General features: G+C 49.0%; 4 protein-coding genes across 5 annotated transcripts in view; all 4 read right to left on the bottom strand.

Moving 5' to 3' along the window:
* Positions 1-8,000, bottom strand: part of card14 (caspase recruitment domain family, member 14) — a 10,866-nt gene extending 2,866 nt beyond the window's left edge. Inside the window, 15 exon segments of the mRNA XM_047044264.1 lie at positions 1-211; positions 2,585-2,711; positions 2,962-3,178; positions 3,465-3,525; positions 3,740-3,789; positions 4,623-4,729; positions 4,858-4,983; positions 5,156-5,299; positions 5,492-5,617; positions 5,733-5,852; positions 6,199-6,357; positions 6,500-6,825; positions 7,011-7,148; positions 7,693-7,819; positions 7,822-8,000. The exon segment at positions 1-211 is cut by the window's left edge and continues 60 nt beyond it. Coding sequence (XP_046900220.1) covers positions 1-211; positions 2,585-2,711; positions 2,962-3,178; positions 3,465-3,525; positions 3,740-3,789; positions 4,623-4,729; positions 4,858-4,983; positions 5,156-5,299; positions 5,492-5,617; positions 5,733-5,852; positions 6,199-6,357; positions 6,500-6,825; positions 7,011-7,148; positions 7,693-7,819; positions 7,822-7,917 — 2,135 coding nt within the window. The 5' untranslated portion in view covers positions 7,918-8,000.
* A 2,533-nt stretch (positions 8,001-10,533) lies between these two features.
* Positions 10,534-16,664, bottom strand: ccdc40 (coiled-coil domain containing 40; the record flags this gene model as incomplete). The annotated part of the gene is made up of 15 exons (XM_047044263.1): positions 10,534-10,800; positions 11,027-11,185; positions 11,564-11,752; positions 11,865-11,985; positions 12,276-12,367; positions 12,564-12,733; positions 13,384-13,597; positions 13,874-14,119; positions 14,270-14,452; positions 14,673-14,916; positions 15,225-15,346; positions 15,451-15,731; positions 15,889-16,108; positions 16,345-16,428; positions 16,581-16,664. Coding segments are annotated over 15 exons (2,676 nt in total), but the record flags the coding sequence as incomplete, so codon positions are not given.
* A 1,240-nt stretch (positions 16,665-17,904) lies between these two features.
* Positions 17,905-48,103, bottom strand: LOC124483172 (testis-expressed protein 2-like). Of its 2 annotated transcripts, none has more exons than XM_047043469.1 (13): positions 47,931-48,103; positions 47,180-47,313; positions 32,899-34,516; positions 30,933-31,133; positions 30,369-30,735; positions 29,872-30,128; positions 29,555-29,713; positions 28,828-28,927; positions 22,685-22,811; positions 21,466-21,579; positions 20,862-21,071; positions 20,430-20,550; positions 17,905-20,228 (listed from the first exon to the last, which is right to left on the bottom strand). In XM_047043469.1, the coding sequence occupies exons 3-13, from the start codon at positions 34,486-34,488 to the stop codon at positions 20,088-20,090; spliced, it is 3,387 nt and encodes a 1,128-aa protein (XP_046899425.1). In that variant the 5' UTR covers positions 34,489-34,516; positions 47,180-47,313; positions 47,931-48,103; the 3' UTR covers positions 17,905-20,087. The 2 variants fall into 2 exon arrangements, with proteins under 2 accessions (XP_046899425.1, XP_046899426.1); XM_047043470.1 differs by having other exon boundaries at positions 47,180-47,278.
* Positions 48,104-49,514: 1,411 nt separating this feature from the next.
* Positions 49,515-51,342, bottom strand: LOC124483173 (myeloid-associated differentiation marker homolog). Its single transcript, XM_047043471.1, has 2 exons — positions 51,110-51,342; positions 49,515-50,822 (listed from the first exon to the last, which is right to left on the bottom strand). Exon 2 carries the CDS (start codon positions 50,790-50,792, stop codon positions 49,851-49,853), a length of 942 nt encoding a protein of 313 aa, XP_046899427.1. The 5' UTR covers positions 50,793-50,822; positions 51,110-51,342; the 3' UTR covers positions 49,515-49,850.
* Positions 51,343-70,697: the final 19,355 nt, after the last annotated feature.

The raw sequence follows: 70,697 nt of genomic DNA, 5'->3' as shown, positions 1-70,697 counted from the left end.
CTGGCCAGCCAGATGCTGCTGGTGCCGGCGGGGCGCGTGTTGGTCACGTGGAGGATGTCGTTGCAAGACACGGCCAGGGCCCCGCCTGACCCGCCCGGCAGGGACATGTTGACACGCACGTAGAAGGAGTCACCTGACAGGGAGTCACCTGACAGGGAGTCACCTGACAGGGCCCCGCTGCTCTTCATCTGCTGCAGCAGCCTCTCATAGGCTGAGAGACAGAGAGGGAAGAGGGGGAGGATAGAGAGGGGGAGGGAGGATGGAGAGAGAAAGAGGGAGGATAGAGAGAGAGAGGATGGAGAGAGAGGGAGGATGGAGACAGAGAGGGAGGATGGAGAGAGAGGAAGAATGGAGAGAGAGAGGGAGGATAGAGAGAGAGGGAGGATAGAGAGAGAGGGAGGATAGAGAGAGGGAGGATGGAGAGAGAGGGAGGATGGAGAGAAGGATGGTGGAGAGAGAGGGAGGATAGAGAGAGGGAGGATGGAGAGAGAGACAGGATGGAGAGAGAGACAGGATGGAGAGAGAGAGGGAGGATGGAGAGAGAGACAGGATGGAGAGAGAGAGGGAGGATGGAGAGAGAGGGAGGATGGAGAGAGAGAGGGAGGATGTGACTGTAATACTGTAAACTGTAAAATATATGGTGTGTTTTGCTCTGTATGCACTCATTTGCAGATAAAACTCAATAGATTATTTTAGGATGAAGGGTTGTTAGTAAACTTTGGTATATGTACTGAAGGATCTATCTCAAAAATATCTGGAATGGAATTTAAGTTCCAAATAAAACTCCAGTACTTCATTTTATGGCGCAATATATCAGTTTACGGACAAAACATTCCAATGACACTCAACAAAATGTATGCAACCTACTTTAAACATTAATTCAACTTTTCTATGAACTATTGAAAAACATAACATATTTTCTCACAGGATTAATAGTTTTCCTTTTGCACGTGTGCATTTTTTGGAGGGTCAAACTATAAAGCAAAGTTAATTCAAGAAAAGTACAGTCAGTTCTAAGATTACAATCAAGCTCATGAATGTGGTTTGTCAACGTTATTTCCACGCTAACTGTCACGTTACAGAGTATCGATGGCCCAGACCTTCCCCGCCACTGACAGAATCTCCTCAGGCCATTGAGCAACTGTTCCATTTCTTCTAAGCATGTAAACTCTTCGACACACCACCCCATCAATCATGAAGTCGGTTTTTGGAATCTCTAAGCACTATGGTTACGTTCCAAATATGTCGGGACTCCGAAAGAACATGAGGATTTCGGATTTCTCTTCTTCGCTGTCTGCGACATCGGCATAGATATCCATCGCTGGATTACAATCAGGAACAGGGGAACAAAATCAAAACATGGTGTTTTCTTTCATTGCGATAAAAAAAAGCCCTCTTCTTCTTCGACCCTTCCTGAGGTCATTGCTAACCTGACAGCGACTGCCTCGCTGTAAAGACTGCTCTCCTCCAGGTAGCCGTCACTAATCCAACCACACAAGACCAGTATGGAGTTAGATTAGTTTCATAATTCAAACAAACAAACGCAACACGATTCAAACAAATTTAACACGATCCAAACAAACGTAACACGAATCATACAAACCTTACACGATTCAAACAAACAAACATAACACGATTCAAACAAACGTAACACGATTTTCAAATGTATTTCGTGATTCACAATTGTAACGCGATTCACAAATAAATGACCCTATTACATTCGTTTGCAACCTGACAAACACAAGTTACAAATCCCTGCATTCGTTGGTGTGAATCCTTGCATTCGTTCGTGTGGATTTTTGGAACTTTCCTGACGCGCTTTGATCCACAAATGCATTTTTTCTAAAAGATATCCTCAGCAGCCTATCAGATCGTCCTCTTCCAATTTTAGCCAATCACATTAACGTGTCTATGTGGACTTCAACAACCTGCCATAATGACGGACATCGTCTCCTTCAGATCATGAGCAATGTCGTCTGGTAGCATGTAGGTGAAATATTGCTTGTTAATCTTATTAAACCGATGATCATACCTGATTAAATATTGTTGAGAATGGCAGGATTCATGTTTAGTCATTTTCCGTGTTTCCTAGGCTAACGCAGAGCCCGGTGATTGGCTAAAATTGGAAGAGACGATCTGATAGGCTGCTGAGAATATCTTTTAGAAAAAATGCATTTGTGGATCAAAGCGCGTCAGGAAAGTTCCAAAAATCCACACGAACGAATGCAAGGATTCACACCAACGAATGCAGGGATATGTAACTTGTGTTTGTCAGGTTGCAAACGAATGTAATAGGGTCATTTATTTGTGAATCGCGTTACAATTGTGAATCACGAAATACATTTGAAAATCGTGTTACGTTTGTTTGAATCGTGTTATGTTTGTTTGTTTGAATCGTGTTATGTTTGTATGAATCGTGTTACGTTTGTTTGGATCGTGTTAAATTTGTTTGAATCGTGTTGCGTTTGTTTGTTTGAATTATGAAACTAATCTAACTCCATAGACCAGCGACTGTCCAAGGTGGAGTGGTCCATAAGGTTGGCGACAGACCATACACCCTGAGCAGTGCTACGTGCAGTCTTACCATCTTGGTTGGGTCGTAAGGTGAGGTGGCAGAATCCCTGGACCTGCCCCAGAGCCCACAGCGCCTCCTCCAGCGTGGAGTCCTCCAACACCATCCTCAGGGCCTGCTGGGCTTGCTCGTACCTCACCTGGGGAACACAGTCGCACCGGAGGGCTATGAGAATTACACTTCCGGCTCTGCAACTGGGGCTTCAGAGGCCTAGTTCTGACACAGAATGGCTGGGGTTTTAGAGTGAGGTTGGGACTGGAGAGAATGTGTCTCCTTTTCTGGTTTTCTGGGGTTAATGAACCATGTAACTGGTGCAGGTTTGATATTATCAACATGTTGCTCATACACACCGACACACACACACACACACGCCCACGCACATTCCTTACCTCCAGTATCTGTGCTCCCTGGCCGATGCCCACCGTGTGGGCGGCTGAGCTCTCCGTCACCGCATGGACGAACACGCCCGTCTTGTTGCCCCCGACGACCTGCAGCTGGCTGAGCAGCGCCTCCCCCTGGAAGGAGATGGTGAGGGCGCGGCCGGTGATGCGCATGGCCCGCGGGCGAGAGCGCAGTAGGAAGGGCGGGGCCGACGGCCTGGAGAGGCTGGGGATTGGTGGAGAGGAGTGTCAATCATCCAGACACTACTACAGACCACGTACCCTGAGGACTTAATACATGTATAATCCTGTGAATGCTCTGAATAGTCTTTGTGTTATAAATCTCTGAGTAGTTGATTAGGCCTGGTTCGCTGGATTGGGTGAGAACTCGTCCCACACCTCACCGTGAAACTCCAGGCAGCTGTGATACTGCTACAGTATGATTTGAACCACACAGAGAACAATGAGATTCAATGAGAAAGCTGCGGAATAGTACAGGCAAATGGCCTCACCCATTAGTAGTCTTGAAGGGAGGAGTTGCAGGTGAACTTGGGGCTTGCTCAATGTCATTTTCTGGAAGTGAAACAAAAGACAGACTGTTGGGTGAAGTTGGATGTTAATGGGCTGAAGTATTTCACATACCGGGCAGGCATCTGGAAGTTGGTCACACGCCATTAATACAAACAAATACTTAGGGAGTGTGTTGTCTTCAATACAAGGGTGTTTTCAACAAATACACATATTCACACAAACAAACACAGACAAACACACACACAGGTCAACTTACCGTTGGAGAGGAACACAAATTCGTGATCCAGTAAGGAGTCAGTCTCCAAGCTGGTGGAGGAACAATACAAAATATTTGTTTACCAAAAACACCCTTTCATTCTCTCTCCACCTTTCTTTCTTTTTTTCTTTGCTGGAAATGAGAGATTTGCTGGGATAAATAACCTCATTAAGTACTGTAATAACCTGCGATTATCCTGCGTTACCACTCACAATACCCCTCGGGTAACCACAGACTGCAGGGAATGGGAAACAGGTTTAGCTGCAGCTCTATGGGCGTCTGTGACTGCTTCTAAAAAGGCCTTTACAAATACAATTTGATTTAAATTGGATTAATAGAATTGGGTTGTCATATATTTCCTTGAAAAAAATAAAACACACAAAGAAGATCAAATACTGAGAGAGATCTGTTCTAGTCCGTTCTATTCTATTCTCCAACTGTGTCATGTAATTGGGTCAGACTGCAGACTGAATTGTAGTTAGTCATTAAACCTCAGAAGGAGCTCCCTTCTGTTTTTCAAATTCCAGACGTTGGTGTCACCAGGTCAAGGGCAAGGTCGCAGAGTAGACAGAGAGACACACACACAGACACACACGCACAGACAGAATGACACACGCACACACGCACACACGCACACACACACATTTTACATTTAGTCATTTAGCAGACGCTCTTATCCAGAGCGACTTACAGTAAGTACAGGGACATTCCCCCCGAGGCAAGTAGGGTGAAGTGCCTTGCCCAAGGACACAACATCATGTGGCACGGCGGGGAATCGATCCGGCAACCTTCTGATTACTAGCCCAACTCCTTCACCGCTCAGCCATCTGACTCCCACAGACAGAATGACACACACACACACACACACACGCACACACTCCACCTGTGGTCTGCGTAGAGGAGCTCCTCCCGTCGTCGTAGCGACTCTGGAGAGGGAGGCTCAGCGTGTCGTGAGCGCAGGCTGATATTTTGCGGAGCAGTTTCGTCACACTGTGACACACGCACACACACAAACACAAACACACTTTTATATTTCACAGGAAGAATGATAAGACACATGAGATGATATGACTACATCTGCTATAAAAAGACAGACACACACACACACGCGCACACACCTCTACATTGAAGGAGTTGAAAGAGGAAGGGTTGAGGGCGTCCATGCGGCAGAGGGTGGGCCGGGCCGGGGAGCCGAGGTGGGGGTCATCACTGCTGGAGCCCTGGCTCCCCCAGCTGAACCTCTCCTACACACACACACACACTTATGAGGGTATGCAATCACGTGAATGTTTGTGTGAGTGTGTGAATGTGTGTGTCTGATATATACAGTACATGTGTGTGTTTGTGTGTGTGTGAGCCTGTGTGTATGTGCCTGTGTGTACATGTGTGTAAGCTTGTGTGTGTGTTACCTCAGAGTGCTCCAGGTGTCCTCTCCGGGGGCCCCAGGTCGGGAGGGCTGAACACCCTCTCCTGGAGCTCCACCAGCTGGCTGCGCAGGGTGTCCTTCTCCCCCAGGCTCCGGGCTATCTGGGCCTGGGCCTCATCTCTAGACAGGTAGGCCTGGGGGACCCAAAGCTAGCTGTTACCCCCAATGACTCTCCTTGAAGCGGGAGCTGACTAAAATAGCTGTGTTTTCTGGAAATAGAGTGCCCCCCAGTGCCCACAGGCAGAGAGGTTGTTTGGTTTTGTTTTTTCTCCGGGGGGAGCGGGACAGGATTACGAGCGGGGAGGTGTGTGACGGTGTCTCCTCACGTGGTCTCTCTCCATCTGCAGCTCTCTCATCTGGCTCTGCATGACGGAGCTCTTCTGCTGGAACATGGCACAGTCCAGGGACATCTTCTGGGTCTCCAGAGACAGGCACTCCTTCTGCTTCAGCAGCTGGAGGACCAACACACACATATATACAGGGGTCAAAGGTCAAGTCCTCAGTGCGTGCGATTGGGTACCAATGTGGTTCTCCAAACGGTTTCTGGTGCATGTGAAACCCACACACCTCCTCTCTCTCCTTGGCCAGCCTTTCGTTTTCCTCTCGGTATCGTCTGAGATGGTCAGCCAGCTCCGTGCGTCCATCTATGGCCTCCGCCAGGTCCTGGGCCAGGATCTCCTCCCTGGACTGGGGGGAGGAGAGAGAGAGAGAGAGAGAGAGAGAGAGAGAGAGAGAGAGAGAGAGAGAGGGAGAGAGAGGGGAGAGAGAGAGAGAGAGAGTGAGAGGGGGGAGTGTGGGCAAGAAGGGAGTGAGAGAGAGAGAAAGGGAGAGAGAGAGAGAGAGAGAGAGAGAGGGGAGGAGAGAGAGAGAGAGAGAGAGAGGGAGAGAGAGAGAGAGGGACACACAAAGTTGAATAAAAGAGTGAGTTGAAGAGAGACGTGGAGAAAACAGTGCGGGTGAACGTGCAAGAGAGAAGGCGATCGAGGCGTCGACGATCCTCGACCCGGCGGACGGGACGGCGCCAGTCTCTCACCGGCGCAAACTTCTCGGCCTCCAGCAGCCGCCGGCGAAGGGTCTGCAGCTCCTCCCGCAGCTGCTGCGTCTCGCCCAGGGAGGGGCACTTGAGCGAGCGCTTGCGCTCAAAGTCGGCCTCGGTCTGGGACTTCCTCAGCTCAATCTCCAGCTGGTAGACCTGGAGGCCACAGAACAGAGGAGAGAACCGTCGGAACAGGACCACCAACTCCAACACACAGAGCAGAGGAACACGTCGGAAAGCGCTATAGACCGAAAAAAAACGCGTGTCGAACGCAAAACGTCCGTCTTCCGACGCCCACCTTCAGGTTGAGGTCCCGCGAACGCAGGTTCACGCTCGCCTTCTCTTCGATGGCGGCCGTGTAGCGCACGTACAGGTCGCACTTCTCGTCCTTCAGCCTGGCGACCTCGCGGCGGGCCGACGCCAGCTGCCTCCTGGAGCACTCCTGCTGGGCGCGCAGACGGCAGCTGTCCTCGCTCTCCTTCATCACCTGGCCCAGCTCCGCCTCCAGGGCGGAGCAGCGTTGGCCGTGGCGGCACGCCTCCTGGCGGGCCCCCTGCAGCTCCTTCTGCATCCCCGTCACGGCCCGGACCAGATACTCCGTCAGCTCCGAGTACTTGATCAGCCCTGGAAAGAGAGGATGAGGAGGGGGGAGAAGAGACGAAAACAGTAGGGTAGAACAGAGCGGAGGAGAGAAAAAATTCCCTTTTAACCGACAAAGACAACATTTACACCCTGCTTTAAGCTCAGTGTGCGCCATGCCAGGGGAACCGACAGACAGGGGAGCGAGACAGAGAGGGGGGAGGCCTCACCGCTGAAGCCGGAGGGCTCGATGCTGGGCTGGAGGCCCGTGACCTGGGTGTACAGGGCGGGGTGGTGGATCATCAGGCTCTCCAGCAGGGCCATGGCTCCGTTCCTGCCCTGGGTACGGAGGAGGTCCAGCATGTAGCCTGGCAGGGGGGGGGGGGGGGGGGGGGGGGGGAGAAGGAGGCCAGGAGAGGAGGAGAGATTCGAGGTGTGAGGAGAGGAGATGAGCGGTGACGAGAGGAGGGGGAGTGATGAGGAGAGGAGATGAGGAAACCAGGTTAGGGGGTCATTACAGTCAATCCTCCCAGGTTCTAACCCAGCCCAAATAATCGACAACAACTGAGGTGACAGTCGTGTCACCTGTCTGTGTAAACCTTTCCCAGCATGTCAACAGGAGTCCCTCAGGAGACACAGGCACAAACCTAGCCCAAAGCCTGAACACACTGTTTTCTTGCGCCACAACATTTTACACAGCCATAAAACCTTCGACGGGACTAAAGATCCACAACATCCACAATAAATTCAAAGCCACAAGCACAGACACTGTCATTAAAACTCGGAATGGAACTACAAAAGCGGACACATCGGGGACTACAAGTCCGTCGCAGCTCCAACGGAAGAAGCGGACTTGGCGAGGAGCTCATGGGGGTAAGACACACGACGGGGGGTGGGGTGGGGGGGACTTACTAGTCCTCATGGAGCGGTTGCTGAGCTGGTGGCTGGACAGGATCTCGTCCTCGTCCATCTCGGTGAGCACGCGGGCCTGCCGCAGGTACGGGATGAGGACGCACGGACGCACGCCCAGGGAGATGCGGGGTGGCGGCTGTCGTTGATCAGCTCCCACAGCTCCTCCTCGCTCATGTCTTTGGGGTCGGAATGCTCCGACGACGACGCTGCGCGCTCCTCCGCCATGGTGGAAGACGAGGCGTGTGTGCGGTTGCGTGTGGAGGGGCTGGCGGACGTAGTCTTGGTCAGTTGACGACTGAACTCCAATGATAACAGTAGTCGCAGTGATGGTGGACATCCACGCTTCAACTCAATCAAACGCAGCCGGCGACATGGCTGCGAGGAGAAAAGGAGAGTGGCAGTGGGCCGAGCATTCCGGTCCTGTAAACGAGATGTGGCTCCTCCTGCCTCCTCTGTGTAGGCTTCAAAGCGTGACCTAGTGGGTGTGTGTGGGGAAACCTGAAATACCGGACACGCACTCTTCAGACAAGCACACCCGACAACAAGGGGCTGTCACAACACACACACACACCAGAGTACTGAGTGTGTATATATGACGCGCACACCTTCACTAATTACGATCAAGAAAAACATCCTTGTTTCCCCCCCCCCCCCCCCTCACCCAAGTCTCTGACATAGACGTCTTCATGTTGACACCCTGGTCCTTGCTCAGTATCTGTTGACGACACACCAAAGCTTTGGCTGCACACACAACGTGCCACATTTAATGAATAGAGCCATATGGCTGTTTGTCAAAGGGGTCCTGCTCCGAAGAGGCACACACGATCACAAGCGCAGGTATCAGAGAGCGCCCAAGCGCGCTCTAATAATTCCTAATCACAGTCGAGCAAACACAGACCAAGGTTTGTTGTCGGGAACAAACACGCGAGAAGCGAGGCTTTGAAGTTCAAAGTCCATCTTTCAAAGCAGGATGTAGTGGAAAGAAATTGTTCGAACTCATCTTTGTACATTAGGGTAGTTTTGGTTTAACATTGACAGCTCGGAAGGTGGTAATTATGTGTACAGTCACAGAGGTTTATAGACTATTACCTCACAGAATTGAGGGCACAGGAACCTGTTTTGCAGTGGGTAAACAGTTCTAGATTGACTCTGTGAAATAAACCGACAGTTGGCGTATGCTGTCATTTCCATGAAAGGGGATGTCATTTGTCAAACCTAGTTTGTTTAGAAGTGGATACATATTCATCAACCCACGCAGAAAATTTAAATGACACGTTGTAGTAAATGTCATCACCTAAATACTTCATTCAATTCATTTTCACATGAGGAAGTCAAATGAATTTGCTTTCAACAAATGAAAGGTGTGAAGTAGTTTGCATTCAGAAGGCGTATTTTACACACACAGATGAGCAACTAAAACAAACATGTTTATGTAAACACACAAACCACCACCATGAATGACTAGGTTTCTGGGACGAACCGGGGGGGGGGGGGGGGGGGGGGGGCACCAAGACCCAGCTCAACCCATCAGTCAACAAGATATTTATCAAGCGTGTTCAACGTAAACACCCATGTTTGAGCAACTCCAGTTTACGTACAATGGAATTTAATGTGACTGATTCAGATACAGTTTGGACGTCACACTTATCTGCCTTGTGTGCTCCCCTCCCTCAGAGACAGTACGCACCCTGGAGAGCACATCCGCTGGTCGGAGATAACTTCAGTCTACAGCAGCTTACCGTCAGCAATAAGGAAGTGAAATGACACAGGCCTATTAATTATGTCCCACCTGATTTGAACCATACAGCAGAGTGGTGAGCAACAGCTCCCGGCTCGGTTATCAGAGTTAAACATTGCTAGTTAGGGGTTAGTTTATTTGCATTCTTCTAGGGGGTTAGATTGATGGACAAAAAGCCTTCACTCCAGGAATTACCCGGAATGTTCTAGATAGATAACTGGATGAGCGCACTTGGACGTAAACGACAACGTTAGATAGTGAGTGGCTCACTGATGTCATCTGGCAGAGCTGTTTCCCACAGGAGCCTCAGGGGCCTTAGCACCACTGTCATGTCTGGCTGTCTTCATACTTTACAACCAGGGCGCTCCAGACAAGCACCTCCTCACTCCGACACTGCCCCGGTCGCTACGCCACAGGATGTGCATTAGAAGTCTTTGGTTTTGTTGTCACAATGAAGAATTACAACTTTTGGAGGGGGGGCCAGTAAAAATGGTCTTGGGGCCAGTAAGTTTCAAACCCACTGGCACGGTGTTAATGTTGAGCCCTGATCACCTTTCTTTGTTTTGCCTCCACCAGCCCGGCTTCCACCCTCGGTTCCGTTTCCCGACAGCTCCTTTGAAAGGAACCAGGCCACGCAGTGGTTGAGGATCACGATCGTGGCTGTTCGCCATCGGAATTGGATCGTAATAATGTAGACGACCTCACGTGATGGTTGTCATAGACACAGCGTTTATTTCACTTTTTCCACAGTCGTGTTCTTTTTATGGTCTGCCAGGACTTGTGAATGTGTATCTTCTACTAAAATATTTGAGGACAACATAGACTAATCTCTCCTCCGCTGCCCCCCTCCTCCTTCCTCATCTCCTCCCTCTCACTCACCTCTTCATTTCTCACATGTCCCCCCCCTCCCCCCCCGACCCATCCAGCTCCTCACCCCTCTCCTCGTGTCCCTCCCTCCCCCTTCACCCCTACACATCTCCCACTCCTCCCTCTCTCTTTCCCCACACCCCCACCGCCTCAAAGTCCCCTTCCCGAGCCAAACCCCATCCCTCCACATCCACCCACCCCATCCCTCCACCGTCCCCCATCCCCCCCCTCCCCCCTCATGACTGGCCGTCCGGCTGCAGCGGCGCGGCGTGCAGGCGGGCGGCCAGGGCCAGGGAGAGGCGTCGCAGCGGCCCCTGGTGCTGGGGGAACTCCTGGGTGGCGCGCTGCAGGATGGAGGCCACGGCGTGCAGCCTGTCCTCCTGCTGCTGCAGGCCCAGCCCCAGGGCCTCCGGGCCCCCCGCCGAGAGGACGCTGTAGCGGCCCCCACGCACCGCCTCCAGCTGCTTGGCCCGGCCCTGCAGGGCCACCAGGCGGGCCAGGTTCTGGAGGGGGGAGGGGACGGGAGGGGACGGGAGGGGACGGGAGGGGACGGGAGGGGACGGGAGGGGACGGGGGTTTATATGACAGAGAGAAAGCTAGCTCGATCGATGAATGACTGGATTAGACAGATAGATAGATGAAGACGTAGAGAGATGAATGAGTTGTACTGACAGAAAGATGGATGGATTGACACACGTGCTGTGTATTCCTCCAGTGTGTGTGTCCTACCCTCTCCTTGGTGTCCTGCAGACTGTGGAGGTCAGAGGTCAGGACGGTGCTGGCCCCGTGCTGCTCTCCCAGATGGAGCTGCTTCTCCCTCAGGCTGCTGCTCAACCCAGCCTGGCTCTGCTGGAGGTCCTGGATCACCCCGTCACACTGCTCCGCTTGCTGGGGTCGCACACACACACACACGCACGCACACACAGACGCACACACACACACGCGCACACACAGGCACACACACACACAGGCACTTGTAATTGCACTGGAAATTCCCTCCTACACACAAGCAAATATGAGCACATACTTATCCACATGCGGGTAGGGAAACACATACACCCACACACACACATTTAGTCATTTAGCAGACACTCTTATCCAGAGCGACTTACAGGAAGTACAGGGACATTCCCACAAGGCAAGTAGGGTGAGGTGCCTTGTCCAAGGACACAACGTCATTTGGCACATTCAATCGAACCGGCTTCTGATTAATAGCCCGATTCCCTAACCCCTCAGCCAGCTGACCCCCCCCCCCCCCACACACACCTTCTGGGTGTCCAGGATCTTCCTGCGCAGGCTCTGCAGCATGCCGTGGAGGTCTGCGTGCGTGGGCTGCTTGCGCTGGCTGCGGGCCTGGGCCTCGCTCCTCATCACCATGGTCTCCCTCCGAGCCACCACCGCCTCCATGTCCCTCAGCAGACGCTCCTGCTGCTTGCCCAGCTGCCCGTAGCGCACCTGGACACACATACACACACACACACGAGGGCCACACACACACACACACGTGAGCATGCAGGAAGCTGTGTGTGTGGTGGGGCGTCCGCTCCTGTGCTGCAGGTGCTGGTACCTCCATGCGGTGGATCTCGGCCCTCATGGTGCGGATGTCTCCCTGGCCCACCTCTGAGTCCACCGCCGACAGGGTCTCTCTCGCCAGCTGGGTCTTCTTCTCCCACAGCATGATCTGGCGCCTGGCGGCACACACGGGGTCACACACACGGGGTCACACACACACACACGGGTCAGAAACACAGAGGGAAGAGGAACAGAGGGGGGGAGAGAGTGAGAGAGAGAGAGAGAGAGAGAGTGCGAGAGGGAGAGATAAATAGGGAGGGAGGGAGAGAGGGAGATGGAGGGAGAGAAGGAGGGAGATGCAGAGAGAACGAGAGGGAGAGAAGTGGAGGGGCGAGAGAGAGAGAGAGAGAGAGAGGAAGACGAAAAGAGAGAGAGGGGGAGAGAGAGAGACGAATGGCCGACTCACTCGGCCTCTATCAGACTATTGAGGAGTCTCTCCTTCTCCTCCTTGATCTTCTCAAGTCTCATCTGCGTGTCCACAGACTCCCTCTCTGCCTCCTGCGCACACACACACACACACACACACACACACACACACACACAGTTATCAGTTCTGGGAACAATGATTTCAGTCGCTTAGCACACACAACTCGCCCCTATACACACCCACCCACATACACACTCTCTGGCCTCTCTCCCCCCTCATTCCCATCCATAAACACGCACAAACCCCCCCCCCGGCTGGCTGGCCTACCTTGAGCCTGTGCAGGAAGTCTGTCTCCATGAGGACGTTGCCTTGCTCCAGGGCCTGGCTGAGCTGGCTGTTCTGACTCAGCAGGGTGTTCAGCTTCAGCATGTCGGCTTCCAGCATCTTCATGTGTCTCTCCAGCTCCACCTGCTCCCTGCGCTCCTGCTCAATGTCACCTGGGAGAGGCCCGCACACGCACGCACGCGCACGCACGCACGCGCACGCGCGCGCACACGCACACACAGGGGAGTTAGTCAGAAGTGGGAGCGTGAGGGAGTGTGCATGTTTCTTGTCGAAGATACCATGGCGACACACACTCTGCCATTGCGTTTTCTGGGTTTCCAGGGGTTGAAAGTGAAAAAAAATCATGAGCCAGAACTTTGGTTGGTTGGTTCGGAGAGAAATGCTTTTTTGTCTTCTGCTAGTTTTCTACACAGGGTGACCAGTGGCTAAGACATTGTGAATGACAAGTCATGTTCCGCAATAAATGTGCACAAACATAGTCGCAGACACGGTCAGTCATAGACAACGGTGTGTCAGCTGGAACAGTTGCTCCCGGCAACGGCGTGGTAAGTTTGAGTGCACGGGCAGCGGCTCTATGACATGAAGCGCAAGCACTTTCTTATCGCTGCTGGCATATAGTAGCTTCCTCAAGCGAAACGTGCAGAAACAAGCACCAGGCTCTCTCCGTTTCTGGCACCAACTGCCAAAAGGCTTGCCGTCTCTACCTTCTTCTATCCACACCCAGCGCCATTTATTTCAGAGTCATTAACCTATGGGTAGGGCATCATCCGACGAGCCCAAGTGCGGTGGGCCGTGTCCTTACCCTCGGTGCGGACCTTCCTCTGCAGCAGGATGGTGAGCTGCGTCTGCAGGTGGCGCAGGGCGGCGCTCTGGGTCTGTCGGTCCTGGGCCAGGCTCACCAGCTCCCCCTGCTGCCACAGCCAGAACTGCTGCTGCTCCTTGATCTCGGCCCACACCTCCTCCAGCTCCCTGCTCAGCGTGCTGGCACGGATCTCCAGGGGGCCCATGTCCTCGTGCTGGTGAGGAGGGGAGGGTGTGTAGGGTTAAAGGGAGGGTGTGAAGGGTTGGAGGGAGGGTGTGTAGGTATCACCTCTGTTATGGAACCGTGTTCATAATCTAAATCCATATCGATTAATCTTTTCTCTAATTTTCGAATTCTCCCTCCCTCCCTCCCTCCCTCCCTCCCTCCCTCCCTCCCTCCCTCCCTCCCTCCCTCCCTCTCTCCCTCTCTCTCTCTCTCTCTCTCTCTCTCTCCCTCTCCCTCTATCTCTCTCTCCATCTCTCTCTCTCACCCCGGTGCTGGCCACGATCTGCTCGATCTTCCGGTTGTAGACGTTGATGGCGGCCTGCTTGCGCTCGATGACGTTGACGAGCTTGGCGATGGTGGCCTCGCTGGCCGACAGCAGGCCGTTGCGGCGCTCCAGCTCCTCCTCCAGGGCGGCCTGGGCGCGGGCCAGGCCCTCCAGACGCAGGGTCACCTCGCTGACCTCCAGCGTCACCACCGCCACCTCGTTCTCCAGACGAGACATCTGGGCCTCCTGGTTAGGACGTGTGTGTGTGTGTGTTAGGTTAACACGGTGAATGCTCACTCACAATGACTCCACAGGCAAATGCTATGATTGAAACGTCACAGTCGACTCGGTCGCCCCCGGGCTAAACTCGTCCGGGGGATTGGTTTGAGCACTCACGCTGTCCCTCTTGTGGGCGGCCATCTGGTCGGTCAGGCGTCGGGAGTATTTGGCCGCGTTGTCGTGGGTGAGCTGCTCCTGCATCTTGGCCACAATCCGGTTCTCCAGTCGCACCCGCGTCGCACAGCCGTCCTCTATCTGGCCTCTGAGGGACGTCAGCTCCGCCTCACGCACGCCGCGCTCCTGGAGAGAGAAGGACACCACAACAGAGACGCAAGAAATGAGCCCCAGGCGGGAAAAAGGGAGAGCGCAAGACCCATAAAGCCATCGCGACTACGACGTACAACATCCCATAACGGGGTGTTGAAGTACAAGGAAAACGGCAAGCAGCCGTCGGTGAAAGCGCGCGTGAGGCGTGTGAACGGGGGCCGTCGGGCCGGGGGGAGGGCGGGGGGAACCGTACGCTGTTGAGGCGGGCCAGCGTCTTCTCCGTCTCCTGGAGGGTCCTCGTGTACGTGCTGTACTGCGCCTGCAGGGCCTCCTGCTGGGCCTGGCTCTGGCTGCTCAGCTTGCGGGAGGTGGAGCCGTCCAGCTGGGCCCGGTGGAGGAGCGCCGTCAGCAGCTCGTTGCGCTCCTCCTCGCCGGTGACGGACTTCTTGAAGCCCTCGATCTCTGTGTCGAGGGAGATCACCTGGTGACTGGCGTGGCTGAGGGGAGGGATGGATGGAGGGAGGGATGAATGGATGGAGGAAGAGAGGGAGGAAGAGAAGAGAAGGGAGTGGTTGTTAGCGATCTGTAGCGTGTTTAACTTGCCTGGCCGGTCTATGCTATGCAATGCTATGAGAGGTTGGCCTATGCTAGGCTGGTTTTTAGCTTGGCTAGGCCTGTATTGTCTATGCTTGGCTAGGGCATGTCTATCCGCTATGCTATGCTAGGCTAGACTGTTCTATGCTAGGCTAGGCTGTTTTATGCTAGGCTATGCTAGGCTACGCTAGGCTAGCGTGTGAGTCCTGACCTGAGGGCCTCCTGCATGGCGGTGAAGGCCTCGTCTCGTCTCCGCATGCCCACCAGGCTGCTGTTCCACTGCTGCAGCAGGTGTTTCCTCTCCATCGCAAGACTGTCCATCTCCATCTGGGCCTGGAGACACAAACACACGCCGTATCACACACGACGGCACCATAAACCAACCGAACGAGGAGCTGCCGAACAGGCGTCTGACGGTCAAAGTGTTTTTCAGTTACCTCAGCCAGAGCCTCCTTCGCCGCCTTGGTCTCCCCAGACTGGGCGAGGGTCTGGACCTCGTACATGGATATCTGCTCCGTCAGCCTCTCCATGTGCTTGGTGAGGCGTTCCACGTACAGGTCCTGCTTGTACTTCTGGTCCTCCGCCTGGGTCTTCTCGGCGTCGGCCTTGCGCGAGGCGTTCTTCATGGCGGCGATGTCCGAGCGCAGGTCCGAGTTGACCTCGCGCGTGTAAAACAGGCGCAGGGCCAGGCTCTCCACCTCCGCCTGCAACTGGGACACTGAGGGACGCGAGCGCGTTGAAAACACAGCAAACAGGAATCCCCCATAAAAACACCCTGTATTAAACAGCGAGGTGGACGCGGTCGACGACTTCATCCGAATGCGCCCGTCGGTGAGGTGTCGGTGTGTGCGTGGGGGGGGGGAAGGTTCTCTCACCGTGGGTCCTCTGCTTGCCGACCTGGCACACCATGCCGCTGTACTGGCCCCTCACCCCGTCCAGCTGCTCCTGGGCCTGCCTCCGCTGGGTCACCGCATGGGTGTTGGTGTCGTGGCGGCCCTCCAGACAGGCCTGGAGCCGGCCTAACTCCTGCTGGACACCGTACAGATCCACGCCCAGCTCCTCTCTGCAGCTGGCCTCCACCTTCTCCGACGCTGCCTGTGTTGTGTGGATGTGTGGGAGGGAGGTTGTGGGGGTACAGACGCCAGCAGTTGTGACTGGAATTGTCCGCTTACTGTAGTCTTATTGCATTTCAATTTGGCAGTGGCAATTGCCTTTATGTCTGATTGTCACGGAATGTGTTAATGGCGCCCTCTCCTGGTGATAAGGGAAACGAGGTGCGCAGAAGAGGGGGGCTGCATGCAAGTCTCACTCAGGCAGCAGGAAAGACATACCTTCTCTTTCAGCTCCATGTTGAGTCTCTCCAGCTGTTTGTTGAGGTGGGTCTTCAGAGCATTCTGGAACCTTTTCATCAAGGGCTGGATGGTGATAAACGTGATTAACGTCAAACATACACAGAGTAAATTCTATGGTGACAGATGCCTGAATATGTACCCACATAGCAAATGTAATGATAACAAAATAAGATGAATATATCAATAAATAAATGCTATGTAGAGGGAGTGCTGACATGTTCTGGGTCCAGGACGATCAGTTCTTCATCTTCCTCCTCTTCCTCCTCCCCGCGTGTCTGCTCTTCCTCACTGTCAGGAACGAGGAGGTGCAGTGAAGGGTTAGGAGGAATCGGCGTGCTTCCATGGTCTCCCATGGTCTCTACTGGGAAGAAAAAAGAATACAACATCATAAATTATTATAAAAAATAAAAATAGCTCAAGAAAGGACATTTTGTAAATTCCTTGGGGATTAAAACAGTGAATTTAATTGATTAGGTAACGTGATGAAAACAATACCCCGTCTTATTTTAAAAACTGCAGCTTTGTTTTGGCTGTCCAATTATAGTCTCCGGGTTAGCCACAGCAAGACCGCTGGTACCAACCTGGGGTATTAAGTGCTATGAAGACTGCCTCAGTGTCACTTTCTCCTGAGTTGGAGTGGGAGTCAGGTCGGTCTCTGTCTGACGGCTCTTCAGACACACCCTGGCAGAGAGAAGAAACCGAAAAAACACCAACCTTCACGTCAATGAAAGTACATCGACTGCCTATGAATTGTGTGTTTGGACTCAATGTTACCTCTTGAACGGGCGGCACAGTGACCGCTAAATCGTCCCCTGCCTCTGCAGGTTCACCTGGAGCCTCATTGTCCTTCTCATCCTGTGTTGGGGCTTCCTTCCTCTCCTCCTGCCCCTCTCCCTCGTTTTCTCCACTCTCCATCACTGTTGTAGGGGACCCAGGTGGATTTGGTTGATTTGTTTGACTTTATTTATGGTTTTCTATTTTGACCTAAAACAATAAAGCTATTTTATTCCGGTTCAAAATATGTTAACAAATCGTTAATTCACAGTGGCACAGATGCACTAGGCTACAATACAGTAGAGCTAGTTGTAATAAGAAACGATAGTAGGTGTGCGGCCGCATTTCTTCTTATTTTTGTGTGTGACTCGTTAACAGAGCTAGCACAAGCTACTATTGCTTGCCAGTAAACATATTCCCACTGTCAATTAACAACGGCAAACAAGGCAATGCACTTATTATAAAAGGAAATACACCAAGATTATAAAGGCCGAGTATTAGGAGTGGTACCGGGTTTCACGCTAACGGAACGTTCTTCAAAAAATGTGTAGGCTGCAGAACAGCTGCACTCACCTCTGTTTCAGTGTTTGGCAACCATACGTGGGTTGCTAGGAAACCACAAACTTCCGAGTGGGGGCGGATACGAACTCTCATTCATATTAACCGAGGGGGCGGATATGAACTCTCATTGATATTAACCGATAGAAATCGGAAAGAAATGTAGGATATGACTTCAGTTCAGCCTACACAGTCTCAGACAAAATATGATTTCATACAAAATTCTTTATTTCAAGAACAAATAACTACAATGCAAGCCAGATATTTCCTCTATTTGTAAGACAATGTAATTGCAATTCCAAATACAAAATCAAGAACATAAGACAAATTAGGCCTGCAAAGTAAAAAAGCATTCCTTCAAGAACCTGTTCCATCTGCTCTTTGCTACCCTTACTAATGGGGGATTCATTTGGTCTGGAAAATCTAAATAGTTCAACAATACTCAAAATCACATATACAAAGTCATATTCATTTATATATCTTATACGATTCTGTTCTTCATTTCAGAGAACCTGACAAAACACAAGACATTCTTATTCAAACCCAACATTACCAACCAAAAAAAGAAACATTCCACAAAAAAATCTAGAGGGAAAACAAAAGAAATTCAATGGCCTTTAAAAATACTCTAGTGTATGAAAAGAAAATCGATGGCAACATATTCCAAATTCCTGTAAACAAACCCAATGCTGACATTGTACATCTCTAAATGTCACCATGAGACACGTATACTACACAGAATGGAATACAGAGTGATTCAGAGACTGGATACTGTGTTCTAATGTTGGGTGAAGGTTATTGAGCAAAACTATACTCTAGGCAAGGGAACAAGCCAGCTTTTTTTGACCAAGCTGTTGTTTTGGCAATGGACAACCTATTACATATTCATTAACATATTAGCTAGAATATAGAGCTAGTTGTAAAGGTCAAATCATTGGCAACCGAAGTATTGAAAAAGGCCTATGTAAAAATCCCAACGTAAAGTATGAAGCTTAAATGGCACATTTGAATGGCACATACTTGATAATGTAGGCTAATGTTTCTTCTTGTTCTAGATATGTACTATATGTTAGTGAGCACATCATGAAACCACAACTGCGACATCACATTTGTGAACACGTCTCTACATTTTCACCAATTGTGTTCACTAGCAAAAAACAACAAAACATCTAACGCACAAAAAAAAAAAGAAACTGTCTCAGTTTTTGTTGTGCTATTTTCTGCTTCCCCCCCTATCGATATCCACGTGATTGGTTAGGAATAGTTTTCATACAAAACGGACAAAGTAATATCCACACATACATTCATTAGTGTTAGGCCACTTAGAAGATATATACATCTTTTCAGACATACAGCTTATCTGTATCTTTATAATAATAATAATATTTCCATCATTGCACTCCTTGCGTCCATTAATTACTATTCTGCATGGACATCATGTAGGCATCAGTGAATTCAAGACACTTGCTGCCTCATTTACAAAACCCAACCTTGTTGATGCCCAAGTATGAAGGGGGATGGGCTTAGTAGGGTTGGTTCCATATATGGTCATGGGCACGGTGGACATTTGCATATTACATCAGTTGGTAGCCAGTCAGAACGTTGAGGGGAGTGGTTACGACAGAGCCTTGGCTGCTGTAGTGAAGTGCACATGGTCACAGGGAGTTAGCTTAATGGCATGGAGCATTGTGTGCGTCTAGTTTCACATGGCCAATTCGACATCATGTGCCACTCCTAATAAACAGCTAGGCTCCAGAAACAGGTCTTGCCAACGTAAAAACCTCTTTCTCTCGGATAACAAAAACATACATTCACGACACAAGCACACACAGGAACAGCTTTGTGGCGGAAACATCGTGACTTCATTGTCAGACTACGAAAGTGATCTCCGTTTAAGAAGTGTTTGCTCAGCAGTGGCATGTTCCAAGACGTACTGCAGTTTCACCTCTTCTCCTACACCCTCTCCCCAAACACACATGTGCAGAACTCTGTTGTCTTTATAAGGTGACCGGTGAATGCTTAACAACGTGTTCATAGGACGTCATGTGTTCTATGTAACCCCCCCACCCCCCACTTCAACTACTGACTAACCCTTCTATCCTTCAACGGAGAATCTTCTTTCGCTGTCCCCCCCCCCCCCCTTCCAATCATAAAAGGACTTGAGCAGCAATATATTTTTTTGTGCGTTTCCTTCGTTGTATGGAGACCTCCATCTTGTTCCTTTGTTGAGTCTGTGCAAGGTCACAGGTCATACAGCCCCCTAGTGTTCAGATGTGGTATCTTTGTCTCTGTTTCTATCCAGCACTGAGGGGCTTGGCTTAGAGACACGATGGCGACCCCGGTTTGGCCCCATGTTAATTTCATGGGCACCGAGCAAATCTGTGTAAACTTCATGGATCGCCAGTGGCGCCCCCTGCTGGTTCGGAGGGCTCCGGGTCTGGTGCCAGAGGGCCACTGGCTGAGCGGGCGTCCATGGCAGAGTGCATGATGGTCAGCCACACGTCATCCATGTTTGGCATTACAAAGATTTTCTAGAGAAAGTGTGAATGAAAAAGGTTTAATTTGGATTTGGACTTGGCTTATTTCTGTACTCATGGGGGGTTTTGGATTTCTATGTAAGTATAGAACCAATTGGCTAACTCACTGCATTTTAACACCAGAATCAGATGAATAAATAAAGCTGTAGAACTAATACATTAAAAAATCATTTTGAAGGTCAGTGCCAGTTATACCTGGAATTCCTGGTCCAGTTTCTTTTCGATCCAGTCGGTGACGTGGGCCAGGGTGACTACTCTCTCCCCCAGTTTGGGCCTGGCCTTCAGCTCCAGGTGGGGGGGGCTCCTGAAGCCATACCTGGCAACACAGAAGATTACCAGTCAGAAATATTCTGGTCAGCCAACACAGTACAGTGAGATGCACATACATGGGTATATCCAAGGCAATGACTATTGACCAGTAGATGGCAGAATTGTATAGAAGCTCAGGATCCATTTGTGCATGCAACACAAAGAGGAACATTTAAATGGGAACAGACCACATCCTATCCCTGCTGTTAGAGGACATACAATATATACAACGTACAATATCTCATCACTGGCTCACGGGATATTTGCGGAACGTCCCATTGTCTGTCACTGAGTTAGGGGGTCGAGGGTGGGACGTACCATATCCTGTCAGTGGGGGGCGGGGGGATGTTGACGGCCAGCATCCCCCGGAGCTCCTGGACCTCCACGGTGAGCAGCAGGGGCGTGTTGGACACCTCCTCCATCTTCTTCTTGATGAACTCCGTCTCCGTAGCCTTCTGGAAGTACTTGGACTTGGCGATCTTGTCCACGAAACGCATGATCTTGCTCGGCTTGTGGCCCCCCAGGTATCTGCGGAGAAGGGAAAGGGAGGGTTTCGGCGAGGTCTAGCATTCGCCGAACTACAATCGACCCGCGCTGGCGCGCTGACGCGCTGACGCGCTGACGCGCTGACGCGTGATATGATCGTATCGACAGTTGACGTTTACGACTGTTGACGTTTACATGGCATGGCTCCGACACAAAACAGAACATGCACGTGCTCAGTAAAACTTTTCAAAGACCCCTCGTTACACGACTACATACGTGCTCAACGCATTTCTGTAGGCCAACTGCCACGCCAAACAACGCAGCCTTCTTTAAAACACAGGGGGGGGGGGGGCTGCGTAACTGAGGTCACAGGGGGCAGGAAGTGGCCAGGAGGAAGCTGCTTAGCGGGAGCAGAGCGGCGAGAGGCAAACCTCACCCGTCGGCGCCGAGGGCGTCGGACGTGACCTCCGAGCCGTCCTCCTCGTCTGACGACCCCGCGCTGGACGACTCCTCGTCGCTGTCGGCCAGGCAGTAGGTCCGCGGTCTGTACCTGCGACACATTCACACACACACTTCAGTAGACATCTACACATGCATTGAAGACTGTTGCTAGCCGACGGGTGGTGGGGGACTAACAGAGCCAGGCTGACGGGGTTGAAAGGAGGACATGCCTAGCACTAGCCCTGTCCTTCTCACACCCCTAGCGTGCTACGAGAGAATCGATTTTTCAGTCGGCTTGAGATCGGTCGCCGACCTACAAAGCTTCACTGAGTTCATATAAGGCTACACACGCGCGCACTCGGAACAGCATTCAGTGGACCCATTCTTTTCAGAGGAGATCCAACGCCTGAGCAAGGTTGCAGGAGGACTCACACACACACACAATACAATCACAAGACAGTTTGCGTACCCATGCACAAACACGGTCTTAAACACAAACAAATCTCCCGTGAACAGCCTCAACATGCTGGTTATGTGATATGGAAGCCTCGGCTGATGACAGGGGATTAAACCACACGGAGATGGAAAATGCCGGAAGATGGAAATGAACGAACAAGCACTCACCGAGTAGAGAGAGACATCCAGAAAATCATCCAGGTATGGGTTGCACCCAGGAACAGACAAGCAGAGAGAAAGGGGGAGGGGCAGGATACAGGAAGAAAGGATAGAGTAGAGGGCAGAGGAGAGGAGTTGATTGCGGGTAACCCCATGACCTTTAAGAAAACACTCAGTGTGGCTCATTAGTCTGGGTTCTCCGAGGGAAACAAAAGATCTCTGAAGAAGAAAGAAGAAGAAAAGAAGAAAAAACAAGGAAGAAGAAGTGTGATCCCGATTTTGACCTTCAAGGAACCCTGTTGAATTGACTGCTTGATTGAAAATGGAGCTTTTAATTACATCTAAAAAAAATCTAAGAAAAAGTCATACCAAATGTGCGGTAAAAATGATATACAAAAAAGTAATTCTAGCTTAGCAAGCTGCATTTTGTCACTATGAGGTGGTGGTCCTGTGTGGAGTGTCATGTTGCGTTTCCCGAGAGCCTCCGCCCATTGACTCCCATTCAAGTTGGACTTAGGTTTTGGAGGCTTAAAAGTTTGTGCCTCTGGTGATCCGCCCATTGACTCCCATTCAAGTTGGACTTAGGTTTTGAAGCCTACCCGTCCTTGCCCAGCTCTCCGATGCGCAGGCCCTCTCCCTCCTTGCCCAGCCTGATCAGGTTCATCTTGGTCTCCAGGGTCATGAGGAACGAGCCGCTGTAGGAGATCTCCAGGTCAAACCACAGGCCTGGCGGACACACACACACGGGGGGGAACGGGTTAGTGTGTGTGTTTAACCCCAGAAGGTTGTGGTTTGGGTGTGTATGTTGGTATGTAATGTGTGTAGGTGTGTTTTTGTGTATGCGTATATATACACACTCGAATTTCACATTTTTCCAATAATTTCTTTTAACGTTCAAGTGTACTTAAAAAGTTATTTCAGCTAACATTTCTCTCCAGTGCATGGTCTAATTAGTTAGTGGAACTTTGAAATGTGAGCGAAGAACTTTCCCAGTCTTGCAGAGGCCAAGAGTTGAATGTCTGTGACCACAGGGTCTCCAGGATCCAGGATAAGGAGTCTGGTCCTTCCATCTGCCCATCACCAGCCCTCGCACTCTTGCCCTTTTGCCCCCTGATCATCTTCACCTTCATCTTCTCCTCGCCTTTTCTCTCTCTACCCCTATCAAATCTGACACCGGCAGAGATAAGTAACACGGGAAGACAGGAGAGCGAGAAAGAGAGAGAGGGAGAGATCACAGGGCCCTTTGAACAGAGGGGAAACAGTTGGACACCGTGCGATACTCCTCCTAGCCCTCGTTTGATGTCAGCGGGGGGGCGTTTCGCTGCATAAACATGGTCGCCCCCCCCACCCCACACTTCACCTCCCCCCAAAAAACTCCTCTCCCTGCTAATCTGGGTTACACAAATCCTACCAAGGCTCGCGTCCAGAAGCTCACACTTCCCTTCCTCCATGGGGGAGGCCCCTCGGTCAGCTGACACCGGACTTACACACACACACACAGGTTTACCTGCATACACATACTGTACTTTTAGAAACAAACACACTTCAGATACACACAGACTACAAAGAAATGGTGTTGTCTCTGTTCGGGGGGCGGGGAAATGACAGTTGCGGCCACTGGGGGGCACTCCTGAGTTGACGGAGAAAGAGAGGGTGAAAGTGAAGAACAGGGAGAGAGAAAGAGAGAGTCCTAACCAGACACTGAATCAAGAGACGATGCACACTAACATGCATGCGCCTACACACACCCACGCATACAGATGCTTGTCGTGCCACTCTGAACGACAGTGTAACACACTCAAACATGTCACTGCTTCAACAATGAGCCTCTGTGGGGCTGTATTCATGAAGTCAGTCGGCTAAGTGAATTACATAGTTCCCTTTTATAACCTACAAGTCCTTACCATGGTCTTATCCACAGACACATCTGCATGTGTTCCATGGACAAAGGCCTTTATATAGACACATACTTTGAGGGGTGATTAGCTTTCTTGCTTAGGTCCTGTGACAAATTGATTAAAATGACTTAAAGTTGGCTAATGTGGAGGAATAAGTTAATCAAAGGGACAAAGCTACTTAACAGTCAGACACTGACCATATGAATGACCCGAAGACAACTTTCTCCAGAAATATGCACCATTTTCTCAAAATAAAAGGCATTAAAGCAACCGAGAGTCGGTGTGTGGAAAAGCACCCACCAACAGCTGACATGAAAGGAGATGCACTCTGGGAAAATGAGTCTCCACAGGTGTCAAAGACACATACTGATAAAGATGGAGGATGGGGTCTCTGACATCAGCTGGTCTTTCTCCTCTCACCCCTTTTCACCATCCCTGTTACTCTCTCCTCTCACCATTCCTCCCTACCCCCTCCCCATTCCTGAGTGACACTGCAACCCTGCCCACTAATAGCGTGCCAGTCTGGTGCGTGTGAGAGAGGAAGAGACAGCGAGAGGGAGAGAGAAAGAGAGAGAGAGAGCAAGAGTATGACGAGGCAGAAAGACAGCGCCAGGGCAAAAAAAAGGGAAAGAAAAATGAGAAACAGACAAACAAAGACACATGATAGCAAAATCAATTGGAAGAAGAAAGAGCGTGCGAGATAGTAAGACAGAGAGAGAGAGTCAGACAGAGAGAGTTAGACAGAGTTAGACAGAGAGAGAGAGAGAGAGGGGCAGAAAGAATACAGAACACAGAAATGGAATGAGGGATAGGCATAATAGTAAGGGGCCCAGAGAGGTCAGGAGAGCGGGAGAAAGAGAGAGACGACTCGAGCCCAGCCCAGCGGGCTTCACGGCCTTCTGCCGGCCCAGGGGCCCAGGGTGATAACAAGCCTGGGTCCTGCAGGGCCGGGGTTCAGGGAGGCCAGCGCCGGGCGCCTGGCAAGGGGGAGGAAGCAAGCCCCAGTGATAGCTGTCAGGCCAGGCCAACGCTGCCCTAATTGGGGTGAGGTTGCGTGTCGAGGAGTCAGAGGGGAAGGGCGGGCTCGAAGCAATCGCACGCCAGCAGGGAAGTAGATCCCTCACGCACACGCCCAGAACAAACCACACACACACACGTACTGTGCCAAGCACGCACACACAGACACACACTCACACCCCGTTGCTTGTACAGGCTCTAGATCAGCGATGCCCAGCAGGCTTGGATGCAGAGAGGTGGTGGTGGTGATGGTGGGTGGGGGGAGGAGCCAGGCCCGCTTCACTTATACACCTCACCCCACCATCCTCTAATGGCGCCAGTGAATACGTTACTGAAAGGTTATCTGTTGCTGCGGGCCTGCAACGATGGCTCCGACAACTCAGCTGGAAAAGCTGCAGTGGAATTCTCAAGTCTGGGCTCGGAGAGAAAGCTGCTTATTGTAAATAAGCGAGGTGATCCCCACTAACCACTTCACAAAAACACCAGGCTGCTTCATTGTAATTCCTCGAAAAATGAAGTACGAACCCTTTGGATAGCCTGGCTGCGTGTTCCCGAATCCTTGAATCCGACAGCCAACGCTTTGGATTACGACAGAGCAAGACAAAAATTGGCCAATCGAAATGAGGTCTTTCTGAGATCCTCAGAGATTGTGGTAGGACTCCTGGTTGTTTGTATGCGGTGGAGTGGGGTCCTATTAGAACTGTGGCAGCGTTTCCTGTCCCCATTACCATCTCGCAGAGTATGGGGAATGAAACGTGACACAACCCCGGTAAGTGGGAAGCAACACCAAGGGAGGAAGAGAGGGAGAGCCAGATCAAGAATAGACTGAGTGAGAGGTGAGAGAGAGAGACAGAGAGAGAGAGAGACATAGAGACAGACAGAGAGAGAGAGAGACAGAGAGAGAGTAGGGACAGCTTGTCCTCGCATAACCACACAGAGCTGTGTGAATAAAATAATCTCAGACGAGAAATGGGGAATGATACGGCCCACAATCCTGTTAGAAAGTGTAGAGTACAGCGTGGCGTCAACTCTACAGTATTGTGTGGAGTAAAACTGTGTATGCAGTGCACTGCCAATCAGGTTGTGCGACTAACAGCCATGCCCCCTCATGCAGCTTAGTCTGTATTTACCTTAGCGGCAGACAACCATGGCCTAAACTGCTTACGGCCACAAAACGTTGTGCCAAGACAGGCATTTGCTAACAAACCAAATTCCAGATCCTCGACAAACCTCTTGTGTGTTGCTTGTGTTATCGATGACAATTTGATAAAGCGGAGCCTTGTTATAAAAGGGGCACAATTTTCTTCCTGCACGAGACTTGTTTTCTGTTTTTTGCTTCACTAAACCGTCACGTTTCCCGGGCCTCTCTGCGTGAGGTTCTGCGTGTTCTCCGGGGATCACATGGGTTTCCCTCCACAAAGAACCCCAATACAAAAAAAACATGCAGGAGAGATTGCTCTCCTACCCAAGACACGGTGTTCTTGGACTCTGGGCGTGGCTGGCGTGGTTGCCCACCGCTCCAGGCTGCCCCCAACACTCCAGGCTGCCCCCAACACTCCAGGCTGCCCCCAACATTCCAGGCTGCCCCCAACACTCCAAGCCGCCCCCAACACTCCAGGCTGCCCCCAACACTCCAAGCTGCCCCCAACACTCCAGGCTGCCCCCAACACTCCAGGCTGCCCCCAACACTCCAGGCTGCCCCCAACACTCCAGGCTGCCCCCAACACTCCAAGCTGCCCCCAACACTCCAGGCTGCCCTGTTACTGTGAGACAATAACACCTTTCAGGGTCCAGAATGATCTAATTATGATTTGTATTATGTCTGTGTATCTGTGATAATTATTGGTCTCATTAGTCATTTCTCAGAGGGGTTTCCTATCAGGTGTGTGTGTGTGTGCATTGGTGGCAAGTGTGTTAGGTTGTATGCTTTCCTCACACCTGTTCCCTACAGCGTAACTCCAGGGCTTCGGTGACAAATCTTGTGGTTGTGTTTTTACTTAGCATATCTGTGTCAATGCTGTCAACTGTTGTTGTTAGCATTGCATTGTGAGGGTTTTTGGCTGACCCAAGGGTGACTGTGTGCTAACATTGCTAGCATAGCGGTCCAGGCAGTCACACTGGTTCTCAGCATCGATCCCACATTTCCTGTGTTGTTGTTGTTGTCGTTAGCGACACTAGCATTCTTAGCCTGGCTTTGTGCTGTCACTAATGTTGTTGTCGTGAGTGACTCTCGAGCCTTCTTAGCCCGGCTGTGGGCTATCAGTAATGTTGTTGTCGTTAGAGACTCCCGAACATTGTTAGCCTTGCTGCGTGAGCAGAGGTCATTCAGGCAACTCACCCACACAGCTGACACAGAGCCCCAGTATTTCAATCGCATTAGTCAGAGGACCGTGGAGAGTAGGGCAGAGGGGACAAGTCACAAGACAAACAACCAGCTCTCACCCAGGAGACACACACACGCGCGTCAGAACAACTTGGTAGAGGGGCAGGCCAGCATGTGCATGATCCGCGGTGTGTGATATGATATATTAAGTTGTGCATTGTGCAACCTATACACATCTTATACCCCCGGAGGGAGGTTCTGAGCGTGTGAAACTGATACGTTTACGTGTTTGCGCAAGAGAGAGAGAGAGAGAGAGAGAGCGTGTGGGCTCGCATCTGTGATTGTGTGATAAAGCACACGTTATCACAGGTCTTCAAGTTCTATAGATACTGCATTTAGCATGTTTTGGCACTCACTTCCTATACGCGAGCTCTGTTATCTGATGAGATAGGAACTGTTGACTTGTTAGACTGACACACAGATTCACCAGCACCAGCACACACGTTTACAAGGCATGACGCCGCTATAGCCATCTGCCCAGGGTAGGGTCCAGGGTAGGGAATGCTACTGGCACGACACTTTAGATTTACATTGTCATTTAGCAGACGCTGTTATCCAGAGCGACTTAGAGTAAGTACAGGGACATTCTCCCCGAGGCAAGAAGGGTGAAGTGCCTTGCCCAAGGACACAACATCATTTGGCATGCCCGGGAATCAAACCAACAACCTTCTGATTCATATCCCAACTCCCTAACCGCTCAGCCATCTGACCCCCCCCCCCCCCCCACTTCACAGTGACATCGACCTGCGTGCTGGGTCGAGCGGTGCACGCACCGCCACTGATGCAGGGGGAACCAATTCAAACCGTCCAGGAGAAAAGCTCTGGGAAATTGCCTCCGACTGGAATGTAGCTAGTGATTAAGTGTTTCCTTCCTGCAGCCTAGTGCTCTAATTAAAGAAGAGGCAACGGAGGGTTGGAGCGAGACAAGGAGATATATTTACACCCGAGTTGGGCGGGCGTTTTTCCTTTTTGTCGTTGACGCTTTCATTACCCACAGGTGGAGCTAGGTTACATTAAACCAAAGAGCTGGTCCCCATTCTCTAACAGGAGTTTCACTGTGTGTGTGTGTTTGTGTGTGTGTGTGTGCATACATCTTTTTCACACTGAGCCACAGGTGGTATCCTGATGAATGGATCAATAGGGCAATACCCCCTAACACACCCACACACAGGGCCCAGCTTGGCTCTGACAAGCCCCTGAGTCTTAATAAGACCCCTGCCTACCAGTATGTCACGCCTTTGTGAGGAAAGGCGGCAAATTGCAGGGATGGGGAGGTGTGAAGTTTCATTTACCCCTGCTACCGTAATAGCACTCTGCACCGTGGGAGGCTGGGCTAAGTGTGTGTGTGTGTGAATAAGCGTGAAGGAGTGAGTGTCTGTTGGTTCATGTGCAGTATGAGTGTTCCGAGTCATTCAGTGAGTGTGTGCGAGTCTCTCTCTCCTACCCTGGTGGTCCACCGAAGGTTTGGAGGCTCCGAGGATCTTGGGGGTGGCCACGCCCATGTCCAGCTCGGTCAGAGTCAGCTCGTTCATGAAGTAGGGGAGCTGGGGGAGGGAGAGAGGCTCAGGGTCAACTAAACACACACACACACGGAGCTCTCTATCAACCGCCCCCGTTTCTCAGCTCCTCGCCACGGCTAGTCCTCCTACGCTGACTAGCGGAGACGACCAGATGACGGGCGGACGGGTGGGCTGGCGGCCCCCCCAGGGACACGACGACACGGCTGTCCTGCGGACGGACGCTCAGGACGACACGGCCAGACATGAAGCAGGGATCAAACAGAGAGCGGACAGAGAGCGGGGGGGATGAGACCCGCTCTCCCTGAGCCCAGCGGGACGTCCTTGGGTCCTGCGGTGACGCCGCACAGCGGTGGAGGGTGACATTTCGGTTGCGTGTTTGTGTGTGCATTTGTCCCTGTAGGGCAACAGGAAGGTCTAGACCGTGAGGCATGACTGTCCTTTTTTGGTTGCTCCTCCTCCATCTCTTTTGCCTCTCCCTCTCCAGGCTGCTTGTCCAAGCCTTGGAACTACAGTAGCACGAGCGCACTTCCCTGCGTCAATGCTAGCTACTAGCTTACGGTCCCATCCGGCTCTGCCATTTCCATAAACATACACCGGATCTCTGTAAAGCAGGTGAGGTCAATACAGGTCAAAGATTAGGTGCTGACTCACCCTGATCTTGCTCAACTTCATCTGGATCTTCTTGGAGACCATGTCGGCCCAGTAGGGCTCACACAGGAAGTCCCAGATCACCCGGCCCACCGCCGCGTTCACCCAGGCACAAGGCTCCTCCTCCTTCGCGGCCGTCACCGCCGCGGGGATGCTGGGTAACTGGTGGGGGGGGCACAGCAGGATGCGGCGAGTGAGACAGACAATGAACGGTTGTGAAAAGGTACTTGCGGATACTTCTTTTAAGAAAAGTCGACAGAGACAGAGAGAGACAGAGACAGAGAGAGAGCAATAGAGTGAGACTGGGAGGAGGTGGGCACCTTCTTGCCCGCCCCGGGGCTGCTCTGAGGGCTCTGGGTGAGAGGACTGGCAGCAGCACTAGCAGCAGCAGCAGTGTTGGCAGTGGGGCTGGCAGCCTGGGGGGGCACTAGGGAGGCCATGTAGTTACTGTAGTCCAGCAGGGTCTTGAGCTTGGCACTGCCAGCGGCGGCTGAAGCAGACTCCCTGGTCCTGGGGAGAGAGGTCAGGGCCTCGTCCAGACTGCCCCGGCTACTGCTGCGGCTATGGGAGGTCAGGGCTGGATGAGGGGAAGGGAGAGAGAACAAAAAGGGTTACACTCTCGTGTTCAGCTGAAGTCATTTCTCGAAGAAATGACGGTTCCAGCTTGGATGTGAGGTTATGTACGCTGAAATGGGGTTAGATGTTCTTTCGCCTGTCTCTCTGCCGCTGAGGCACCGACATTTCCGCACGTGAGGATCCATCATCTTATCAATCAATTCATCAATGACTCGTTGACAAAAGAAAGGTGTTCACCCACCGCTCTTGGGCCCCACCACGCTAGCAGCTTTCTTCATGTCCGTCTTGGGCTTGGACGCCAGCAGAATTCTCTGGAACCACTCCTCCTTCTCTCTCCCCGTCCTCCCGAACAGGTAGAGGGTCAGGTCCCTGCCGGAGGGTCCTCGTCCCCCCTCCTGCGTCGCCGAGGGCCGTCTCGACCCGTCGCCCCCCCCGGCTCCCTCCCCCCGGTCGGCGGAGGTCACGGTCGCGGCGCGGTCGTCCGCGGCGTCAGAGGGGTCGCTCTCGGCTTTGGACATGAAGTCGTCCTGCTTGGCCAGCTGGATGCAGACGGGGTACTTCTTGTTCCAAACGCGCTTCCTGGCCAGGCTGTGGGGCGCCAGGTAGATCTGGAGAGAGACGTGGCGAAGAGATGGTCTCTAGGATGAAGACTTGGGTATGATGATGGCAGTTACTTGGGCGGAATTGTAGGTATGAAGACTAGAACAATTTATGGATTTAGTTGAATCATGTAAAGGGCTCAACCAGGATACATCCTTCAGACACATGCAAACAAATCTCCCTCTCACACTCACACACACAGTACCTTGCTGTCGGTCAAGTCGTAGATCTTCTGACTGATGTAGGTAACGTCCGGTTTAGGCTCGTTGTGTGTGGCGCGGCGTGGAATGTTCCGGTTGGGCTTGGACAGGCGCAGGACGGAGCCCTCCAGTCTCACGAAGACAGAGTGGGTCAGGGTGGCATGGTAGGTCTCGGGGTCATAGTTCACAATCTCATTCATCCAGCCCTGGGAAGAAGACAGTTATTGCTACGCGGTACCAAAGATGGACTTTCGGGTGGGTTGGGTTATTAAGTTGCTCTGTCAACTAAATGTACTATAGTCTAGCAAGTTTCCATGCCAGACAGACTAGCCTACGGAACCCTCCAATGTTGTGGGGGTTCCAGTTTCATGACCCGTCTCAATTGGGCATCTCATTGGAAAGAGTTTGTGCACCACACACTCCACTACAGGTGGTGGATATTATTTACTGGTTTATACATTTACGTGACTGATTGGACCTTTGATCCCACCTTCTGCAGACTAATAAACTCCTGATTGCATGGTTGGTTAGGGCCGTATTGGGAATATATAGCTTTATTTCACACAGGCGTCGCCTTACACTCTTCAAAAGGAACAGGGCGATAGATTGGTGAAGCTTGTAAAATTGTGACAGATGCAATATGAGAAACTTAGCCTCCTGCAACAGAAGGCAGGCCTTCGAGATTTGTTATTGTGTGTACAGTACATCAGCTGCAGGACATTTTGATATGCTGGGACTATTCCTCCGCCGGTCAGACAGGGAGATAAGAGAGAGAGGGAGATTGAGTGTAAAGCAGAGGAAATATGATTGAAAACAAAGGGATGAAGAATAATAAGAGAGAGGGGAGGAGGGAGGAGATGGAGACATGAAAGAGAGAGAGACTGGCCAGCAACAGAACAACAGAGCATAAAAAAACTTGGATGGAGAAAAAAAAAGAAAAGGATGACTATAGCAGAGGACATACTGTCCCTTAGTTTCCATGATCTGTCTAGTCCGGACCAAAGTCCATTCTACGTACATAACTGTTCCTTCTCCTTTGACCAATCAGCAAAACCCAAGACAGTGGATATGTCTGTATTCAAGTTCAGGATTCGGTTGCCGATGTTTTCCCCTCTCGATCAGGCACAGAGGTCAAGCTGGACAACAGACCAAACTGGCCTTTTCCCTGCTATCGCTGAGCGGTGACATCATTTGAAAAGCGGCCAGTGAACGTGGGGTGACCAGACAGCCTAGCTGACTGAATCCCCCCGGGGTGGAACAGATAATCTAGCTAATGCTAAGCTCAAACATTAGTGACGGACAAAGGAGTAGCCTAACAGGCTTTGCTAATAAAATACAGCCGTCGGATTCTCAAAATCCATTTGAGCGCTAATGCTTCTAAATGAGCCGGTTGGCTGGTTTCCTCAGGTAATTTATTGCCCATATGCACTGACAGAGGCGATCAAGCATGTCACCTCGTGAGTCTCTCCTTCTGTTTTTCTGCCCTCTGACAACAAAAGGAGAGAGCGACGCGAGACACGAACAGCCTTTTTGATGCCCTAATAGCCCTATTGCCTTTGGATTGGGCTGTGCCGTCCGTCCACTCTGTGGCACTTTTGGATGTCAGTAACGTCGCCTGCTTTCAACATAATAGACGAGTCTGAAGAAAGAGATTGATGAAAGAGGAGGCGGACTAAAGCCCCTAATTCATGTTGATGGTCTTTTGGAGACATTGAGCGTGATCTGTCGGTTTCTAAAGAGATTGGGTCTACTTTGCATTGGTTATCAAAGCATCTGGGGGGGGGGGGACTGCTTTTCTGTTCTCGAAGAATGTCAAGGTTGTTCAAAGGGCTAATCTGGGCGAGTATTCCATTACTCTCTGAAGTCACAACAAACACTCGCGGACTTTGAATGACCTCCTGGTAATTTCCTTCCAAGTATATGCCTCGATAAATTCTGGGTTCAGAGGAGAATTAGTACACGGTGACTAACCTTGAAGAGGCTCGGCTCTCTGACGTCCGGTCGGGCCGTTTCCCACAGCTCCCCCTTGTGTCTGGGATGCCTGAAACCATGGCCGGAGGGCTTCGGACCAGCCAGCCACACCACGCCGATGGCCAGAAAGAACCCCAGGCCAACTCCTAGCAGCATTCCCCCAACGTAGGTGGGCAGAGGGAGCACGAGGAACCCGTAGACTATCGCAGTGAGGAACATGAGTGTGTAGTATGGAATGTTGGCGTCCGGTTCTTCTTCGTCCCAGTCGTCTTCACTGCAGGGTTCCGTGCTACTGCTGGCGTGAGCCTTGGCCCGACTTCCGGTTGCGATGTCGTCCGTCCGATCCAAGGCATCCACGCCTTCCGTGTCAGTGCACATTTCAAAGTCATCGCTGTAGAGGATGCAGTAGTCCTCGTCTTCCTGCCGGGCCAGGGCAGACATGGAGCACTTGTCCAGGGCTAGAGACATGGAGCCCGAGGCGGGCTTGGGGTTTTTGGCGTCGGGTAGGCTTGCCGAGTCGCCTTGGCTCGAGGCTCCGTTGGTGGGGCTCTCGGCATCCCACTCGCCCCCTTCCTCCTCTTTGATGCAGTAGCTGTTATTGTTGCTCTCCGAGAGGCCGTTGTTGAGGGAGGCCAGGCTGGAGAGCTCCGAGGCGCTGGTGGAGAGCACCTTGGGCCGGTAAACGCCGCCGCCGCTGTCTTCGCCCCTGATGCGGTTCAGCAGCTGCATGGGTTCGTAGATGGCCTCGGAGAGACGGCGTTTGGTGTCCTCGATGCGGGCCTCGACTTCCAAGACCTTGAAGAAAGAGCGGGTGTCCGGGGAGGTGAGCGGGGAGGAGGGAGCCGTTTTGGAGTCCCCCGTGCCGGCGACTGACGCGGCGGGAGCACGGGACTGAGTGAACTGCTTGAAGAGCTGCAGGTTGAGGCGAGACTCCGAGAGCCAATAGGGTGCCGAGGAGGAGGAGGCTCCAGAGGAGTCCTGATTGGTGTCGGATGATAGCGACTTGACCAAAGTCTTCATCAGTTGACGATGGCGAACGGAGGAGGAGGAGGCTCCAGAGGAAGAAGGCTCTATGTCCGAAGACAGAGACTTGACCAGGTTGAAGGGCTTCTCGCTGAAGGGGACCGTTGCAGACCTGGAGGGGGAGGTGGTTGGGGTAGAGCTGGAGGAAAAGGAGGGTGCTGTGCTTTTCTGGTCTTTGGGCAACGTAGAAAAACTAGGGGAGGCAGAAGTGGAGGCCTGAGGACCGGGAATGGGAGAAACGGTGGAAGATGACACGGGCATGATGGCAAAGTCCGCTGGGGACTCCAACCCCGTTCCCTCGAACAAGTCCTCGCTTGCCTCCTGGGCCGTCACAACGCAGGGTTCCTCCTTAACGGGAGGAGGTGGGGCAAAGGAGGAGGAGACAGCCGCTCCGTACAACTCCTCCTCCTCCGCCTCCTCTTCCTTCCCCAGGGCGGAGAAGTGGATTGTGACGGTCTCTCTGGACAGCGAGCGCTGGACCTGGAGTTTGGGCACAGCCGGGGCGGGGGGCCGTGCGGCTGGGGGAGGAGCTTTGTCTGCATGGCTGTTGGAGTGCCGGCTGGTCATCGCAGTGATGCTCCTGCTGGGGTAGAGTCTAGGAGAGAGAGGCAGGAAAGAGAGGTTAACACCGGGGTATAACGTGGTACATGATGGCCTGGATCCCTACATTAAACTGTAAATACTCAAAGGTCATTGGGCAATTCCACTTGGGTCACACTTACAAAAAAAAAGTTTCGCACACACAAATAGAACTGTTCCTAAAATGTATAGGTTGATTAAATGTCATGCTACAATGATCAATCGTCAAAAGAACTAAAACCTTACACCTATATGCCAAACCAATTTACCAAAACTAAAGATTATATATATATATATATATATATATATATATATACACACACACATAAACAAAAAAGGTTTTCAACCACGTCCAGCACACAGGCCTACAGTGCACAATAGTTTCAAGTGTGTTTAAGGAATGAGTATTATCTGATGGATCGATGCACACACTTTACTACAAAGAGGAAGGAAGTATAAACTTCATGGAACATGCTAGACCATCATCAAACATTTACTATTACTTAGTGGCTAACTGAATCAAGCCGAGCAGTACAGCACTGTCAAGAGATGGCCCCAATGATATCTTTCTAGACAGCAGCGCCAAATCAATGAACGCTTATTGAACTTAAGCCACTGAGACCTTCCCTGAAGAGGCCATTGCATTTACAGAGAGGGAGGTGCCCATGTTACACAAACCATGGTTTTGCTCTGGATAAACATGCCTAAATGGGGGATTAGCTATTAGCCAGGATAAGGTGAAAATACCATCCTGCTGTCTATATAGATTTAGGTATGGACTAAATGTCAGCACTGTCATATTGATTATATGATTCTATAGATTGTGTGCATATGATTAACCATCGGCATAAAGGAGAATATTGAGAAACAACTGAATGAGATGAGGGGAACGACATTGTAAGATACAATGCCTCAAAAAAAAAAAAACATTCCTTTTCCTGGAAGCAACTGAAGTGGTTGCCATAACTGCAAGAGAATGAATCACTGGGTGCATTTCCTGTTCCCAGAGAGAGAGAGTTGGTGTGAACAGTATGTGTATGCACGTACACACCTACGTTCCGGTGTGTACGTGCATACGGAGTTTGCATTAGGACGTGCAAGTGTGTGTATAGGTAAGCGTGTGTGAGTGCGTGTGGGTGTCGACAGAATGCCACACTGCTCGTCTCTTTGGGCTCGTTCTGCATCAGCCTTCCCAGCAGGTCGGCAGCAATCAGGCATCCAGAACCCCCCAAGCAGCCGGTGATTACAGACCCAGTCTGCCACTCATCCGCTTGTCACACATTCAGATATGTAGATACACAGTTCTTGCTACAGCAAAAAAAGACTGCAGAGCCATACGAGACCCACATTTTCCAGATGCTATACACAAACGTACACACACACGTCTACAAAGGAAGCGGAATATACTTTGTGAGTGCACACGCAAAAACGACTGGGATTATACCAATGACATATCCACCTTCGAACCCACCAGTGTATAAAATATCCTTGCTTAGCTCAAATGTCACGTTTTTATGATTTTACGGCCCAGAATTCAGTACTGTGTACCTCAGACCTGCCTGTTGTACAGGTTATGGAAGAGGGGTGGCGTAAAGTGGCCAGTAAAACACCACCTTGTCATGATGTAACATGTCCATTTGATCCAGGGCACCATTCTGTTTGGCATAGCAGCTGACCTGACGTAAGGGTGACATTAACAAGCCTCGAGCTAAGTAGGGCTAAATTCCAGCTTACCTGGCAGGATCGGGTTAACACTTAGAGCAATCCTCATCCAATTAGTTTGCCTATACAAGGTCCAGTGTACAACCCCTTTGGTGCAGAATGAAGCGTGAAACAAAAAGGGGAGAAAAATGGGCAACAGCACGAAAGGGACGACAACATTTGAACCTGTTTTTAGGAGTTGAGAGATGAACGAGCTAAAGTAAGGAGATGGGTTCTTGGGGGTGAAAATACATGAAACTAAAATTTTAAGAGAAGCAAATGAGTGTCTCACACAATAATATTTTTTGGGGGGTGACATGTCCTTTTCCCACCAGAAAAGCCATTAACACTTCTAACCCATGTCAATGATTGTCCTCCACCGCCATAAAAAAAAAAACATGAAAGTCTTTCTGCAACGGTAATTACATTATGACTGCAGTTGGCTTCAAAAGTGTTTGACTGAGAGCAGCTTGCAACGTGTCTGTTCTTGCGTGACGTTTAATCAACGTTTGATTAACATTTTTCACCGGCAGATTACCATGGTTAAATGGGGTTAGGAAGCTAACCATTGGGTTGAATAAAAATTTTGAAGGGCTTTGATAAGACATCAAAACAACCTGTGTAATTGTAATTAGGATCGTCAATAATCCTCCCTGTCAAAAGGTATTTTTTTGAAGTAACTAGTGGTGCATGCACAACACAAAGAGAGGTTGAGCATAAGCTCAAAATGCAGACATGCGACTGCAGAGACCAGACATAGAATAATGAATCGGGACAGTCTTGATGCTGATGAACTAAACATTGACAGTGCTCTATCACCCTCTCTATCTCTCCCCATAAAAAACCTCCAACATGGACCTTGTTATAGACACATGACAATGCAGGTGTATAGCACCAAACTACCCCACCCTTCCCAACCCTGTCTCATTCTTTACCCCCCGTCCTGCAGCAGCTGGCTTGGACTATCCCGCTCCAGGATCATCTTCCTCACCCTCATCGATCTGTCTCATTTATAATTGATCATCTGAGCAGGATGCCAGATAGCTGTGCTATAGATCGGTCTTAGTTGCAACTGAACAAATGTCTCTGTGTGTGTGTCGCTGCAGTAGATAAAAGTGATAATTGATTTCTAGACTGGATTTTTTTGTTGTTGACTTATTTCTTACTACTGCTAGCCAGTATCTTCACACTCTTCTCAACTGTTAGCATATAAAACCGTGATAAGCAGGGTCACTGTTATTCAAAATGTTTCAACATTTCACACAGGTCAAACATACAGTACCAGTCAAAAGTTTGGACACACTAATGTGTCCAAACTTTTGACTGGTACTGTAGGTCATTCTTTAACGATTGGCTGATAAGCTCTTGCTCAAGTTGTTGACACTGGTTGGCAGCTGTGGGGACAACAGTATCCTCGCTGGGTCAGACAAAAAACTGGGGTGGTGGTGGCCACGGTGACATGTCACGAGTAAGACAGTCAGACAGTCAGTCAGACAGTCAGTCAGCCAACCACATCCCTATCCCCAGCTGGCCATTGGGTCAACACTACAATGAGGCCATTCTACAGCGCTGCGCTGTGAGCTAGAGTAAAAGGCCTCATTAGAATCCATGCAACCTATAAAGAGCTTAGTCAGGACCTACACACAACTTTCACACAATCCTGTACTGATGTGACAAAAACCTAGTGTGTGTGTGTGTGTGTGTGTGTGTGTGTGTGTGTGTGTGTGTGTGAAAGCCATAATACATATAAAACACCCTGGGGTTAAGTGGTCTATCCCCACGGTCCTGTAGTTATTAGATAGTGAGTTTGTGTGTGTGTGTACACACTAAAGCACAATTATATTTGTGTGTCCCCCTCCCTCCAAGCTCCACAGTGAGCCCAGTGTGGCGCGGAGCCATGGAGATCCGACGAACGCTGATAATGCTAATTACCGTGGCGATGAGCGCTCATTAGATCTGGTGTTCCCGAGTTCATCAGGGAGATGTTCAGAACTCTCCCCAGCTCTTCATTCACCCACACTTAGCACCACAGGAGGACACTTCTACATATGTCCCGAGCTGTTGCAGACAGTCTGATGTCCTTTGTGGGTGATGTCACTGTGTGGTGATTTCAGAAGGGCGGGATTTATGATTAATCTCTATGAGGGAATGTGGCAAAGTCACCATGACCGGTGGTGGGGAGAGCGTAGGAGAAAAAAATTGGGCTGTAGTTGAGTCATACTGCATTGTTAATGACATTTTATTCCAGTGGGATGGTTGTTACGTATGAGTCATGTGGAAAGACGCTCACACACACACCTCATCTGCTGACCTGACTAACCACTAACATTCTTCCAACACAGCTTTTGTTTTTGGCTTTCACCAGAACTCAAATTCCGACCGTTGCGTAACCCTAAGTCATGCCAAGTCCACGATAAACCCACTTCCCATCCTTCATTGATTAGATTTGAACCGTGAAGGCTGAGTTTAGACTGTGGTATCCTAGCACCTTGGCTCACTTTGTGGTCAAGGACTTCCCAACTGCCATTTGAAATGGCAGGAAAGTTATAAAAATGATAAGGATAGCCCGTTGAAGAAAGAAAAAAAAATGATAAAAAGATTGGCCAGTTGACTTATCTACAACCTATGACTGCTCACACCAACAAAGCTTTCAGTGAATGTTGCCATGGTCAAGCCTACACGTTGGTGGGGAAAACATGGTGCGTCTCTAACACACCAAATCAGGAAATGAAGAAAAAAAAAAAGTTCTCAGACCCACCAGTGCTGCTTCCTGTCAGCTTGCAACACTGACACCTGTGTGTCTGTGTGAAATTGTTCTGTATGTTCATGATTTACGAGTGTATCACCAGCATTCAAATGCTGGGTACATATGTGTGTTATCTTATGAATGAATGGGGTGCTTTACCATGTGTAAAAAGCCCTGCCTGTTTTATAATTAGTATTAATTTGTATAGTTCTCTTCATTTGTATTGTGTATTGTCTACAGTCGTTTGTATTATTGGTTACCTATTCTTTCCCGCATTAAAATGTTCCCTCTGGGATGAATAAAGTACCATTAAATTAACAGCAAAAAAGATTAATGAGAATTTCAGGTTCACTGTATTTCAGGTTGGCCACTAATACTAGCTGGGTTGCAAATCAGGATGTATACACGGTGCAATACACACTGAGCCAAATTGGTCCATATCATTCTTCAAAAGGAAGGTGGGTAGATTTTCCAGACAGGGAAGCAGCCATTGTCTTTTCATCTACGGTGGTGACGCTCCTCCACCCTTTGATGGTGGAGGGTCTGAATCTTCGAGGTCTGAAAATAAATATATCGTTTCCATGGTAGCTCACTCACGGATAGTCAGGGACGGGTATTTTTTGCAAGTCATCCTCTCTAGCTGCCATCTGAAATTACAGAGAAGCTGGACTGCTGGAAGGGGGGGGGGGGGGGGGCGACGAAATACAGCCTTCTCAAATGTCAAAAACTCTGCTCATTTCAAACAGCAAGCAACAATAATGACAATTATTCTGGCTGCATTGAGGGTGAAAATAGAAAAATTTACGAGGGAGAGACTGGAAAAAGAAGTACAAAAAGAACGCAGCAAGATGGGAGTCTGGGAAAGTACAATGGAGTCATGGTTTCTGATGTCAGAAGTCATTCTATAAGAATATGTTAGCAAGGGACCTTCACTGGACACTAGACCCTCCCTCTTATGTCAATACCAGTTGGACTTAGACCCTACCGTCAAACTCCCTTGCCCAAGAGAGGCGACATCTTTGTTTACCATATCTACTTTAGCTTCTGTTCTTAATGGGGCAACACACCTGTGGGAGACATGATGTAATCCTAGCCCTTTAAACATGGCCCAGGTTTCCTAGGCAAGGATTAGCAATAATCCTACACTACATTTTACACTGTTTCACCAATAGCCCCCACCCCCTCCCACAACATGCACAAACACTGCCTTTAAGATAACAAGCCCCTATGTCCCTTCTCTGGAAATGTTAACCCCCCCCCTCCCCACTCCCACATCCCAACACAAGTAATACAACCTACATCACCAATGGATGATCACAGCGGGTTATTTGTGTGTGCCGGTATTTTTGTGGTTTGCCTTTTGTAAAGTCAATTTGGCATGGTATTTAAGATAACACCACCGCAAGGTTGAGTAGGTGGGAGGAATCAAAATAAAATGTCTGTAGCTGCCTTTTTTCCCCCGTCGACAGCTCAGCGTGCCTATTTTGGCGTGCGACATGATGTAATACCGACACGTTTCCAGGCCGCTGATCACAGAAGCGCCACTTTCTCTCTAAACCTGAGGGGGGGAGGGGGGGGGGGGGAGTTAAAATGTGAAGTCATAATCTTTCCAATTATGTGAAATGGTGGGTGCTTGTCCTCGTTGGGTATGAAAATGCCTTTGTGCTAATTCCATTGACACACGCTCAAACACATACAACGTCGACACGTAGACTAGTATGGGAAAGAGAGAATGACATTGGAGAAAGATGCAACAGTTAAATTGCGGTTTCAGCTTGAAGCATGCTGCGTTAAGGCTTGGCTAACATCGTCTTGGCAGAGAGTAACCCATGTGTGCGTGTGTGCGCATGTACAAGACAGGTCTTGAATCACATACAGCAAAAGTACTAGAGGGGGAAACATTTCTTTTATAAATGGAATGGATTGACGAACTACAGAGTGGTGCGTGTTTTGCTTGTGTATGAGAATAGCTAGTGAAGTTTGCAATAGAAATTACAACAGAGAGAACAGAGCGTAATGAGTTAATGGATAATATCTACTTGGGTCCCAAACAGACTGGTTTCACCCCAGTGTCATTGACTTCAAGTATGCAGTTCAACTTGCACAACAGGCATTGATAGAAATGATGGAAATGATGTAAACTGTATAATCGTACATTCTCTCTCACACACACACACACACACAATACAATTGTGTTGAGATGCAGAGGAGAGACAATTATCGAGAGACGAGTTACACTAACCTGACTAGATTGCAGGAATGCAGGCTAACTTCCTTTTGGTATCGCCTTGCACCATGTTGTTTATAATGTAGTGACTAGCATGGGCTGATTCTGCTACTTGGTCTGGCCTCAGGACTAGCATGGGCTGATTCTGCTACTTGGTCTGGCCTCAGGACTAGCATGGGCTGATCCTGCTGCTTGGTCTGGCCTCAGGACTAGCATGGGCTGATCCTGCTGCTTGGTCTGGCCTCAGGACTAGCATGGGCTGATCCTGCTACTTGGTCTGGGCTCAGGACTAGCATGGGCTGATCCTGCTACTTGGTCTGGGCTCAGTTACTTTTAAGCAAAGTCATTTCACTATATGGGGCACTGCTTATGAAACCAAACCATGACAACGAACTACCAAACGACACAGGGGCACACAATCGGGTTCAGGCCCATCTCCCCCGCACCCTGTCCTCTACTGTATAAAACACACCAGGGAGCTACAGTTTGACTTTCACACTTTATAAACTCGAGAGCACCCGGCACTTCCCGCACACTCCCACACGCGTAATAAAAACATATGCCCATGTGTGCGCGAGTGTCTACTCTGCCCCTGCTGGTTTTGCTGAGCTGAAACTGTGAGAGTTACTGTCAGGAGCTAATTAGCGTTGAGAGTGTGAGTTTGTCTGTGTGTGTGAGCATAAGTGAGAATGAATAAGCATGTCCTGATGGGGAGGTTGTGTGAGTGTCTCAGTCGACGCTGGTCAGAGAGCTTACAGGAATGGATACAAATCCACCTGTGTTTGTGTGTCGGATGGGGCCAGATCAGGCCAGTTTGTTCCAGTCAAGGGAAGACGCATCTTAATAGATGCACCTGCTTCTCATCTTAACTCCATTGTGATATTGAGAACCTACATTTAGCCGTGTAGGCAAATGTGTGAGGACATAAACAAGTAAAGTCTGTCAAGAAAATTCCTTGACTGGACATTTTCTGACAAGGGAAGCATTGTGCCAACGGCAATGTCTTTGGGGTGGTGAGAACAGGGAACTGGGAAAACGTGTTTGGAGTGAGTGCTTTGTTACCCAAAATAGTTGGAAGAGCGAGTCCTTAAAAATGTAATCCGACCTGACGCTGTGAATCGCTCCCATTATCTTCAATTGTTTTAGAGAATGGGGAGAGAGAGAGAGAGAGAGAGAGAGAGAGAGAGAGAGAGAGAGAGAGAGAGAGAGAGAGAGAGAGAGAGAGAGAGAGAGAGAGAGAGAGAGAGAGAGACATAAACTGACAAAGATACAGTGAGAGATTTACATAAAAAAACATCACACTGGGAATGTGAGACAAAAGACAAAGACATCTTGGTCTCCCCCTCAGGTCAGCAGTCCTGGTTCGTGGCCTGCTGTAATAGCCTGGACCATATGCTGCCACATCCAAGCTGTCAACATGTCAGAAACACCGAAAAACAACACTCTGTTCTACCTCCTCAGGATCAGTACATCTGGAATCGCACATCTCTCTCATCGCAGTACGGTTGAGATGGTCGTCATGGACTATGTGCTGGGATCCATCTTGATTTCTCTCCAATACTGGCTCCTTATTATAGCCTTGTCATTTAACGGGTTCATAGTTGCTGGACGGTGAACTCTTAACTTGGTGAAGTATTGTTGAAACATAAAAAATAAACAAAAACACAGGTGCTGTTGAGGGATAATGACAATAATGATCTTTTGTCGTTGATGTCATTTTGAACAACATAGGGCCTAGGCCTCGTTGACTTTGGCTCACATAGTTGTCACTTGTGTTACATAATACATTCCTCCAGTTAAGCGCTACACTTCCTCAACGGGGCCTCATTACATTTGAATGAGCTACGCGGCTATCAAGGTGACAAAACTGCAGAACTTAGACACAAGGATCGGTTTCTGGTCTACATCAGGCTTCGTATTTTGACACCGCTACAGCAGGCCAAACATGAAAGGGAATTGAAATGATCAAAGTCTGTAATTGTGCAATCTGAGGGTGAAGAGAGATTGCCTGAAACAATCGTAATAAACCAAACCAAACTCATAGGAATGCGACCAAAGTGGCACAACATTACCTTTTTCAGACACCATCGCGGTATTTGAATAGATCGGATTTGCTCCCTTCTCCCTATGTGAATATCTGGGTAACCGCACATCTGTGATGACCTAAGCTAGATGTGAAATCTCCCTGCTATGCTCTGCATCTCCATCGAGTTGCGATGGGGTCCATCCACCTGAACAGCCTTCAACATCTGGAGAAGCCTTGCGTCCATCGGTCTCCTCCACCAACCACGACTCCGACTCCACCAAGGTGTTTGTCCTACATCTCTAACAGAAATGTGCGCCCACGACACACACATTTACAGAAGCGAGCGGAACGCAAACACAGCAGATTGAAACTCCGGAGAAATTAAACACACACACACACCTCCCTCCTCCCCTTGGCTGGCTACATGTGCCACATCCCTGACTGCCTTACCTGTCGGAATTCATTTGGTTTTCCTACATCACTTGCCAAAGTAAGCTACGCCAACATGGACCACCAACGAACCAAGGCGGCGGTGAGATTGAACCACACTACCTGGTGAGCGTGTAAACAAGACCTGAGCAACGAGCACAGATGGAGGCAAGATCAATAGTCCCCAGAAGGTTTACTGGTAATAAGGCTGTATATAGCAGAAACCAATGAAGTCAAGGAGTTGCTAATCCCACTTTTAATAGTGCTGCAGCGCCCCAATCGATAATGGGGAGGTAATGGGGTTGAAACGGGCTGAACTTCACAAATGCGTCCCTGGCTAATCACTCAGGTTAGAGCCAGCTCTATACTCGGGGGGAGGGGTCGAAGGGTGGCTGAAGTCCAAAAGGTTGATGGCACAACGCATCACGACGCCCAATCCCGACGTCAGGAGCGGAACTCATCCCAGTAGGATTCCACCATGACTAAAACGTTTCTATTTCAGTTTGCCTTTTTGGGCTCGTAACCAACCCCCCATGTTCAGAACACAGCTCATCCACAGTCTCCATTTCCAGAGAGAGAGAGAGCTACAGAAGCATATATGCTGGCTAGGCTGTACTGATTATCTGCAGTCCCTCCTCTTCTGACTGTTCCCATGGTAAACAGGGGATGGTCCCCTCTTCTGACTGTTCCCATGGTAAACAGGGGATGGTCCCCTCTTCTGACTGTTCCCATGGTAAACAGGGGATGGTCCCCTCTTCTGACTGTTCCCATGGTAAACAGGAGATGGTCCCCTCTTCTGACTGTTCCCATGGTAAACAGGGGATGGTCCCCTCTTCTGTCTGTTCCCATGGTAAACAGGGGATGGTCCCCTCTTCTGACTGTTCCCATGGTAAACTAAAAGTAAAATGAAGATAAATCTAAAGTCTAAAGTAAAATGAAGTAAAATAAATCTAAAGTAAAATGAAGATAAATCTGTAAATACATCCTATTTGTCCAAATACTTTACATGGTCTGGAAGATAATTGTTTGTGATATTGTATTGTGTGAAATGTGAGAGACTAATTGAACAACCCATTCACCTCGTCTTAATAATTGAATACGAATTCCTGTTGTTGTTCTTCTGGAAGCTCGGCATTCATTTTACCTGTGTAAACCCGCTGTCAGCTTGAGTCGAGTTTGTCACCGAGACAAGAAGAAAGCAACATTCTTGCATATTTCAGAACAGGTAACACTAGAACCAAGACTTTGTCCATGAGTCATATCTGCATAGTTCATGTACAGATTTGAAAAGAATGATTCACGGCTCTGATGGTGTGACAGCTCGAAAATATCCCTGATCCTTTGACCGGGACACAGCCTTTTAGAGGGAGGGACGAGGCTGGAATACAGCAGTTGGATCTGACGCTGTTGACTAAATGTTGACTGAACAACAGAAGCGAGGCGGGGGAGTCTGCCCCAGCTGTTCCTTATCAGTTAGGAGGGCTAGGGTTACCTCCAGCTCACTGTCTTGATTCACTGACACACCTGCTACCTCCCCCAGTCTCTATACAGTCGGTTCTTAGTCTGGACCCATCACACGACACGCACTCATAAAACCCGGCTGTCGACTGCTCAATGTGTTGCTTTTGGGTTCTGTTGGAAGCTTTGTAGGTAGTACTAACTCGAGGGGAGATGCAGCTACCTGAATGGGTAGCTTAGAGGCTAAGTACGCTCTGACTAACCAGGCATGAGAAAAGAAATGCGCTTGAGCTATAAATAGCCCTAGACCAAAACCATAGAGAGAGAAAGACAGCAGGAAAAAGAGAGAAAAAGAGAGAAAAAGAGATTAGAAACTCACTTTAGGAGGTCCACGAGTGAGTCAGAACTGTGAACAGGTGTCGAGTCAACATGGTGTAATCCTTACAGCGAATAGAAAACCTTGATAAGCCACGTTGAGCTCATGTTTCCCAGTTTCATGTCAACGGTGCCGAATGTAATTCATGGTAGCTGTCCCAATACATCCCTACAACATTGTTCTCTGCACTGTGGAGTCCCGCACCAGTTCGGCTGCATCGCAAAAGCTCGATCATGTGAAGTTAGTCTTACGATAACATATTTAGCTCAAACTAAAAGACGCTGTCAGTCTTTAACACATCTGTGTGGGTATTGTAACTGATCCCCACACTAACTAGGGGGAAACCATCACCCCCCCTACCCACCAGGAAGTGGAGGTTAGCTTTTTTTTTTTTGCAACGGCCTCCCGTTGTCTTGCAAATAGATGGTATGGTAAGTAACTTCTGCTTTACATGACGCTAAAATGGAACTCTGGTAATTCCACTACTTCTCAAACAGGTGTTAGTGGAGGTCTTCATCTCAGCCTCTCTTTACCACAGTCACACGTGTTCTCTCCAGTGGGTTTATTCCATGAATGAAAGATTGACACCGTTTCAAACGGTTAGACTATTTCTTGGATTGATTTGATCCATGATCTGCTTTGAGCTGTTTCAAAAATAGGTGAAGATTCAAGTCCTTCTGTTGCAGAAACGTTGGACAAACTGGGAAGGTACAGTCCATTTATCACATTGGACCCATAAGAGGAAAGACCCTTGAAATGTCTCAAGTCTAAAGCAGGTGCAACTGACAGTGTATCATTAACTATGGAACTGTACCCAAAGGCTGTGTTGCCATGGTGAAATTTGATTAGAAGAGGGGGCACACTTGGATTTAGTCATATCCTGCTTTCAGGACACCACAAACAACATCACCCAATCCCTATCGATAAGACCCAGTGTACAATTGCTGTGTTTTATTGGATGACACGGCGCTACGTATGAAGCTACTATGCAAAGAGCTAAGATCACTTAGCATCTTCCATGTGGTGAATTTGTTTAAGCAAACCAGTCAAATAACCCAGTACAGTTGCTTTTGGATTGTGAACCTCCATAAAGGCCACAATACTGTCTTTCCATGGTATGACACATCTCCATAGAGATACACCGACACCTCCCTATGCAGTGCCTTTAGATGGAATCTTCATGGTATGAAGATTCCACTTCAAGAAGGAAGTCAGGAGCGAGGACCTCAGAGGGCTTCAAGGCTGGCAATCTTCGGGAATACTTACTGCCTCATGGCAATACCATCAACTGTTAGAACTCTTACAAGGTCAATCGGCTACATAGAATATCATCCAGGCATACAGTGGTGAAGGCACCAAGAGGTTCCGATGAACCTTCCCATCTGAAATGGTAGAAACCTGTTGCCCTCTCGCTTATGGGCTGTGGAAATGTTTTTATTTGCCTACTGGAGTGTATTTACAGTAGCGTTTGTACCTAGCATTGTGAAGCCCATTCCTAAAGAGCTTGTCTGTTCTTCCTGCCCTCTTTCTCATTTCTTACTGTACAGGTTCTCCTCACTTTCTCCTTCTCCCGGTAGCTTTTTGCTCTCCCCTTCCTCTCCTTTCTTCGCTGTCTTTTTCACCACTTATCCTCCCTCTCTCTTTCCCAGAGGTCAGCTGTGGGCGGCGCGGGGAATGGATCGATAATCAGTTCAAATTTACAGCCAAAGTGCTTACCTTCTATGCTCAGGGCCATTCAAGCCAGCCTTGTCTCAGCATCTGCTTCGGTCCATGTGCTGGGAAGTCCAGTCTCACATGTTCATCCTGCCTCCTGGTCTGTTAGAATGATTAGGGCAGGGTCACGCAGATAACTAGACAGAAAGAAACACAAACGCTTAATTTCACCCAGAACTCTTGTGAAATAATAATGGCCGGGTTTCCCAGATTCGTTAACAAGCTCTTAACGCTAAGACCTTCTTAAGAGCATTACGCGTTATTCGTTAAGAGCTTCTTAACGAATCTGGGAAACCTGGCCAATGTCGTTATTTCGCTGGGAGTGTATTGTAAATTGGGTAACTATCCACATGGCCCCTTTTTCTGAAGTGGGGCATTTCAAAGCAATGTTACGACTCAAGCTTGAGACTGGAAACATTGTCTTGTTTGCACGTGACATGATAAGCACTCAAACTTTTATGCCGTTAAGAGTGCTAGCTAGCTGATGATGCTACTGATGTAGCTAGCCTAGCTAAAGCAACGTTTGGTTTGAGCACTTTGCCCCAAACAACTCACAAAACATACGTTTCATGTTCAGGTAGTTGAACTAACTACGAAAACTTATATTAAGATAACCAAGATAATCATGAACGAAATATATACAATTATGTAAAACAACTTTCAGACTTGACGGACAACTTAAATCAACGCCACTTTCACTACCAACTCACAAATAAAAGAGATGTTTTCCCTAAAAAGCGCTCTCTTAACTTACTGTTTCCTGGAATCATTATTTGTCGACCGAATTCGATAAAAAAAAAAACTCCGCTAAATTTTACAAGGCAATAACAAAACGTTGCAATGGTTTGCTAGCTATCAGGTCCAAGTATGTCGTGGATCTCTGCTTGATTCTTGCTCAGCCTGTTGACCATAGCTGTTGACAGCTGACTGCTGCTGAACGATAGACAGTTCCTGAATGAGAAAACGTTGGAGTCTCCCAAGGCTAAAGCAATCGAAGTCGATAAGTGAAATAAATGGATAGATTCAACTGCTCGCGTTTTCAGAGATTGATTCCCACTTAGTAAGACAATCAGTGCCATCATAACAACCTCTTTCCTTCGATGTGTACATGTGTGTAATTGCCGAAAATATACCCAATGTGTCCGTACTTCCCAATCTATAATGTAAATCTTAATTTCGAAGATTAATGTGATAGTAGCCTAGATCCCATCGTTTATGTGTTCATCAATAGTGTACCACGCACAGCACAACTCTTTAGAAACCTCACATAGATAGATACACACAGCGAACTCCAAAAATGTACAATAGAGAGAACCATTTGCAACAGAATAGCCCTCTCGCAAGGATCCCAGAACCAGAAGAACCCTCTTTAACTGTTTGGAATCATACATGCTATCTGACCTGAAAAGGATTCCAAAAGGGTGACCCAAAAGCACATTACGGACTGGAAGAGGGATCTAACCTTGTTTTAATATAATATGTATTTGTTCAGAGGGTAATAACAGGGAGATACAAGGGAATGCCAATACATTTTATAAAGCATACATTCAAGTTAAGTGGAACACTGATTTGAATGTTTGCTTGCTTAGCAATGTAAGTGTCGCCACCTAGTGAGAAAAAATTGAACTTGTTGCCATTCTCAACGTGAATTCAACGATTCTAGTTAGTTCACGTCAACAAACAAAATCTCTGGAATGTAATCCAAAGAAAGTAGGCCTACATTATTTGAAATATTTAGATTTTATACAGGCATTTTTCTTTAAAATAATAGCTACAACTGAAACTATACAACAATGTATTTAGACTTAATACATTGTTAGATTTCAGATTCCAGTTAAGTAATTTATGATCCTTCCTTGTCTTGATCTACAACTTGTCTTTCAGTAATAACAGCCACAAGCTAAAGGTGTGAACTGACACTACACGAGCCTTGCGTCGTTTGTATGTGGTCACATACATACATACAGTTTCACGTGAGAATGTGTCACCCAAAGCTCAAACTTGCTGTGAGATTTCCTCGCTATCATGATGGGTTTAGTGGTACCCTAACTGATCTGATTCGTATTTTCAATATCTTACTTAAATAAACGTATATGTTACTAGTCAGGCATTATTGTAATGGTTCATAAATGCTACATTATTGTGTACTCATTTAGTTATGATTAATAAAGTTACAAATAAACAAAACAAGTAATTACCTAAATATGCACATATATACGTATGTATGTATGCCATACATACATCAGTAGACATATATAGGCATAGTTTACTGTTCTTGGATTGTGGCCACTACGTTAAAGGACTGTTTCAAAAAATCGAAATAAAATAGATGAACAAGTCAATATTACCTTTTAATTTACACATAATATTATGTGTTAACATGCACACAAAAAATGACTGATTAGTACATGATGTTCACCCATAGTAATGGCACTGAATATAAAAAATGGTTGGACACCAATAACATTAACTTGATCATTTCAGTGATCTCCATCTTGATTTCCGCTTACAAAAATAAATCTTCACCACACAAACTCTGGATAGCCCTTGTAGATAGAGAGTATCTAGAGATACTGAATAGAAATGCACTTGATGCGACCACGATGGGTACAGTGGGAGTATGCACCTGTGCATAACCATCCAAGTAGAGTGGATCTAGACTGGCTGTATATTTTCATGGGTGACTTCTGTCGCGCAGCAGTTTGATAGAGAAGGCCAGATCCACCGTGTAGGCCAAGAGCGTCACACTTGCCACTACCGTCTCCATGACAACCTGCACTGGGCAGAAGCGGATGTTTTTTTTACAGAGAGTCGGTAGCCTCAGCACGCGGGTAAAACACAAAATGGTGGCGACTACGTAGAGCAGAACCCCAGTTAGGCTAAACCCTGTCAACAGGCGGTCGAAGGGCACGGGGCATCGCCCGGCCCAGTCCCCGAGTACCACCACCACCGTGCCCAGGGACATGACAAGACAGATGGCGTACGCCACACCTGACACCCACAGCTGCCACCAACTCCAAGGCCAAGCCATGTCTTCCCCATCTCCGGCCTGCAAAGCTCTGCGGGACCCTTCCACAAACAGGGGGATCATCTGACAGCCTCCCCAAAACTGGAGCACCTTGAGCAGGCCGGGGGCACTGGCCATGTAGCCTCTCTGCTCCCGGCTTTGGGTCCGGATCAGAAAGGCCTCTGAGGCGTATGCCAGGAAGGTGAGACAGGAGGCGACCGTAGCCACCACATGGCGTGGCCCCGCCACATTGTGGTCCACGATCATCCCGGGGAAGATCACCGAGGCGCTGAGGACCATGAGCGAGGCGAGGCTGGCCACGGTCACGGTCAGGTTCTTCCAGGAGACGGGGATCAGGCTGTGGAACTGGATGACGCTGAGGACGTGGATGAGGAGGGTGAGGACGAAGAAGAGGCACCAGGTGAACATGCAGAGGATCCAGAAGGTGGAGAGGGGGGCCCGATCGGAGGGATCCAGGGAGGCGGCCCGCTCGGGGGTGTGCAGAGAGGCCACCAGGCTGAATGTGAGGCAGCCGGACAGAAGGGCCCAGGTGCGCACCAGGGACAGAGGGCTGGTGAAGTCCCTCGTTTCCAGCACGATCACGGGCATGGTAGGTCAGGTTATGGACCAATCCAAAACCTGTAAGGGATGTTACACCTATGAGCAATCTTACTGCCATAAAAAACATCACTTTTATCTCTACTTTTAATCATCAAGCATACATGTCGAAGTTCATACTGTGCAGTTAGTTTAAACAGCAAAAATGTTGCGAGACAAAATCCCGGGCCCTGCTAAATCAGTTTGTTACACACAACGACAGTTGTCTACATAAAATACCAGGAGAGTAGATACAAGGAAGCACAGCTATCCCACAAAATGGTTTCAAAGTGTCTCACAGAGCTTGTTCAACCAACGGATACACTTACAGTACTATGACACACTCCTTGAATCTGTAAACTTCAGACAAGCGTTGAAGCCGTCTCCATAGACGAGGGCCCGTCCTGGGCTCCCTCACATCGCACAGCAAACCCCCCGGGCACAGCAAACCCCCCGGGCACAGCAAACCCCTGGGCACAGCAAACCTTAACTCCTCGGGTAAAGTGTCTTTCACACTCCAACAAAACAACTCTGTTGTTGAATTATTTTGAACCTAGCTCTTCAAATCCACCCCCTCCCCCCCCCCCCCCCACCCACCGTCTTCCTCCATCACCCGACCTGCCCCTCCCACTTCCTGTTCGTAGGTTGCAGTGCACTCTCACTGCCGCTTAAAGGTGGCTGCAGGTGACCACAATAAAAGCCGAAAGCAAACACTGTTTTCCTTCCACCGGTTCTCATGAAGTGTTGTTCCCTTTTTCTGATGAGCGAGAAGACAATTGTGTTGCCAGGTTCATTTGACCCCACCCCTCCACTCTCACGATACAGCAGATCCCCCCCAGCAATCTCTTTGACCCTGCCTAATAGGATCTAGAAAAAGTCCAAGTTCTGTCAAGTGTGACATTCTGAAAGCTTGTTGACATTTGGTTTAGTCTCGTTTGCAGCCCGGAACAGGTTTTGTTTGCAGTTTTGTACATTACTGTGATTGCACGTCTCTGAAGATCTTTTTGATGTATTTTTTGGGGTTGGAGAAGATGTCTGTGTGTATGTGTCTTTGCATGTGTCTGTGTTTGCAAGTGCATGTCAGGGAAGTGGTCTGCCTATCTGAAGTAGAATGTCTCAGGTTGGCTTGACATTTGACAATTGAATGTATACTTGAATGTTAGCCTTTTTTTATACATGTTTGTGCTTATGAACTTCATACAGCATGACGTATTAATAGGTTGTACTTTCCGTGATGGCATATTTATAGGGAGTCAGATGGCTGAGCGGTGAGGGAGTCGGGCTAGTAATCAGAAGGTTGCCGGATTGATTCCCCGCCGTGCCACATGATGTTGTGTCCTTGGGCAAGGCACTTCACCCTACTTGCCTCGGGGGGAATGTCCCTGTACTTACTGTAAGTCACTCTGGATAAGAGCGTCTGCTAAATGCATATTTGAGTGCCATCCGCCAAGCGTGTCAGTGTGTGTGTATGTTGAGTCTTCACTGTGTGTGTGTGTGTGTGTGTCGTTTCTTTAATGTGTCCAGTTGGACTTACTTGTCTGTGTATCTTTGTGTTTTTATGTTTGTGTGTGTGTGTGTTCATGTTTTTGTGTGAGTGTGTGCGTGCTTGTTCATGTTTGTGTGTACGTGTGTGTGTGTGTGTGGAAACACAAAAGCATCCTCTGAAGATCCCACACAGTCACTTCACTTCTGTGTACTCCTCACCTGCTCTCTGTGTTATATATAGACACGGATACATCCATTCCCTCGTGTCACACAGCGCCAGTTCAAAAACTCTGATTCTGACAGGAGAAGACACACTTCTAACACCCCACAAAGACACACCATAGCTGCTAAACAACAGAAACCTCCAGACTGCTGCACAACCAAGCTGTTCCCACAAGGGTTAAGTTGAGTCTAAATGTAAATACATACATTAAAATGTAATGTATATCTAGAAATCAGATATTCCTACAATTCACCAAGCATCTAAACATATTCATGTATAGGCCTGTAGTATACATATTTGAATAAATTAAACTTGATTTGGACTTTAATTAAATTATGCGATAGGGACTAAGCTACCATTAGAGATCCCTTTTCTGCCAAGCTTGTCATTAACACAGTTTAAAACATAAATCCACTGAGGCAAATGAGAGGCTTTCAGAGAAACAGTGCCCCTTTGTGGTGGAGTTAAAGTATTGTTGAACATATTTTTTGCTGCGTCTGATCATTGTTCTGTATCCTTCAATCGTGGACCACCTGCTATTGTTGGCCAATGCTATTGTTGAAGATACAAATGAATAGATATGTGATGTACAACATAAGTTTTGTGAACAAACAGATTGGTATTTGACAGTGAGCGCTTTGGTAAAAGGACAAGAACAAAACAGCGCCAGAAACTACACTCTGATGTGAAAGTAGGGCGGTATGTGATAGTGAAGTGATACGTATGCCACCAAGAGGAGACAATAAGACAGACAAACTCATTGTGGGTTTCACTGTAAGTTTCACTGAGGGAAGTGACAATCAGTATGACCAATGTTTTCATAAATCAGTCAGTGATCCCAGTAAAAGGTAAACCGAGAAGGACAGTACCCAGAATGAGGAAGGGCAGAGACATCCACAGAACAGAAGGGGAAATAAGGAAGTCTATTTCGGAGAGACAGAGAGAACGAGAGGTGGGGGTACCAGCAAAGAGTGGACAGGACCAAAGAAAAGAAAAAAGAGGTTGACACGTAGAAGGGGAGGACTGACAGACACAGAGAGACACGGAGAACGAGCAAAGGAGAGCGAGAGAACAACAGGAAGCAAACACAAACGGGGGCAAAGAAGGACAGAAGGGGGAAAAAAGAGAACAGGGGAAAAAGTGAAAAAGAGAGAGAGAGAATCTCAGTGAGATGCGTGGGGGTAGAGAAGGACAGGGGAAAAAAGAGAGAGACGGAGAGGGAGAAAAGAGAGAGAGAGAGAGAGAGAGGAAGGGGGAGGACAAGGGAAAGAGAAGAGGAGCAGTAGAAAGTTAATAATTGATGTGGCCCTGGTCCCAGTTGCTGGTTCCAGCGGCTCCCTCTATCTCACAAAGACATTTAGCAGTGATTCACTTCAAAGAGCCCCCGACCCCTGCTGCTAAGCTGAAAGGCGAATCTCGACGATTGCTTTCTCTCCCCAGCACTAATGCTGGCGTCTTTATGCAGTTAATAAACTGTGCTCTCTCAAACTATATCATTATGGCCAACTTAGGAAGCTAATCATTTAAAGCCAAAGAGTTGTCTCTGTTCCTCTGACTGGGATACGAAACAATGTTGTGTTGTGTGGGAAGTGGGGGGCGCGTGTGTGTGTCTGAGCGCGTGTGTGTGTTTTCACACATCAAAGCTTGGTGTTGGTGTGTGTGTGTGTGGCTAGAGTGTGAAGCGAGTAAGCACACACCCTGTGTCTGTACGACGGTCGATGCTGAGATGAAGAACACTATTGAAGGTGTGAAGCAGCAAAAGACTACACAGAACAAGCCCCCCTTTACACACACACACACACACACACGTGGGCACACACACACACACACACACAGAGACAGACAGAGAGAGACATGTACACATACACACCCACACATACACACCCCCACACACAAAGAAAAGACACAGCAAGCTTATTATAAGCCTTCAGAGCAGTGGCCTATTGTTTTGTTGGTAACCTTTCATTTCACAAAATCAAAGGCTTTAGTATGGATGCCTGTTTGTGTGTGTGTGTGTGTGTGTATTTTCGTGTCCTTGCTTTGTCTGATGTCCCCTTGCTTCCAGGACATAACTGGGATCATAATGAACGTCAACACTGTTTCCATTTGCATCTAATCATCATACCTTTCTCCGAGTAGGCAGACCCGTACACAAGGCATGAAACAGCACATGCGGTGTATGTGTGCACGTGTGTGTGTACGTGTGTGTGTGCGTGGGTATAGGAAGGACAATGCATACAGATGACAGTGAACGTCATTATCCCGTCTCTCTGCATCCCAACAGCTTTCACGTCCTTCAGTGTGGTTTCAAGCACAAACGTGGTTCCAGGTATCTCAACAGTTTGAAGTTCACACCAAAAGCGTTTCATATCGTTGAAACTTTGGAAACACAGCACACTGTGCTGCACTCGAACGAGGTCATGTGAATTTTCAGGTTGTATAACGTTTGGAACTTGTAATCTAATGTTAGTACATGACGTATGACTATAGACTTACACGACAATGGGTGTGATTCATATACAGTAACAATGTAACAGTGACATAAGGACAGTTGATCTCCTTGAGGCTTTACATAAGTGTTCTTAAAATAATCATCGTTGGACTTGAGATACTGTCGAACGGTGATATTGGAGTGGTCGTCGGTTATGCCGTTGGCAGTTAAGTGATGTTTGGTTACCAGTAATGGGACTGTGAGGAGAAAGAAAGAGAGAGAGTTGAACCAAGTAAGGTTTGTTTAAGTGCAGCAGAGCTACCAGTGAGCTCTGTTCCTAGGATCAGATGACACACACACACACACACAAACACACACACCCACACACTAAGGAGGGTCAGAAGCTACAGGTGTGAGGTCATCGTTCATAGAGGTAGTTCCGGCCAGCCAGGTGGAAGCACCTCTCCGGGTCAACCCCGGCCATCAGGCCCAGATCAGGTGAACCAAACATCTCAAGTGTTCTCCACTCAACCTTGTGTCAGGGGGATTGGCTTAACCAATCAGTTCCCGGAACAAAAGCCACCTGGAATTCTGATTCAGCGGAATTACATTCAGTTATATTAGACTCCTGATCACATGTTTTCATTTGATTCCTTTGATTCAGATCAAATGACTGAGTTTATTGAATTTGGGCTGCAGGTCTGTTTATTACTAACAAGCTTCTCAATTTAAAACGGGGGAGGAAACGACATATAAAGTGTTGAGATTTCACCGTCGACAGCCATCTTACCTCCTTCAACCTGCTCCTGACCCCACCGGCCCTCTCACCAACCCCCATTTAATCAGCCACCAAACCCCACACCACGCCCAGCAGAAACAGGTCAGCCGGTTCTTTATCCTGACTTTATCTCCCGCTGGCCCCGGCTTACACGCACCCCATTCCATTCTTCTTCCCTCTCTCCCGGAAGAAAAGAGGAAAGGGACGAGGGGATCGGACTCTCCGTCGGTTCGCTGCTTTATGGAAAACATATGAGAGAGAAAAGAAGAGAGAGAGACAGAGAGAGAGAAGAAGAGAGAGAGGAGAGAGAGAGACAGAGAGAGAGAAGAAGAGAGAGAGAAGAGAGAGAGACAGAGAGAGAGAAGAAGAGAGAGAGAAGAGAGAGAGACAGAGAGAGAGAGAAGAAGAGAGATGAGAGAGAGAGAGAGAGACAGAGAGAGAGAAGAAGAGAGAGAGAAGAGAGAGAGACAGAGAGAGAGAAGAAGAGAGAGAGAAGAGAGAGAGACAGAGAGAGAGAGAAGAAGAGAGATGAGAGAGAGAGAGGCCTGGGGTTCTTGATGGGAGCAGTGATTCGAGCCAGCAGCCACTTGAGAAGCAGAGGCTCTCAAGGCTGTAGGGTTTGTTTGGAGAAGGTCTCTCAGGCCAGAAGCGGGATTACGCAGGTTCCCATGGAACTCCAGCTCGCTCAGACGGGGGGTCTGGATTGTACCCCTTCTGCATGTGCACATACACACACTCACACGTACATGCATGTGCACAAACACAAAGGCAATGCATGCACACACCCGGTCCATGGGAGAAGTGTTTGTATGGTAGGGTGCAACTATGTGCATGCGAGTTTATGCATAAAGTTTGTGCTCTAGGTGGAAAAGATGAGATGACTGTAACATGCCAAAGAGGAATAGAAGGATGAGGTTGATTGCGACGGTGTAAACTGTAGACCCCAATCTTCTTTAGGTGGTTCACTGTTTCACGGAACTAAGAAATGCAGTTTGTCTATGTCAGATCTCTGTCAGCAGTTAGATACCTTGTGTGTACCAAAGAAGGAAAATCATATATGCCAAAGAAGTTCAAAATAACATCCCAAAAGTATTTGGAATTGCATTTGCTTTTCATGTCTGTATCAGGTCTGGCATGTGGTGAGGGTCGAGGATGTGTCCTGTTCTTGCTGCTCCCCCATGGTCACAGCGCCGTGGGAACAGCTGCCGTGACGCCCCCCACCCGCCCCCCCACCCCTACAGTTGCCATGTCGATCCGGCCCATACTCAGCGAGGGGGGGTCCCTTTCATCTTCCCTCTACCACCCTTGCCGAGGATCGAACAACTGGTCGCTCCTGTCAGCACCTTGCCATCCAGGCGAGAGGCCGCACCCTGCCACTACAGACACCGTACCCCCTTCGGGCCATTCATCCTAATGCTACCGCTACCGCTAACGTCTCAGTTAGCGGTAGCATCTGCTAGCATTAGTGCATGCTAAGTCAAGTGCCAGCTGTTAAGTGGAAAGAATGTCTAGCGCTAATGCCTCAAGGTCGCTCCCACCATTGAAACCAATGGGGTTCTCAGCAGCTCCCATGAGAGGTGCTAACTCTGTATCGCTAACAGTTTAGCTTGGTAGCCTGGCGTGTTGGGAATGGGGACTTTGCTGGTACTTTGGGGGGATGCCAGCCATGCCCATCTCAGTTTGGGGTGTAGTCTGTGCTCGTCACCTGTTTACAGTCTAAAAGCCCTTTAGTATCTGGGCCTACCACACAATCCCTAGTAGACCCCCCCCCCCCCCACCTACACATCTAATATGTGTTAGCTTCCAAATCACACCTGTAGAACTGGTGTAGCCCACTTGTTGACCCCCAAGCGGAATCTCCAAACAAGGTTACTCTAGGAGAGGTTGGGTGGAGGTTAGCCCCAACACAAGCCTCCTCGACAGTTATAATGAGGCCACGGCGTAAACCTGAATAAAGCCACAATGTTTAGAGTGAACGCGAGCGCGAGGCTACCTTTAAGACACGATCCTCCCCATTTATTTCTATGTTTTCCCCTCTTTTTTCCTCTCTCTTCTCCCTTCCTTCACCCCCTCCCTCGCTTTAATCCAGTAGCGGAATTACGCTCGACAGGTGATCAAAGAGGAGCCGCACGACTCCAGGTGCGGCTGCAGCTTCAACCGTTGACAGCCACCTAGCCCCATTTTTTTCCCCGCCTTTCCGAAAAGAAGTAGAGGGGGAAAAAAACAACAATTCAAAGCTCGACGAACTGCTGTTTGTGTTTGTGTCTGAGCGAAAGAGTGTGTCTTCCTCTCTTCCTATTATTTCTGAAGAGTTCTTTTTTTTTTACTCTCGTTCCTGAGGCTGAGGGGGATGTTGTTTGATTGTTCGAAGGTATCTAGTCTCGTCCCCCTAGCGCGGCGGCTAGTTTGAGCAGTTTCTGTTGGTAAATTTTGGCGCTCTCGAGACAGGCGACCAGCGGGAGCGGGAGAATAGAGAAAGGACACGCGGCAGGGATTAGGCATTATTAAGACTCAGTCACCGAGGACAGGCACGATGACAACACACTGTGCGCCAGAGTATTTGTTTGTGACATCGACGGAGTGAAAGAGAAGGGGGGAATGTGTGTGTCTGTGCGTAGGAAAGAAAGCGTGCATTTGAGCACAAACTCGCTCTTGTGTGTGTCTGGGCCACATGCGTGTGTGTTTGCGTTTGTCAGGAGGGGAAAAAATGCGCCACAAATCATCGTTCGCTATCTATAGGTGGTCCTCTGTGTGGGGGACAGGAGTCGGCTGTAATAAGGATCTCTGGTCTATAACTGTTTACAGATGCTGCATTGTTCTGGAGAGTGTCAACACAATATACACGGATGACACGATCTGGATGTCTTCTCCAGGGTTTGGACAGAACTTGGACTTCCTGTCTAAACTGACTTTATTTACATTGATGATGCATTTGCCTCTCCAACATGGCCAATGCCAGAGATCCAGTCAACATGACAGGTTTGCTTCAAAGAAAGCAAATCCCCAAAGTTTTTGATTTTCAGTTGTGGTGATGATGGGATTGTTTGGTGGGTGAATGAAATCATTGGAGATCATCCCTTTCCACTTGGGTCTTACTTGTACTGTTGGAGTGTGTGTGTGTGTGTTGTCCACAGCTGGTGGCCCTTGCAGCTATCATAGGCTTTATTAGAACGTTGGTGTGTGTGTCAACATGTATGTGTATTGTGTGTGAGTATATTGTGTGTGTGGAGACTGACAGGTGGGTTTCAGGTCCAGAAGCGTGTGAACCACAGTCGTCCCCCAGCTGTCACTCCACCCCGGCCCCCTCCTCCATCTTCCCCCTCCCTCCAAACACCCCGTTCAGCCTTTCTCCATCCTCCTCCATCCCTGAATCAACCCCCCCCCCCCTATGCTTCCCAACCACTGCTCCCTCCAGCTGGAGGCTTTGAACCCCCCCACCCACCCCATACACACACACACACACCCTCCCTCAGCCTCTCCACACACGCGCACGCTCAGACACACACACACAAAGTCCTGAGATTGGAGCGAGATGAATAAACACACGTCACTTCAGCCGTGGCTTTCATCTCTCCCAGCATTCCCGGCGTGGGGTCGGAGGTCAGAGCTGTCAGGCATGCTGGAGTGACGTGATAGGCTCTCTCGTCTGCCACACAGCCCATCCATAGTGCCTTTTGTATAAAACGGACGGCAATATGTCTGAATGACATCATGTGAAAAGTCTTTGAAGACTAGCGATACGTTATGGTGATATTGGAGGTTCAGCTCGTGTCAAACACAGTCCAGAGAACTACAAGGAGATGTTTGTCCACCGATTTTGAAAAAGGGGTTAAAGCAAAATCACTGATACTAAGAGAAAAAAGGCATTTTTACATTTTTCGTTTGAGAGTGCCATGTGACATTAACCACACACAAAGAAGTCGCACTAAAAGAATGTGCAACTGAAATGCTCACGAAATAGTTCAGAGTACATTTTTAAAAATCCAGCGCAAATATTCCAACAATTCCTTTCAAGTTGATATGAAAATGGATTGTTGCAAAAGAAAAGAAAAACTGAAAAAAGGGGGGGCAAGTAAGTCCTTTCTGACGGTTAAATTGGATGTGCATATGACAAATTTCAAAGGCTGTCAAAATAAAAAAGGGGGAGAAGAAAGCTGTGGAAAAAATAAATTTACATCATAAATGCACAGGTTTCCTTTCAACAGACCTCTTCAAAACTCTGTCAGGCTTTTAATGGTGGGCAAGTTCAAAGTGCCACTAGACTCCTACTGCTTTGGAGAGATGGAAGTGGAGCGCGGCCCCAGTCGCTCTGTGTGTGTGTGTGTGTGTGTGTGTGTGTGTGTGTGTGTGAGAGCTAATACCTCTCTCTTTCTGTCCCAGTTAATCAGGCACACCCCCTGCCAATATGCTCTTACTGAGCTAGGGAGTGTGGGTGTGTGTGTAAAAAAGAAAAATACTTTTGTCCCTCTTTACTTCCTACTCAATCGCTCCGTCTCTCCCCTTTTCAATAACACGCCGTACTGTTTTCTTTTCTGTCCGTTCTACTTTAAACTTCCTTCACTTTCCCCTCGCATCACTTGATCTTCGTCTTCCTTCTATCCGTCCCCCGTTTCTCTCTCTCTCCTCTCCTCTCACTCTTTGTTCTTCTCTTCCTCCCGAGTCCCTCCCGGACCGTTAGCGAGGGGATTACTCGAAATGGTGTCTTGGGGAATGGGAGCGCAACATGCAGACTGTGAACGTGCCGTGCCGTTCCGGATCCTGAGCAACAGCGAGAACCGGCGCCAACAACCACCCCTTGCCCCACGGTGCTATCCCTCGCATCAAAGCTAGGCGAATCGTTCCCCCCTCCCCTCCTTTTTTTTTAACCCTCCCTCTCTTCCCCTTCTTCGCTCCTTTTCCCTCTCTCCATCCCTTTCTTCCACGGAGGCACTTCCAGCGGTGTGTTTAAACTTCACGTATCGGCATCATTAAAGACCCTCAAAGACTTCCATTGATTCTAAAGGCACTGATTTGAATTTTTAATCACAAGTATGTACAAGTGCTGCGCTCAGCACTACTGTGTGTTTGCGTCTCTCTACACGGCCCCGGTCTCTCTCGGCTCTCGCAGACAAATCAAAGACCTCAACTTATGAAGTCTCGGGAGGTAAAAGTTCCACTTAGAAGAAGTCACAATCGATCTGGCGAAGCAAGGAATAAGTTTGACGAGGCCTTGAAACAGACAGCCTTATGATGTGAGAGTGAGTTCACCTGCCGTTTGAATACAGTTGTAGTTTTCTGCTGGGTTAAGAGGTCAATGTAAACACAAGCACCTTACAGTGTCGCACAGTGTTTGCCTCAAAAAAACTACCACATGATATCAAATGTATATAGTTATGCATTGCTCACGCCGATTGGTTGATGTAGCTATATATAATTCTCTCTGTCTTTCCCTTTCCACACACACACGTATACCCCCCCCCCCCCACACACACACACACACACCATGTGCACACAAAGCCTCAGCTAAGCTACTGAGGGAGACTTTGTCACTCAAGCAATAACAGCAAGAGGGAAAAATCCCTCAGATCTCCCTGCAAGAACTACACCTTTGAATCTGAATTTCCTTGGCGAAAAAAAGTGCTTTGAAAATCTAATGCATAAACATTATCTGCACTTTTTCCCCCCCCTCCCTTTCTCTCCCTTCCTTCCCCTCACCTAAAGCGTGAAGCTTCTGAGCGACTTTAGAGAACTTCCCTTTTTTAGAGTCCTCAGTAACTTAAATAAGGGGCGGTGGGGGATTTGGTTATTGTTATGTCTCATCAAAGCCTAAGATCTTTCTGCTCTCCTTCCCCTCCTGCCTGCTCTCTGGATGTCTGTCACTGTTTCGTCGGTAAGAAAGTACTGTCTTCTCCAGACTGATGTACTGTAATTTGATATTTTCTCTCTCTTCCCCCCTGCTTTTAAAGTATCTTTGGCAGAGTACAAGTTGTACAGGCCCTGAGGTGAAGGCTAAAGATGTTAGCATTCGCTGCTCTTCTTTGTGGGGGTAGATGTCACAAAGCTGCGACAAAGGTGAATGCGACGCTGTGCCTTTAAAAAATGCTGTCTGTTATCTCTCGTTAAGCGTGCGAGAATGACAACAGCCAAACTAACAGAGGCAGCCTTGAAAAACCGAGTTGTGCACCTCTCTTACGGATGATGTCACTTCCTGTGATCCCTAGCTTAGCTCTGGCACAATCAATGATACAGTCCCTGATAATTTATTAGACTCTCAACTTCTGTGGCGGCCAAAGTTGTAAGTGATGGTAAATAACGAAATCTGCTCGATAGATTTTTCTTTCTTCTCACACTCGGTAGGGAGCAACACTCCTTGTGTTAGCCTGCATCATCGTGGTTCATACAGCTTCTTGAATGGTTTAGAACTGAAGGCCTCAGTGAAGCTACATCAAACGGGGATTCCCTTCGTCTGGAACCATGGAGGGTGCTTTGCCTTTCTCCAAAGCTAGATCATGTTGTTCCATCCAAGGAGTGTTACATGTTAACCCCCCCCCCCCCCACCCCTTCCCCATCCAGGCCTCTCCCTCACTTTCTCGTTCACACGAAACCACTTTTTCCCCCCTCCCTCCCTCCCTCCCTCCCTCCCTCCCTCCCTCCCTCCCCCCCTCCCCTTCCTCTTGCACCTGCTGCTGTGAACAGCATGATCCCAGTGAGTGTTTCTGTTCTATCCCTCGCTTTCTCTCCCTCCCTCCATCCCTCCATCCCTCTCTTTCATGTCTGCTCTGCTGTCAAGCCCAGCTGGATCATGGCTGCTAGTTAAGAGTCACTCGCAGTCTTTGTCTGTGTGGAAACAAGCAACAGCAGCCCGATGTAGTGTAGGATCCATGTGTATAGCATGGAAGTGTGCATTGTCTGGTGAGGTAGTGTTTACAGGGTCACGTGTTAAGGTGTACACTTTACTTGAACTGCAACCCGTTACTGCGAAAGACAGTCAACTCAGGATACTTCAGACTTTGGCCGAAGTGATTTCCACAAATGTGCGTAAAGTGGGGTAGTAACAAACTTTTGCAACGCAACAACCGGCGAGACCTGACACAAGACTATAACGGTGGAGTGGGTTAGGTGATGTGCTGTCTTCTGCGGCTCATGTCCTTAACACCAGTGTAGCCTTCATGCCCAGAACAACATGGCTCCAACTCGAGACGTGCAGCCTCATCCTGTAACATGTTCATTGACACACCATAGCTCTGTCTGAGGGGCTCTTGAAAGGAATGGTTCTTGTCTGAAAACACCATTCAAACACACACAAAACACACGTCTTCATACCAAAGTGCAGGAGCAGACACATACTCGTATATAACACTGTAAGCCCCTCATGAAAGATACCATGACAAGCTTGCCGTATGTAGGACAAGTGAGTGTGTGTGTGAGTGCGTATGTGTGTGTGTGTGGGTGTGGGGCAGGTACGTGGTAGCAGATATATAGCCTGGGCCCACTGACTTGGTGTAATCCTCCTCTCCTTTGACCCCAGACCCACTGGCTCCCCGCTTCCCATCCCAGGTTCCCCAGCAGCCCCCCCCCCCCACCACACTCACCCCTGTCCTCCACCCTCCACTCCCTTTGCCTCTCCACCTTCAGACCCTTCCCCCCCCGAAACCCCTCTACCACTCAAACCCCACCCCGTCCAAACCTCCAACTCTCCACCCCTGCGCCCCATTGGCCAGAGCACTCCTCCACCACTCTTCAGCCAGGTCCCCCCTGGGCCGCCCCCTGCAGCCCCTGACAGGCTCTCGTCCCCCAGCCACAGATGGGAGGCCCGGGCCCCCTTGATCTCCATGTAAACCAAGTCTGGAGAGGCCACACGGCTGCTGCTCCCCTTCTAAACAGATGCCTTTAACTACCTCTCTTCATGCAACAGCTCTCTGTATGCCTTCACACGCCTGCACACACTCATTTATACACACACACACACACACACTAACTCGCGCTGAAGAGTTTTCCAAGCACCCACTCGTCAATCAACCACCCCGTCGACCCTAACAACCCCCCCCCACCCGCGTACTTTTTCAAACGTACAAGCATACATTAACCACCAGTTCCCCTTCTCCTATTTACATATGCTGAAACAGAACAGACAGTACAATCAAAGGTGAACACTTCAACAATCAACCGGCACTCAATTAGCTCTCAAACTGCTTCCGACTCATGTATTCCAAAACGAACATTGGGGAGGGGTGGGAGGAGTAGGAAAAGTCTTTGAAAAAGCATACTTTTCTTTTATCATTTCATCTCGCAGCAAAACAATTTCTTCCTATTATCCTCACGGCAGGGGTCCTACTGTCCCGTAAAGGTGTTCTGCAAGCCTTTGTGGGTAGAGAGAGCGTCTCTTTCATGGTGATACCTGGTAGCCTGGATGTATTAAACAGAATCAAAGACGACAATTTACATACAGTTTGTGTTTCATGTGTGAGGGATTGAGACGGAAACGGTGTTCTCTTCATATGAAAGACGACGGCTTGAACTTTGGGAACTTTTAGAGTGAAGAGGAGGGGTTGCTTGAGGGGACAGAGAGAGGGAGAGAGAGAGAGAGAGAGAGAGAGAGAGACCGAGAGATTAGTAAGAGAGTAAAAATGGAGGTTCTCTCAGACTACTGAGTGTCTGATGTAATTTACCTTTAGCAGCGTGTCACCCCTGCTCCTACTCACCCTGATATCCCACACGCTCGTCAGAGTTTTGCGTCAAGATTCAAAGAAAGCTCTCCCCCTTCTGTACTCCAATCTGTTGTCTTAAGGGCTAATGTTTCTTGTCGCTGCCCTGTGTATTATTACTCTGCTGTTGGTACATCGGACCTATTCTATGTTGAAGGACTATGAAAATGAATATTATCCCCCATATAACTGCCATCTTGTCTCATTGCAGTAAAAAATACTGGTAGGCTCAAGAAAACCTTTTATTGTGAAGTGTCCACAACATTTCATGAGCAATCAGTGTGCCTTGTACTGTCGCAAACCCATGACCAACTCACCCACGGCTTGTCATCCCAGTGACCCTATGGTTTGTGCTCCGAGCACATGCACGTCTATGGGGTCTGTACTCTCAGAAGCACTCTCTGTCCTCTCGCTGGGTGTGACTCCACTGCCCTGTCATTTACGAGCTGGCCTCCAACGTTCTCCATGCCGGCTCTGTTTACCTCCCGCAGCTGTGAGCTGACGGACGACATCACAGGGCCGCAAAGGAGTCCCCCCCTTTCGCACTGGGTCCCCGGTGGATTGACCGGTTGTGTAAATAGTGTGGGGTGCTGCTGGGTCTCAGTTCAGACAGATGACCTGGCGGAGCTCCTCCCCCTTCTCCAGGCTGTTTACGGAGGATGCAACCGAGATGTGTGTGTGTTGTTCATTTAGCAATGGAGTCGAGTGTCGGTTGTGGTTGGCAGTCGTATCTCATAGGGACTTGGAGTCTTCCCAGATTTGATCAGGATCATTCCATTTACCAAAGCGATTTCATTTTCATTTCTTTTTCCACACGTTCCATATGCTTTCATTATCTCTCAACCTTCATTCACATCAAAGTTCTCTTCCTTCTACCTCACTGTTTCTCAACGTTTACTTTCGTGGTTTCTCTTTCTCTCGCTCCCCTTTCGCTCTCCCCGGGCACCTCTATCTCTGCCTCCAGTTGGCCTTTCTCTCCGACAACCCTCTGTCTCTCTTTCTCCCTCCACAGCGTTCCGTTCCTCCACTCCATGTTCATCCACCCCTCTATCTCTGCCTCCAGTTGGCCTTTCTCTCCGACAACCCTCTGTCTCTCTTTCTCCCTCCACAGCGTTTCCGTTCCTCCACTCCACGTTCATCCACCCCTCTATCTCTCCGCTCGTACGACTTTCCCTCCATTCCTCTATCTCTCTACCCTCCTCCCTCGCTCGTTCTCTTCCCGCGTTCCTCTACCTCTTTATCTTTCTGCCTGCTATGCCTCCTCCTTTCATTCCTCTATCACTCTATCTTCTCCTACCCCCCACCCCTCCCCCTCCCTCTCTCTCTCTCTCTCTCTCTCTCTCTCTCTCTCTCTCTCTCTCTCTCTCTCTCTCTCTCTCTCCCTCTCCCTCTCCCTCTCCCTCCCCCTCACCCTCACCCTCTCTCTCTCTCTCCCTTTCTCTCACACACTCTCTCTCTCTCTCTCTCTCTCTCTCTCTCTCTCTCTCTCTCTCTCTCTCTCTCTCCAAGTTCCTCTATCCCTCAATCTCCCTCCCTCCATTGCCCCCAGCAGGTTTAATGAAGTCTGCTCTTGTGTAATCTCCCTGTGATCAAGCCCTCTCACCTCCCCTGGCAGACTCAGGTGTCTCCACACAGAGATCCATTGTTCCACAGGACGGATCCTTCAACGGAGCCGGTTGGCACAAGCACACACCTGCAGCCAACAAAGATATCTTTATTCTGCAATCCAGCGTCCACACACACACACATACACACGTGCAGATGCACATGTACAAACACAGCCAAAGCATACACACACACACACATACAAGATGAATCCTCTCCCTAACCTACTGTAAATAGGGAGCACTCCCAAATCACCTCTTTATCTTCGCTGAGGGAGAAGGAAAAAGAGGAGGTGGACAAGGAGGGGGAGGAAAACGACGCAGATAACAAGTTGTTTGCACACGCTGGTGTCATATTTGATTACATTGGACAGCAAATCAGATGGGCTGTTGCAGGGGAGGGGGGGGGGTGAGGGAGGGAGGGAGGGGGGGGAGGGAGGGGCAGATAGACAGGCACAGCCGAGGACGGCGTTGTGCGCAAACAGAAAAACGGGGCCAAAGCGGATTTCTGAGAATGTGTTGTTTTGTGTGTGGGGACTTTGGAGTCAAGTGTGTATGTGTCTTCCACACAAACCACATACTCTCAGACAGAGGACACTCAAATCCTCTCAGACGTTCTGCCAGAAAAACAATATAAAGGACAAGAGGGGTTTTCCAATCCACCTGCCGCAGTTTGTGTTTGGTGAAGCAACTGGCTAATCCATTTTCCTGTTAGTCCTATTGTAACCCAGTCACTTACCCCGAGGGAAAAGCTGAACAAAAAAACACACAAAAAAAGGGAAAAGATGCAAAAAAAGATTAAGAGAGGATAAGAATGAGAGAAACGAGAAGAGAGGAGGAGGAGGAGGGGAGAAAAGAGAGGGATACAAGAAAATGTGTCTTGAAAAGATTCAAGAACAAAGGAAAAAGGGGGAGACAAGAGACACGGAGAGGAGAAGCGAAAAGAGGACAGGTAGAAGAGACAGAGGTGGCGGGGGGGGGGGGGGGCGGGGGGAGAGGTGGGGAAGGTTGTCTCTGTTTCCCGACACCTGACACACTGGTATCACCTTCGGAGGGGCTGCCGGGCTGCAGTCTGCAGCGCCGGCGTGTCGAGTGTCGCGGAGTGTGGCGTCCTCCGTCAGCACCTCCCTGTTTACTGTACACGGGGAGATGTAACCCTATTACAACGACGGGAGGGGAGATGTAACCCTATCACAACGACGGGAGGGGAGATGTAACCCTATCACAACAGCGGGAGGAGCCAGCGAGGTCACGGGGAGACAGCAACAACGAGACGCCTCCTCCACCTCCGCCCATCCCCGAGGAGAGGGAGATGAGCTTACCTTGCTAAGAGTCAACAAGGTGTCGGAGATGTAAGTGTCTTTAAAGTCGTGTCGGTTTGGCGCGCCGCACGTTGTTTGACGGATTTGTCAGGTATGCTGCCTTTTTTGGAATTGGATTGGCAGTACAGATGTTTTTTTTTTTTAAACAAAATGAGTCAGGGAGTAAGACATCTTTGCTCAGGGCTTTGAGTGGCTTTGAGTGGACACCCTTTCCAAACACCATTGTTTATTCCAACATCTTTGTCTCCTTTATTTGCAACGTTTTATCATAGCAACCTCTGAACTATGAACACAAAGAACAAAAAACAGGGGAAAAAGGAAAATAATGTTTTCAATGGAGTTTGGTGGAATGAAAGACCACTGCAAAGTGTAGCATGCGGCGTTAGATCCGCTAAGTTCCAACGGGTTGCACGTCGACCGATTCAAAATATAGCGGAAAAGCAAAAATGCTGCACATCAAAAGCTGAACTCCGTGACTCAGCCTTCTGTACTGGAGGAATCTCCCCTCCGGTTCATCTCACCAAGCCACTGGCCTTCAGCGGCTCCCACAAAAGTTGTCGCAGACAAGTGAAGTATTTTCGAAATATTCTTAAATGGGTTATGTGCCCCACCACCAAGTGAATCAAAAAAGAAGGGGAGTAGTGGGGGGGGGGGGGGGGGGGAGGTGTGTGTGGGGTGGGGGTAGGAGAGCAGGGGAGAGGAAGAGGAGTGAGGGATGAAGGCCTTTTGTAATTTCACATATGTGACAGGAGAGAGGCGAGGGATGGAAATAGAACAATGGAAGGAACGTAGAGCTTCTGAGGAGCCCTCAAAGACTTCCAGCTCAGAGACTGATAAAAGCTGCTTCATATAGCAGCCCCCCTCTACGCCCCTCACACACACATACACACAGTAACACACTGATGTACTCACACATACACAGATATAAAAACACACATTGATGTGTATATCCCCCCCCCTCACACACACACTTAAAAAACCACACACACACACACACAGACTTCTCTCTGTGGAGAATATCTTCAAGCTTCGCCGCACACAGCAAAGTCTCTGATCGCCAGGGTGTGACTGTGGTGATGGTTTCAAGCTGGGAAGACGTCTTAAAACAGAGTCACGGAGATGTCGTATCCTGTCGTAATGGGATAAAAGTTGAGTAAACATGGTAAACATGCCACACAACTTTGGTCAAAACGCACAAAGTAAACTCCAACACACAACAGTAGGATATATGGATGTGTAAAGGTCTGTGTGAAGGCTGTGTATACAGTTGTTTACTGGAGCTGACAATGCAGGCTACAAGCAGTATTTTAAAAATAAGTTCCCTTTTCATGTTTGATGTGGTTAAATCGGAGATTGTGTGCCTGCTATGGGCTGATTCAGCCATGGTGAGTGATACAGTTGGTACTCTCTGTCTAGTTGCTGTCTTGGCCATTGTATTGCCCTGTGGGCTCAACAAAAAAGAGGCCTCCATTTGCAATCAATGCATGGATTAATACTGAACAACTAATTGGCAAATCGCAGAAATCTGAAATGTTTTTCGGTTTCCCCTGAGCAAATAAACAAAACCTCTCTATGTTGACCCTCTGTGTGTTTCTGTCAATACACACGCGTACCTGTGTGTGTGCGTAATAAATTAGAATGGGAATATTCTTCTATTCTTCACTTCCGTGTTCTGGGTGAATGTGTGTGTGTGTTGGTTGAGCGCCTACACTTCCATATCATGACTTGAGAACCAATCTCTTCATTTTTCTGGATGTTAACAACATCCATGTTCAAAGGACAGCGAGGCTAATTAAAGTTGGACAGGAGACAGGGTGTGTGTGTGTGTGTGTAGGGGGCAGGAGTGCCCATGGCGTCTGGCTGTGATATGATTGATTCGGACTGTCACTTCGCTCAGCTGGCCGTCACTGCACGGTGACAAATAAAGGATTACACCCCCCCCCCCCTCCCCCCCATACACTCCACCCCCCCACCCACCCCGCCACTGCCGTCATTGTTAGGCCGACATCAAAGCACAATGGGGGCACAATATTTGCATTTTTAATCAGCAGCAAGTCTAGGCGGTGCACGGGCACCCGGCGCGGGTCCCTCACTTTCATCTGGGGCGCCCCCTCTTACACCCGTCACCCCCACCCCGGCCGAAACACCAGACGCGCACACTCTCCCTCTCTCTCTCTTTCTCCCACTCTCGGCTCCCCCCCCCACACACACAAAGGGCCGTGTCAGGGTTACACCGTGACCCGTTGGTGGAAAATTAACGAGACCCATCTGCAGTCAACCTTCAATTAGCACTTCAGAGTTTTTGCCCCTGTTCCGTCCACAAAAGTCCCTTCTTTTTCATCTTTCTTTTCACGACGGCCGCTGTGTTCGAGGCCAGAGCAGCAGAAGGCCTCAGTCCATCCCTCCCCTGCCTTGTGTATGCCCTCCCAGTGACGGGGCTCCGTAATTAGGTCTATATTCACCATGAGGGGACAAAGATGATGCTAATGACGCTAATTCTATTCAAAAAAAGGTCCTCTGCTAATTACCAACCGAGGCTCTCTCTTTCTCTCTGTCTCTCTCTCGCTGAGTGAACAATCGCATGGCCGAGTGGCTGAGGTCAAAGAGAGCTGGGTCAGAGTTCAGAATCAAACGGGATTAGCTGCGATTGTTGTGCCTTCAGCGCCACTCCGAGATAATTCGTATAATGAAGTACCTGAACAGTCTTCTTATCTTTTTTTATATTTTTTTTTCAGGACGGACAAGGACTGGAAGCCACTGGAGTGATGCAAATCGAGAGAGAGAGAGAGAGGCATTGTGGTGGCCTGAGGGAATGGGAGGAAGAGAGAGAAATAGCTTCTTCCCGGCAACTCTCAACACTATTCATTCCAGTGCCTGGGTACAAAACACCCTTGCTCCTCCCCAACCTCTCCTTGCAGGCTTTGGTTACAACCTCTGCCCTTGCCCAAGAGCACAGGGTCAGTTCCCACTGAGGCTAAATGTGATAAATATAACTTCTCCAGCATGAGAGAGTGAGAACCGTTAGTCCGAGGCCTTACGGAAGAAAATAATAACAATAAATGTTATTTGTAATGTACTTTACATTTGAAGCAAATCTAAAAGTGCTACAGTTAAGATTATAAAAGCAAGGTAAGAACGTCAATATAAAATACAAATAGACAAGGCAACGACTTGCAGGGTTAATTAAAAGTCATAAATTCTACTAAAAAGAATTTTTTTTGTGCTTTTGAAAATGTCTCTGTAGTTTGAGGTGCCCTCAGATGGTCAGGGAGGGCATTCCAGATCCGAGGAGCGGCAGAACAGAAAGCCCTGTCACCCATGGTGCTGAACTCAGTCCTGGGGAGAGTGAGAAGGTTTGAGTTTGTTGAGGGATCCCTTTGCGGAGGGATC

This window comes from Hypomesus transpacificus, chromosome 21, assembly GCF_021917145.1.
Source record: "Hypomesus transpacificus isolate Combined female chromosome 21, fHypTra1, whole genome shotgun sequence".
Classification (NCBI taxonomy): Eukaryota; Metazoa; Chordata; class Actinopteri; order Osmeriformes; family Osmeridae; genus Hypomesus; species Hypomesus transpacificus.
This window is presented reverse-complemented; position numbering and strand designations above follow the sequence as displayed.

Bases quoted from the DNA above. Each gene is read 5' to 3' on its own strand.
- LOC124483172 (XM_047043469.1), bottom strand. From the start codon at position 34,488: ATGACCAGCCGGCACTCCAACAGCCATGCAGACAAAGCTCCTCCCCCA. The intron at 30,736-30,932 runs GTACTGTGTGTG...GTCTCTCTCCAG, and splicing joins ACGACTTGACCGACAGCAAG to ATCTACCTGGCGCCCCACAG. The intron at 22,812-28,827 runs GTAGGAGAGAGA...TGTGTCCGCCAG, and splicing joins ACCTTCGGTGGACCACCAGG to GCCTGTGGTTTGACCTGGAG.
- LOC124483173 (XM_047043471.1), bottom strand. From the start codon at position 50,792: ATGCCCGTGATCGTGCTGGAAACGAGGGACTTCACCAGCCCTCTGTCC.